Genomic DNA, 69,195 nt, shown 5'->3' with positions numbered 1-69,195 from the left:
TTTCAGTCACCTCCTGGGTGGTGCAGTGGTCTAAACCACCCCATCTGAACAGTTTCTCACCAACTGGCCACCTGGTCTATAGAGACTAAATGACTATACACTCTACGCTGCACACCACATCAACGGGGATGTAGTGGAGGGTAAACCCACGTAAACGCGCTTAAGCACCTTTTTATTTGTAAAATAGCGTTTACTCAACTTTGTATTTTGTTAATTATCGTTTACCACTTCTTATGCGTTTCCAGCGTTAAGCCTAAATTCCATCGTGGAAAACGGGCCCAGGTTGGTCAGCATGATAAAGAATCATATCTCAAGCCTACTCTGTCTATTGAATGTCTGACTACGACCTAACTTTATAATAGTTATATGTAGCCAAGACTTACCAGAGTCTGTACGTCTGTCCTTCAAATCAACACATTTATCCTACTTCTAATGTTGCAGAGAAATGTGCGCTACATTTTCTACAGTCATTTTGTAACGGTGTAGACTACACAGTTACTTTCACTTTCATATGAGGAAATCACGTCCCTTCTGACGTCACCGGTGTATGGGTAAATAATGATGACAGAAGAGCCTCTACTAACTAGTAATAATATGTAATTCCAGGTATTCATTATCTTACTATGTCCTTTATTGTTCAGAAATACTTTATTTGTACTTCTCTCCATATAGTGTGTTTTCCTCTTTTGTCATCTCACCATGGATCCTGCACTCAGCCGTCTCCCCATCCTGATAATAAAGTGTTTTATTGGTATCTTCCACTAGATGGCAGTAAACACCTGCTGTAACTAGACTTTACAACAGCATTCCTTATTCATAAAGGCAGTGTCTCAAAGGAGGAGTGCTGAATCAGGATCAGGTCCTCCTCTCCATGTAATCTGATTCATTATGATCTAGGATCAGGTCCTCCTCTCCATGTAATCTGATTCATTATGATCTAGGATCGGGCCCCCCTCTCCATGTAATCTGATTCATTATGATCTAGGATCAGGTCCCCCCTCTCCATGTAATCTGATTCATTATGATCTAGGATCAGGTCCCCTCCTCTCCATGTAATCTGACTCATTATAATCTAGGATCAGGTCCCCCCCTTTCCATGTAATCTGATTCATTATGATCTAGGATCAGGTCCCCCCTCTCCATGTAATCTGATTCATTATGATCTAGGATCGGGCCCCCCTCTCCATGTAATCTGATTAATTATGATCTAGGATCAGGTCCCCCCTCTCCATGTAATCTGATTCATTATGATCTAGGATCAGGTCCCTCCTCTCCATGTAATCTGATTCATTATGATCTAGGATCAGGTCCCCCCTCTCCATGTAATCTGATTCATTATGATCTAGTTGTCAGAGCTAGAGTGGTGTTTGTCAGACTATGAGACATCCCGGTTTGGCCAACAAACTATTATGATACCATTCTATTGTAAACTGTGACTTGTACAAACAAGCTGGTGTTCTATGTGTTGCTCTAGGAATTACAGCAAACTAACAGGGTGGAAAGTGATATTAGGGACACACAGAAAAACTTAAATTAAATAATATGAATGAACAAATGAATGAACAAATGAATGAATGATATTTTATTTCAGTGTCAAATCGCCAACTGGCAACCCATCCCTTATGGGGTTAATTGCCACATAAACAAACATTACAATAATTGACTGTGGTAATTAAATGATAATTCTCCTTCCGGTGTTCTCTGCATTGGGCATCGCATGAATAGTGAAAAAAATAAGGTAAAAATCAATACATAATAGTAAATAAGGTGATGCAAACAATAATTATATCCCTAGAGCAGAACAATAATATACACACATACACACTGTATATATACACATCACATACATACATACACACTGTATATATACACATACATACATACACACTGTATATATACACATACATACATATATACATACTGTATATATATACATACATAACATATACAGATAAATAAATACAGAAAAAAATAAACAGAAGGAATTTGAACCCAGTCTGACACAAAGAGAAGATTAATATGGGAGACAGTCTATACACAATCTATATATACACATACCATTTACCACATAGAAGACTCATATGGGAGACAAGCCTATACACAATCTATATATACACATGCCATTTACCACATAGAAGACTCATATGGGAGACAAGTCTATACACAATCTATATATACACATACCATTTACCACATAGAAGAGTCATATGGGAGACAAGCCTATACACAATCTATATATACACATACCATTTACCACATAGAAGATTCATATGGGAGACAAGTCTATACACAATCTATATACACACATACCATTTACCACATAGAAGACTCATATGGGAGACAAGTCTATACACAATCTATATATACACATACCATTTACCACATAGAAGACTCATATGGGAGACAAGTCTATACACAATCTATATATACACATACCATTTACCACATAGAAGATTCATATGGGAGACAAGTCTATACACAATCTATATATACACATACCATTTACCACATAGAAGACTCATATGGGAGACAAACCTATACACAATCTATATACACATGTACCATTTACCACATAGAAGACTCATATGGGAGACAAGTCTATACACAATCTATATACACATGTACCATTTACCACATAGAAGACTCATATGGGAGACAAGTCTATACACAATCTATATACACATGTACCATTTACCACATAGAAGACTCATATGGGAGACAAGTCTATACACAATCTATATATACACATGTACCATTTACCACATAGAAGAGTCATATGGGAGACAAGTCTATACACAATCTATATATACACATACCATTTACCACATAGAAGATTCATATGGGAGACAAGTCTATACACAATCTATATATACACATACCATTTACCACATAGAAGAGTCATATGGGAGACAAGCCTATACACAATCTATATATACACATACCATTTACCACATAGAAGATCCATATGGGAGACAAGTCTATACACAATCTATATATACACACATACCATTTACCACATAGAAGACTCATATGGGAGACAAGTCTATACACAATCTATATACACATGTACCATTTACCACGCAGAAGCTAAATATTTTTACAATTTAATTATAGGTAAACATTTTTCTTATATTCCAGGATTGATCTAAATATTCCACAAACGGAAATACACAATGGACAAAAAAACATTTCAATTTCTCCTCATCACTCATCACATACTGCCAGGGTATATCTGGTGGTCTTTCTGGAATAAGAGCAAGCGTATATCATGGTAGAAAAGGAAATAGAGGATTAAATCAGTTTAATTCTCTATTTCTTTAAGGTCACAATAGTTACATAGTCTTTCCTCCATTTCACCACAATACTGACCTGTATCAATACTCAGAGAAAATATCCCTGATCTTACCTGTTTCAATGCTCAGAGACAATATCCCTGAAATAACCTGTTTCAATACTCAGAGACAATATCCCTGATCTGACCTGTTTCAATACTCAGAGACAATATCCCTGATCTGACCTGTTTCAATACTCAGAGGAAATATCCCTGATCTGAACTGTTTCAATACGCAGAGACAATATCCCTGATCTGACCTGTTTCAATACTCAGAGGAAATATCCCTGATCTGAACTGTTTCAATACGCAGAGACAATATCCCTGATCTGAACTGTTTCAATACGCAGAGGCAATATCCCTGATCTGACCTGTTTCAATACACAGAGACAATATCCCTGATCTGACCTGTTTCAATACACAGAGACAATATCCCTGATCTTCCCTGTGCACATAGAGATCTCTTGCTTTTAGGTAGGTTATACATAATATATCTCTCACACACCAATTCACCCTGAATCAAACAAAAGGTTCTCAATTTGGGTTTATGATTCATCTCCTCCACCCATCTTTTTTTCATGTCGCATCAACAGTTGTTTTTTAATCATATCTATGTCTCCCTTCATTTGGTTTTGGTACAGATGTTCATAGTTACACTGTTGAAAAAGCTCAGACATTTCAGTTGCCCAGGCTTCCCCTATGGATAGATAAATACAATAATCATGAAAAAAGTCATTGATGAAAGAGACTTCAACTAGGACTATAAAATAATGAAGAAACAGTTTAACATTTTGTTATTTTATGGCTTATATTTATTGTAGAAGTTGATAAATAACACCTGGGGACAAAAACGCCTACATCTTCTGACAAAAAGTGTTAAAATGCATAACATTCCCTTTCAGGATCCATATTTTGGTGTTTATAAGGTAAAGGACACCTGATATTTAAAGCCTTTTTGAATCCACATTTTACACTAAATAAGAACTGATATTTCCCGGGGACAGAAAAGGCACCACATGGTAGGAATGACTCAGCAGCACTCCTACACTAGTTTAGTGGATTCCAAATGTTCCCTCTACTTTATTCTACATTATTAACCTGAAATACTCACTTTACTTGGAAACTGAGTTGCAGTTTAGAGGTTAAACTATGAGCTGCTCTGTCATCTCAAAATGACCCTGTACAGATACTTTCTTATATTCAGTTTCAACTGTAGTCAAGGAGTCACCCTTCACATAACAACAGTAACCAGAGGGTGGAGCTAACAGTCAGTTTCAACTGTAGTCAAGGTGTCACCCTTCACATAACAACAGTAACCAGAGGGTGGGGCTAACAGTCAGTTTCAACTGTAGTCAAGGTGTCACCCTTCACATAACAACAGTAACCAGAGGGTGGAGCTAACAGTCAGTTTCAACTGCAGTCAAGGAGTCACCCTTCATATAACAACAGTAACCAGATGGTGGAGCTAACAGTCAGTTTCAACTGTAGTCAAGGTGTCACCCTTCATATAACAACAGTAACCAGAGGGTGGAGCTAACAGTCAGTTTCAACTGTAGTCAAGGAGTCACCCTTCATATAACAACAGTAACCAGAGGGTGGAGCTAACAGTCAGTTTCAACTGTAGTCAAGGTGTCACCCTTCACATAACAACAGTAACCAGAGGGTGGGGCTAACAGTCAGTTTCAACTGTAGTCAAGGTGTCACCCTTCACATAACAACAGTAACCAGAGGGTGGGGCTAACAGTCAGTTTCAACTGTAGTCAAGGTGTCACCCTTCACATAACAACAGTAACCAGAGGGTGGAGCTAACAGTCAGTTTCAACTGTAGTCAAGGAGTCACCCTTCACATAACAACAGTAACCAGAGGGTGGAGCTAACAGTCAGTTTCAACTGTAGTCAAGGAGTCACCCTTCATATAACAACAGTAACCAGAGGGTGGAGCTAACAGTCAGTTTCAACTGTAGTCAAGGAGTCACCCTTCACATAACAACAGTAACCAGAGGGTGGAGCTAACAGTCAGTTTCAACTGTAGTCAAGGAGTCACCCTTCACATAACAACAGTAACCAGAGGGTGGAGCTAACAGTCAGTTTCAACTGTAGTCAAGGAGTCACCCTTCACATAACAACAGTAACCAGAGGGTGGAGCTAACAGTCAGTTTCAACTGTAGTCAAGGAGTCACCCTTCACATAACAACAGTAACCAGAGGGTGGAGCTAACAGTCAGTTTCAACTGTAGTCAAGGAGTCACCCTTCACATAACAACAGTAACCAGAGGGTGGAGCTAACAGTCAGTTTCAACTGTAGTCAAGGAGTCACCCTTCACATAACAACAGTAACCAGAGGGTGGAGCTAACAGTCAGTTACAACTGTAGTCAAGGTGTCACCCTTCACATAACAACAGTAACCAGAGGGTGGAGCTAACAGTCAGTTTCAACTGTAGTCAAGGAGTCACCCTTCACATAACAACAGTAACCAGAGGGTGGAGCTAACAGTCAGTTTCAACTGTAGTCAAGGTGTCACCCTTCATATAACAACAGTAACCAGAGGGTGGAGCTAACAGTCAGTTACATGAGACAGCAGTAACGTGACATTGTTCTGAATCTTGCTTAAAAAATGTTATAGTCCTTCTTCAAGACATCTCTCTTACATTATTTTAGCTAAACTTATAATTTACTCGAAATCAGGTTTAGTTGTGTTTTTCCCCTGTAAGGTGTGTACGTGCTGGATAATAACTAAAGGATTGAGAAACCCTGAGATAAACATAAAACCATATAATGTAAAAGCTCCTCCACCATCTTTACCAGACGTTTTACTGATAACATGTAGACCTACTGATTAGTTTCCACTTTGAAAACTGCTGTCTGTCAGCAACTCAGCTCAAGTAGCAGTTCTAACTAGTAATATCTCATTCCTAGTATTCATTCACATACTCTGTCATTTAGAATGAATTATTGTTCATAAATACTTACTTTATTTGTCAGTATTGTCCATATAGTGTTTTCTGCTCTGTCATCTCAAAATGGATCCTGTACAAAATCACATATTTACTTTCAGTCACCTCCTGGGTGGTGCAGTGGTCTAAACCACCCCATCTGAACAGTTTCTCACCAACTGGCCACCTGGTCTATAGAGACTAAATGACTATACACTCTACGCTGCACACCACATCAACGGGGATGTAGTGGAGGGTAAACCCACGTAAACGCGCTTAAGCACCTTTTTATTTGTAAAATAGCGTTTACTCAACTTTGTATTTTGTTAATTATCGTTTACCACTTCTTATGCGTTTCCAGCGTTAAGCCTAAATTCCATCGTGGAAAACGGGCCCAGGTTGGTCAGCATGATAAAGAATCATATCTCAAGCCTACTCTGTCTATTGAATGTCTGACTACGACCTAACTTTATAATAGTTATATGTAGCCAAGACTTACCAGAGTCTGTCAGTCTGTCCTTCAAATCAACACATTTATCCTGCTTCTAATGTTGCTGAGAAATGTGCGCTACATTTTCTACAGTCATTTTGTAACGGTGTAGACTACACAGTTACTTTCACTTTCATATGAGGAAATCACGTCCCTTCTGACGTCACCGGTGTATGGTTAAATAATGATGACAGAAGAGATCTACTTACTAGTAATAATATGTAATTCCAGGTATTCATTATCTTACTCTGTCCTTTATTGTTCAGAAATACTTTATTTGTACTTCTCTCCATATAGTGTGTTTCCTCTTTTGTCATCTCACCATGGATCCTGCACTCAGCCGTCTCCCCATCCTGATAATAAAGTGTTTTATTGGTATCTTCCACTAGATGGCAGTAAACACCTGCTGTAACTACACTTTACAACAGCATTCCTTATTCATAAAGGCAGTGTCTCAAAGGAGGAGTGCTGAATCAGGATCAGGTCCTCCTCTCCATGTAATCTGATTCATTATGATATAGGATCAGGTCCCCCTCTCCATGTAATCTGATTCATTATGATCTAGGATCAGGTCCCCCTGTCCATGTAATCTTATTCATTATGATATAGGATCAGGTCCCCCCCTCTCCATGTAATCTGATTCATTATGATCTAGGATCAGGTCCCTCCTCTCCATTTAATCTGATTCATTATAATCTAGGATCAGGTCCCCCCCTCTCCATGTAATCTGATTCATTATGATCTAGGATCAGGTCCCCCCTCTCCATGTAATCTGATTCATTATGATCTAGGATCAGGTCCCCCCTCTCCATGTAATCTGATTCATTATGATCTAGGATCAGGTCCCTCCTCTCCATGTAATCTGATTCATTATGATCTAGGATCAGGTCCCCCCTCTCCATGTAATCTGATTCATTATGATCTAGGATCAGGTCCCCCCCTCTCCATGTAATCTGATTCATTATGATTCATCATTATGCTTTGTTTGGCTACTTGTTGTCCATTGTCTGAATAAGCCTATTGTGGTGAAATGTCAGGAACACATTTTTTTAAATGTACTTTTAATCGTTTTAGAAACGTTTAAATGAACCACATGGATTCTAACTGGGGATTCAGCTAAAACGTGTATTTTTGGGATGAAATAAATTGATACCAACAGTGGACAATTCCCAGCAAAAGCCTGGGGCTACAACTGTCAAGAGGAGAACAGGGGGAGTATTCCCCTTGGAGAACCCAGAGTGCAACACTGAAGAGAAACATACTGGAGAATAACAACAATCTCAATCTGAAGCTCTAAAGAAAAAATAGGAATTGTATGAATCAGGAACACCATTCTTCCTCCTGTCCACCTATTGTCCCTGTATGAATCAGGACCATCATTCTTCCTCCTGTCCACCTATTGTCCCTGTATGAATCAGGAACACCATTCTTCCTCCTGTCCACCTATTGTCCCTGTATGAATCAGGACCACCATTCTTCCTCCTGTCCACCTATTGTCCCTGTATGAATCAGGACCACCATTCTTCCTCCTGTCCACCTATTGTCCCTGTATGAATCAGGACCACCATTCTTCCTCCTGTCCACCTATTGTCCCTGTATGAATCAGGAACACCATTCTTCCTCCTGTCCACCTATTGTCCCTGTATGAATCAGGACCACCATTCTTCCTCCTGCCCACCTATTGTCCCTGTATGAATCAGGACCACCATTCTTCCTCCTGTCCACCTATTGTCCCTGTATGAATCAGGACCACCATTCTTCCTCCTGTCCACCTATTGTCCCTGTATGAATCAGGAACACCATTCTTCCTCCTGTCCACCTATTGTCCCTGTATGAATCAGGACCACCATTCTTCCTCCTGTCCACCTATTGTCCCTGTATGAATCAGGAACACCATTCTTCCTCCTGTCCACCTATTGTCCCTGTATGAATCAGGACCACCATTCTTCCGCCTGTCCACCTATTGTCCCTGTATGAATCAGGACCACCATTCTTCCGCCTGTCCACCTATTGTCCCTGTATGAATCAGGACCACCATTTTTCCTCCTGTCCACCGATTGTCCCTGTATGAATCAGGAACACCATTCTTCCTCCTGTCCACCTATTTTCCCTGTATGAATCAGGAACACCATTCTTCCTCCTGTCCACCTATTGTCCCTGTATGAATCAGGACCACCATTCTTCCTCCTGTCCACCTATTGTCCCTGTATGAATCAGGAACACCATTCTTCCTCCTGTCCACCTATTGTCCCTGTATGAATCAGGACCACCATTCTTCCTCCTGTCCACCTATTGTCCCTGTATGAATCAGGACCACCATTCTTCCTCCTGCCCACCTATTGTCCCTGTATGAATCAGGAACACCATTCTTCCTCCTGTCCACCTATTGTCCCTGTATGAATCAGGAACACCATTCTTCCACCCGTCCACCTATTGTCCCTGTATGAATCAGGACCACCATTCTTCCTCCTGTCCACCTATTGTCCCTGTATGAATCAGGACCACCATTCTTCCTCCTGTCCACCTATTGTCCCTGTATGAATCAGGACCACCATTCGTCCTCCTGCCCCACCTATTGTCCCTGTATGAATCAGGAACACCATTCTTCCTCCTGTCCACCTATTGTCCCTGTATGAATCAGGACCACCATTCTTCCTCCTGCCCACCTATTGTCCCTTTATGAATCAGGAACACCATTCTTCCTCCTGTCCACCTATTGTCCCTGTATGAATCAGGACCACCATTCTTCCTCCTGTCCACCTATTGTCCCTTTATGAATCAGGAACACCATTCTTCCTCCTGTCCACCTATTGTCCCTGTATGAATCAGGACCACCATTCTTCCTCCTGTCCACCTATTGTCCCTGTATGAATCAGTACCACCATTCTTCCTCCTGTCCACCTATTGTCCCTGTATGAATCAGGACCACCATTCTTCCTCCTGTCCACCTATTGTCCCTGTATGAATCAGGACCACCATTCTTCCTCCTGTCCACCTATTGTCCCTGTATGAATCAGGAACACCATTCTTCCTCCTGTCCACCTATTGTCCCTGTATGAATCAGGAACACCATTCTTCCTCCTGTCCACCTATTTTCCCTGTATGAATCAGGAACACCATTCTTCCTCCTGCCCACCTATTGTCCCTGTATGAATCAGGACCACCATTCTTCCTCCTGTCCACCTATTGTCCCTGTATGAATCAGGACCACCATTATTCCTCCTGTCCACCTATTGTCCCTGTATGAATCAGGACCACCATTCTTCCTCCTGCCCACCTATTGTCCCTGTATGAATCAGGACCACCATTCTTCCTCCAGTCCACCTATTGTCCCTGTATGAACCAGGACCACCATTCTTCCTCCTGTCCACCTATTGTCCCTGTATGAATCAGGACCACCATTCTTCCTCCTGTCCACCTATTGTCCCTGTATGAATCAGGACCACCATTCTTCCTCCTGTCCACCTATTGTCCCTGTATGAATCAGGACCACCATTCTTCCTCCTGTCCACCTATTGTCCCTGTATGAATCAGGAACACCATTCTTCCTCCTGCCCCACCTATTGTCCCTGTATGAATATTAGTTGGCATCTAATTGAAGAACATACTGCTTTATAGATCCCAGCCTGACAAACAATTGTCTGGACCTTACTTTGGACACTTGCACTGGGCCTCCATTGAGTCTCCATGTGTCAAGCAGTACAGAGAAACCCCCTCTAGATGACAGCAGAGGCTCTTGGATCTACCCTGTCTATCCACCAGTTTAGTGACCTTGTTCCATCAATATGTCCATACTACTTCACAACCCATTTCAGGTCTTGACCAGCAATGTCCCATTGGGCTCAACCAAGCCGAGAGTGAGGTTCTAGAAAGAGGACTGACTTTCATACCAACTCCTAAACAGGTGGACTGACTTTCATACCAACTTCTAAACAGGTGGAGTGACTTTCATACCAACTCCTAAACAGGTGGACTGGCTTTCATACCAACTCCTAAACAGGTGGACTGACTTTCATACCAACTCCTAAACAGGTGGACTGACTTTCATACCAACTCCTAAACAGGTGGACTGACTTTCATACCAACTCCTAAACAGGTGGACTGACTTTCATATCAGCTCCTAAACAGGTGGGCTGACTTTCATACCAACTCCTAAACAGGTGGACTGACTTTCATACCAACTCCTAAACAGGTGGACTGATTTTCATACCAACTCCTAAACAGGTGGACTGACTTTCATACCAACTCCTAAACAGGTGGACTGACTTTCATACCAACTCCTAAACAGGTGGACTGACTTTCATACCAACTCCTAAACAGGTGGACTGACTTTCATACCAACTCCTAAACAGGTGGACTGACTTTCATACCAACTCCTAAACAGGTGGACTGGGAGGAGCTCCGGAGGGGATCTACACGTCTATCATAGAAGATTGAAGTTATCAGATCATTGTGAAAATGAAACAGATTTTCCTCAGATACTATTTCCAAACCCCTCACATTGGGAACCTCAGTTGGAGTCAGAAACTATACAGACTCTGATACGTAGGGATGTGACTTCCTTTTCACAATTCAGAACCAGACCTTTTTATCAGCTTAACCTTACAAATGGTTAAAAATCAAGCTCTAGAAATATAGTGATTAAACCAGCAGATAAGGGGCTCAGATTGTTGTAATGGATAAAGTGAATATCTTCTTGAAGCCAATAGACAATAGGATCATGTTAAACACTATGTTCCATTGTCCCACTCAACACAACCAGAAAACACAAAGATTAATCCAGGAGATAAACTGTATGAGGATAAGTACATTACAGATAAACAGATGGTCTGTCTTTTTGGGCCAGATTCACTAAGGCCTAGGCAGTTTTACTTACTGCCTAAAATACATATCTCCTGAGACGTGGGCGGTTCCCTGCGGCTGACCAATAGGAAGTGATTGTGTCTCAGAGACCTGGGTGGTTCCCTGCAGCTGACCAATAGTAAATGATTGTGTCTCAGAGACGTGGGCGGTTCCCTGCGGCTGACCAATATTTTATATCAACCCTCTACCCCAGAAACAGCCAGCTATGTTCAGGATACTGATGAATGAAGGGTTTATTACTATTGTAGTACTGACTTTAATATCAACCCTCTATCCCAGAAACACCCAGCTATGTTCAGGGTACTGATGAATGAAGGGTTTATTACTATTGTAGTACTGACTTTAATATCAACCCTCTATCCCAGAAACACCCAGCTATGTTCAGGATACTGATGAATGAAGGGTTTATTACTATTGTAGTACTCTTTTTATTAACTTAGCTACTGACTTGTTCTATTGTTGTTGCATTGTCAAGAGGTTAACCTGCAAGGAAGCATTTCAGTACATAATGCTTGTATTGTACTTTATATTATTATAGATATTTTAGGGTTGCCATGGATTTCAAGCAGGCAATGCCATCAGGTCCAAACCCAAAACAAGGAAATTGTAGGAGACAGGCGTGTTGGGGTTTCCTGCCAGCATGACCACCCGCTTCACTTCCTGAACATGAAAAAGGGTGAAAGGTGGGATGCAGTAATAGGGAGTTTTTTTCAGTTTCTTTTTCAGTATTTTATTTCAGTCTTGATTAATTTAGGTAATTTAGTAAATTGTATTTAGTGCAGATAATGATGTACTTCTTCTGTAGTTTGTCAAATGCAGTGAACCTGCTGAGAGATGAAGGAGGGGCTGAGAGGCCAGAACATCAACCTCATCTTCATGGAGGACATTGATGCCAGATGCAGTGAACCTGCTGAGAGATGAAGGAGGAGATGAGAGGCCAGAACATCAACCTCATCTTCATGGAGGACATTGATGCCAGATGCAGTGAACCTGCTGAGAGATGGAGGGGATGAGAGGCCAGAACATCAATCTCATCTTCATGGAGGACATTGATGCCAGATGCAGTGAACCTGCTGAGAGATGAAGGAGGAGATGAGAGAACAGAACATCAACCTCATCTTCATGGAGGACATTGATGCCAGATGCAGTGAACCTGCTGAGAGATGGAGGGGATGAGAGGCCAGAACATCAATCTCATCTTCATGGAGGACATTGATGCCAGATGCAGTGAACCTGCTGAGAGATGAAGGAGGGGATGAGAGAACAGAACATCAACCTCATCTTCATGGAGGACATTGATGCCAGATGCAGTGAACCTGCTGAGAGATGAAGGGGATGGGAGGCCAGAACATCAATCTCATCTTCATGGAGGACATTGATGCCAGATGCAGTGAACCTGCTGAGAGATGAAGGAGGAGATGAGAGGCCAGAACATCAACCTCATCTTCATGGAGGACATTGATGCCAGATGCAGTGAACCTGCTGAGAGATGGAGGGGATGAGAGGCCAGAACATCAATCTCATCTTCATGGAGGACATTGATGCCAGATGCAGTGAACCTGCTGAGAGATGAAGGAGGGGATGAGAGAACAGAACATCAACCTCATCTTCATGGAGGACATTGATGCCAGATGCAGTGAACCTGCTGAGAGATGAAGGGGATGAGAGGCCAGAACATCAATCTCATCTTCATGGAGGACATTGATGCCAGATGCAGTGAACCTGCTGAGAGATGAAGGAGGAGATGAGAGGCCAGAACATCAATCTCATCTTCATGGAGGACATTGATGCCAGATGCAGTTTTATTTATTTATTTATTTAACCTTTATTTAACCAGGAAGGGCTCATTGAGATTTAAAATTCAAGAGCGTCCTGGCCAAGATAGGCAGCGCCAAGTCATTACAAAAATTACAGACAAACATGAAAAACTACAAGTAATCTAGTAAAAACCATAGAATTCACAAGAGTATAACAAAATCAAAAACAGCAAATTAAAAACATTGACATGTCAGGGAATCAGTCTCCAGATCATTCATCAGTGATTTAAAAACACCAATCAGGACCAGTTCTTCCAGTTTAAAAGTATTTTGTAAGACGTTCCAAGACGATGGTGCAGAGTACATAAAAGCCCTTTTACCAAATTCAGTTCGGACATTTGGAACAGTTAGCAGGATAAAGTCCCGCGAACGAAGAGAGTACCCACCACATTTCTGAACAATAAAAATGCCCAAATAAAAAGGTAGTAAACCCAAAATGTCTTTGTAAATAAAAGTATACCAGTGACTGAGCCTACGAGTGACTAGAGAAGGCCAGCCAACCCTGGTATACAAAGTGCAGTGGTGCGTAAGGGTTTTGCAGTTTAAAATAAATCTCAAAGTGCCATGGTAAAGGGTGTCAATTGATCTCAAACACTGAGCGGAAGCATTCATATATAAAATATCCCCATAGTCTAGTAAAGGCATAAATGTAGCTGATACTAGCCTCCTTCTGGCTTCAAAAGAAAAACAAGCCTTATTCCTAAAATAAAATCCTAATTTCAGCTTCAATTTTTTTGTAAGTTGTTGAATATGCATTTTAAAAGAGAGGCCATCATCAATCAAAATTCCAAGATATTTATATGAGGTTACAACCTCAATCTCATTGCCCTGACAGGTAGTAATAGGTGAAAGGTTAAGAGGTCTATTTCTTGCTTTAGAAAACACCATTAGTTTAGTTTTGTCAGTATTCAGGATAAGCTTCAATCGAGACAAGGTATGTTGAACAGTATTAAAAGCAGTTTGCAAGTTCTGGAAAGCTTTTGTAAGAGATGAAGCACAACAGTAAATAACAGGATCATCAGCATAAAAATGAAGTTGTGCATTTTGGACATTTTTGTCTAAATTATTTATATAAATAGTGAATAAGAGAGGACCAAGTACAGAGCCTTGGGGCACACCATTCAAGACAGACAATTTAACAGACCTAAGCCCATCAAATTGAGTGCACTGAGTTCTATCAGACAGATAGTTAACAAACCATGCAACTGCATGCTCTGAAAGACCTACACTCAACAATCTCTGCCTTAGTATAGCATGATCAACTGTATCAAAAGCCTTAGAGAGATCAATAAAAAGTGAGACACAATGCTGTTTTTTGTCAAGAGCTTCAGTGATATCATTTAAAACCATCATGGCTGCTGTAATTGTGCTATGCTTCTTCCTGAAACCCAATTGGTACATTGATAAAATAGAGTTAGTATATAAAAACTCTTTTAGCTGGTCACTCACAAGGGTTTCAAGTATTTTCACCAGGGGTGACAGCTTTGAGATTGGCCTATAATTATTTAAAAGAGTTGGATCTCCCCCTTTTAAAAGTGGCAGGACAAATGCTGATTTCCAGATCTTTGGAATTTCATTACATTCCAGGGTTAGATTAAACAGATATGTAAGTGGTTCAGCTATGAAATCAGCTGCCAGATTTAAAAAGCAGGGATCCAAAAGATCAGGACCTGCAGGCTTTCTCTGATCTAAGGATTTCAGGGCCTTATGTACCACCTGCACTGAGAATGGCAAAAAGCTAAAAGTTTGACCAGCTCTCACTGGTTCATCAACACAAGGTTGTACAGAGACAGAGGACACTGAATCAAACAGCCTACCAGATGATACAAAGTGCTCATTGAAACAATTCAGCATTTCAGTTTTGTCATATATAGCAACAGAGTCCTTCAATACACATGATGGTAATTCATTAACATTACTGTTACCAGACATAGACTTAATAGCCTTCCAAAACTTTCTAGGGTCATTCAGGTTATCAGTGGTAACAGACATAAAATATTCAGACTTGGCCTTCCTGAGAAGAGAAGAACACTTGTGTCTGTCTTGTGTCTGTGTGTGTGTGTCCAGTGTGTGTGTGTGTGTTTGTGTGTCTGTGTGTGTGTTTGCATATGTGTGTCCAGCATGTGTGTGTGTGTCCATTGTGTATGTGTCCAGTGTGTGTATGTGTGTGTGTGTGTGTGTTCAGTGTGTGTTTGTTTCCAGTGTGTGTGTGTGTGTGTGTGTGTGTGTGTGTGTGTGTGTGTGTGTGTGTGTGTGTGTGTGTGTGTGTGTGTATCCTGTGTGTGTGTGTGTGTGTGTATCCAGTGTGTGTGTGTGTGTGTTTGTGTGTCCAGTGTGTGTGTGTCCAGTGTGTGTGTGTGTGTGTGTGTCCAGTGTGTGTATCTAGTGTGTGTGTGTCTGGTGTGTGTGTGTGTCCAGTGTGTATTTGTGTCCAGCGTGTTTGTCCAGTGTGTGTCCAGTGTGTGAATCCATTGTATGTGTCCATTGTGTGTATGTGTATCCAGTGTGTGTGTGTGTGTGTGTGTGTGTGTGTGTGTGTGTGTCCAGTGTGTGTGTGTGTGTGTGTGTGTATGTGAATGTGTCCAGTGTGTGTATGTTTATTCAATGGGTGTATCTGTGTGTGTGTGTGTGTGTGTGTGTGTGTGTGTGTGTGCGTGCGCGTGTCCACTGTGTGTGTGTGTGTGTCCAGTGTATGTGTATGTGGGTGTCCAGTGTGAGTGTGTGTGTGTGTGTCAGTGTGTGTCAGTGTGTGTGTGTGTGTGTGTGTGTCCAGTGTGTGTATATGTGTGTGTGTGTGTGTGTGTGTGTGTGTGTGTGTGTGTGTGTGTGTGTGTGTGTGTGTGTGTGTGTGTGTGTGTGTGTGTGTGTGTCAGGTTATTATTTACAGGGACACTGAGGAGTCATTATAAACCCAGAACCCTGGATAGAGGGGCTCAGTGAATGTGGAGGTGAATGTGATCAGGTGGGTCAGTGTGTCAGAGGAGGCTCTATAGAAGGACAGAGTGCCGGCTGGCCAGTCCAGATACACTCCTACTCTGTGGGAGCTGGAGGAGCGGACGTCTATGGTAGTGGAATTATTATCGTGACAGGCATAGTAACTGTTGTCAGAGCAGGTCAGACTCCAGGACTTGTCATTACATCCAAGACAACAGTCATTAACCTCTCCTCTCCTGCTGATTCCTTTATAAGTCACTCCTATAACAGCCTCCCTCCCACTCCACTCTGCCTCCCAGTAACAGCGCCCAGTCAGACCCTCTCTACACAGCACCTGTCTACATCCCACAAATCTCTCTGGGTGATCAGGATACGGCTGCTCCTCTCTCCTCCATGTCACCTTTCTGTTCTCCTCAGACAGAGAGAGGCGTCTGTCTACTGTGTTTGGGTCGAGTGTGAGATCACAGACATCTGATGGATGAAACCAGACACAATATTAGAAATCATCATCATTCACATTAGAATGTTAACTAACTTTTCACTAATTCATTTAATGTAGATGTTTCTAGGTATCAAAAGGAGAAGTTAAGGTAACTTGAGACTTGTTGAATGATCATATGTTATACTATGAGGTCTACCTGTGTTGATTCTAAGCTTCCTGGAGCAACCGGAAGTGGTTAAATTCACCCTAAAGGTGTTTTGATGCACCAAACCTGCAGTTTGTGAAAATCACTGTATTCAACTCAGGATTCTGTAAAAGCCTACCCCAATGAGGATATGTGTTTACTTTTAGCTTCCTGTGCCAACCGGAAGTGCCTTAAATTGGGGGCATAGGGGCTGTTTCGAAGGGTTAAAAAAGTCACATCTTTCCAAAACTTCATATGTGTGATTAGGCAACCCTCATGAACCTCTAAATCAGTCATTTATCCCATCAGATTTGCAAAACAAACTAACACACATACACATCTAGGCCATAGTAACACAGTGTGGGGCTTAGAGACATACACTGCCTGCAATAGTTAACTTCATTTGAACTATCAAAGAACCGTCAGACCTAGAGCTCTGAAACTTTAGAAACCTGTTCTAGAGCTCAAGTCGATAGTGCACGGTGAGTTACGTGGCTCTAGGAGGTTCTCAGACCGAGAAACAGACTCGTACATTTGCAATAACATCACAAAAATGACGACATTTAAAAAAGTCCCAGAGTCGCAAGACTAGGTGCATTGAAACCGCCTCGGCCCATAGAGATGGACCCTAACGTTTCATTCAAGGACCCCGTAGCAACTCCCGGAAAATGTGGATTTTCAGCACCAATTAAGGTCGCTGCTCGGGCTTCAAATGACCTATCGAGCCGAAACTTAGGATTCGGTGTCGCCTCAGCTAGGCCTACACATAATGTCCGAACTGGACCCACAGCTAGAACGTAACTATGTGTTTTATGTTTTTATTATGGTTTAACTTGTTAGTGCTAGGGGGCAGTATTTTCACCGCCGGATAAAAAACGTACCCGATTTAATCTGGTTACCACTCCTACCCAGTAACTAGAATATGCATATACTTATTACATATGGATAGAAAACACCCTAAAGTTTCTAAAACTGTTTGAATGGTGTCTGTGAGTATAACATAACTCATTTGGCAGGCAAAAATCTGAGAAGGTTTCATGCAGGAAGTGGCCTGTCTGACAAGGAGTCGTTCTTCTTGTTTCTGTTTATTGAAAAGTCAGGATCTTAGCTGTTACGTGACACTTCCCACAGCTCCAATGGGGTCTCAGAGCCCGGGAAAAACCTGAATGACGTAATTCAAAGCCCTGGCTGAAACACAGGAGCACTTTTGCTAAGTGGTCTATCAGGGGACAAAGGGCTTTAGGCGCATGCACAGTCCGCCCCCATCTTTCTGTTTTTCCCTCATTTTACAGACACGCAGATTCCCGGTCGGAATATTATCGCTTTTCTACGAGATAAATTGCATAAAAATTGATTTTAAACAGCGGTTGACATGCTTCGAAGTACGGTAAAGGAATATTTATAATTTTTTTGTCACGAAATGCGCTATGCGCACGACCGTTATTTACCATTTCGGATAGTTTCTGGAACGGACGAACAAAACGACGCTATTCGGATATAACGATGGATTATTTGGGACCAAACCAACATTTGTTATTGAAGTAGAAGTCCTGGGAGTGCATTCTGACGAAGAACAGGAAAGGTAAGACCATTTTTCTTATAGTAAATGTGATTTTGGTGAAGGCTAAACTTGCCGGGTGTCTAAATAGCTAGCCCGTGATGGCTGGGCTATGTACTTAGAATATTGCAAAATGTGCTTCATCCGAAAAGCTATTTTAAAATCGGACATATCGAGTGCATAGAGGAGTTCTGTATCTATAATTCTTAAAATAATTGTTATGCTTTTTGTGAACGTTTATCGTGAGTAATTTAGTAAATTGTTAGTAAATTCCCCGGAAGTTTGCGGGGGGTATGCTAGATCTGAACGTCACATGCTAATGTAAAAAGCTGTTTTTTGATATGAATATGAACTTGATTGAACAAAACATGCATGTATTGTATAACATAATGTCCTAGGTGTGTCATCTGATGAAGATCATCAAAGGTTAGTGCTGCATTTAGCTGTCTTCTGGGTTTTTGTGACATTATATGCTAGCTTGAAAAATGGGTGTCTGATTATTTCTGGCTGGGTAGTCTGCTGACATAATCTAATGTTTTGCTTTCGTTGTAAAGCCTTTTTGAAATCGGACAGTGTGGTTAGATTAACGAGAGTCTTGTCTTTAAATAGCTGTAAAATAGTCATATGTTTGAGAAATTGAAGTAATAGCATTTCAAAGGTTTTGAAAATCGCGCCACAGGATTCAACTGGCTGTTACGTAGGTGGGACGAATTCGTCCCACCTAGCCCAGAGAGGTTAAACAGAAGATGCTGTGAATTATGGAACTGCTCTGAAATATGTGATAGTTGGCTGCTAAACTAATTGGAAAAAGTTGGTGTGGTGTCAGTATGTATCAGTTTGGTGTCAGAATGATATCTAATTGACTGATGGACGGTGACTTGCTGGCTGACTTGTGTCCATTTGCAATAAGATTCAACAGTGAAAAAACATCACCAAATGGACATGATGAAATCAACACAACGAGCGATGGAGAGGACCCACTAGCACTGCCCGGCCATCCCGAGTTCATCGGGCCAGTCAATTTTGCATTTCTGCAGTATTTTTGAGCATGTCAAATTAAAACATATTGCAAATGGACAGCCGTGCACCTGGTGATTGGAATGGGTTACCAGGAGCACATTTTAAAAACGTTTTTTAATGCCTTTAGGGGGAGCAAGGGGTCTACGGTTGGGTAGGGAGCACCCCCCACCCATGCCCATCCAATAGGGGGCGCCCCTGGTCATTTTGGACGTTTTTCAAAATGTTAAAAACAACAGAGTCCCACTTCTCCCTCATCATACATGACACATAGACCATCTAGGTTGATTCATGGCTTAACATAGGGCTATATGTCATTCGGGCAGTATAAATGCCATTTGGACATGGTTCACTGACTTTTGGGTTTGGAAACCAACTTCCTATGATCGCACATGGCAAATGGACATAACATCCTGATTTGGCACTTTCAATACTTTCATATTGCATTTGGACATTTCTTATGGCATTTGGGAATGGTTCACTGACTTTTGACTTCGACGTTTGACTTCCTATGAAATCATATTGCAAATTGGCAAAACATATGCCTTATGGACAAGTAAATAAAATATGAGAATATAATATGACAAAGGTATGTTCATACAGTTCTTATACATATATAATTGACAAAAAAAATCGAAAGAATTTTGAAAAACGGTCTAGAGAGCACTTTTTTAGAGGGTGATACATTTTTGTGGTTTTTTTTTCACATTTTCAAAATTTGACCCTTGGGTCTTGACTTGATGTGCATTTGCAATATGACAATTTACTGTGGAGCGCGCTTGCCATCTTATGGATTTTTGCTGTGTGACACTTGGCATTTTCCATATGAGATTTGCCATAAGCTTTGAAATAAATGCCGTCCATTTGAGTGGTATTGGACATCGTGTATATGTTTCGTACGGTGCCAATATGTTCCCATTCATAATTGTCCATTTCAGGATGGACACACACACACACACACTGGACACACACTGGACACACAAACACACACACACACACACACTGGATATACACACACACACACACACACAGGATACACACACACACACAGGACACACACACTTGAATTAGGACTTATTCTTTGTCATATTCCTCACAGCAGTCAACACTCACATTTTCTAAGCCCAGGTTTCATTGTGTTCTCTCCACCATTTTCCACACTGTAGCGGTAAGCAGAAGAACAGACAGTCAATGAGTGATACACACACACACACACACACACACACACACACACACACACACACACACACACACACACACACACACACACACACACAGAGTCAGCATAGAACTTTGTCCAAGTGGTGTTAAGAATGTTTGTCATAACTAGCCTGATAAGTCAAACATGTCTGATATGAACATTGACATAAACCCTCTACATACTTGAGTTTCTCCAGTCTGCAGTGTGGATCCTCCAGTCCAGCAGAGAGCAGTCTGACTCCTGAGTCTCCTGGGTGATTGTAGCTCAGGTCCAGCTCTCTCAGGTGTGAGGGGTTTGACCGCAGAGCTGAGACCAGAGAAGCACAGCCTTCCTCTGTGACTAGACAGCCTGACAGCCTGCAAAGAGTCAAATCATAATAAAATCACACTGACATTCTTTGGTGGTGAAAATAGTGGCAGTATATATTTTTTCTACATATTCAGATATATCAGTGTCCTGAAACCTGCCATATCTATTCATAAAATAATGTATCATTACTAGAAATGACAAATGATCAAAGTATTGCTTGTTGAGAGAAAAATGTATAGTACAAATATTTGAGTAGACTGACCAGACCAGTTTAAAAAGCAGCATCAGTCAAAAGACTCAGATTTAGATTGTATTGAGTATACAGTCCACACCATATCTATTTTGACAGTGAAGATAACATTTTAAATGTGGCTCTAAACTCCAACATTTTCGATTTCAGATCAAATGTTTCATATGAGGTGACAGTATATAATGTCACCTTTTATTTGAGGGTATTTTCATACATATCTGTTTCACCATTTTGAAAAATAAAAGCACTTTATGTATCTAGTCCCCCTATTTGAAGAAGTCATAAGTATTCTGACCAATTCACTTATAGTGTATTAAAGTAGTCACAAGTTGAGGATTTGGTTGGTTTACTCATTGGTATGATTTGCAGTTTGTTTTGGTTGTGTTTTGGGTTATGTTTCAACTTCATGTAATTGTCAATAAAAGCCTTTGACACTCATGAAATGCTTGTAATTATACTTCAGTATTCCATAGTAATATCTGACCAAAAATATCTAAAGACACTGAAGCAGCAGACTTGTGAAAAATAATATTTGTGTCATTCTCAAAACCTTTGGCCACGACTGTATATGTATGAATACCTTTAAATAAAAGGTGACATTCTGTACTGTCACCTAATATGAAACATTCGATCTCAAATCCAAAATGATGGAGCATAGCACCACATTTTAAACTGTAAGCTTCACTGTCCAAACACATGTGCTGTGGACTATGTGTGTCTGGTAAACACGTGGATCTGGTGAACAGTTATCACTTGTTGACCAACTACAGGAATACTGACCTCAGAGTCTCCAGTTTACAGTGGGGATTCCACAGTACAGCAGAGAGCAGCTTCACTCCTGAATCCTTCAGGTCATTGTTACTCAGGTCCAGCTCTCTCAGGTGTGAGGGGTTTGACTCCAGAGCTGAGACCAGAGAAGCACAGCTTTCCTCTGTGACTAGACAGCCTGACAGCCTGCAAAGAGTCAAATCATATTAAAATCACACTGCTATTCTTTGGTGGTGAAAATAGTGGCAGTATATTTTTTAAACATATGAAACCTTCCATATCTATTCGTAAATTAATATATCATCATTAAAAATGACAAATGATCAAAGTATTGCCTGCAGATAGAAACATGTATAGTACAAATATTTGAGTAGACTGACCAGACCAGTTTAAAAGCAGTATCAGTCAAAAGACAGACAGTGAGGTATCAGATTTAGATTGTATTGAGTATACAGTCCACACCATATCTATTTTGAAAGTGAAGCTGACATTTTAAATGTGGCTCTATACTCCAACATTTTGGATTTGAGATCAAATGTTTCATATGAGGTGACTGTATAAAATGTCACCTTTTATTTGAGGGTATTTTAATACATGTCTGTTTCACGTTTAAAAATGAAAACACTTTATGTTTCCTGTCTCCCCATTTGAAGAAGTCATAAGTATTCTGACCAATATACTTATAGTGTATTAACCTCTACGGGCTAGGGGGCAGTATTGAGAATTTTGAAAAAAATATGTGCCCATTTTTAACTGCCTCCTACACCAACTCAGAAGCTAGGATATGCATATTATTAACAGATTTGGATAGAAAACACTCTGAATTCTCTAAAACAGTTTGAATGGTGTCTGTAAGTATAACAAAACTCATATGGCAGGCAAAAACCTGAGAAAAATACAACCAGGAAATGAGAATTTTGTGGCTGTACTATTTTCGAGTCATTGCTAATAGATCACACAGTGACAAAGGATTCATTTCGCACTTCCTACGGCTTCCACTAGATGTCAACGATCTTTATAAAGTTGATTGAAGCGTCTATGATGAACAGAGACCGGATGACAAGGAAGGGAAGTTGACGTCCCTGGGAGGTCGTCACTTCATTATTGCCCACACCTGTGCGTGCATGTGAGGCGAGACATTTTTCAAAAACGTTTTTCAAGACACAGGAGAGGTCGGGTTGAAATATTACTGATGTTTCACGTTAAAAATGGCCCTAAAGATTGATGCTAAACAACGTTTGACATGTTTGAACGAACGTAAATAGATTTTTTTTTTACTTTTCGTCGTGACTTTTCCCCCCCCGCCCTACATTTTGAGGAGCCTACTGAACGCCTAACAACATGGAACAACTTGGAGTTATTTGGACATAAATTATGAACTTTGTCGAAAGAAACCACATTTGTTGTGGACCTGGGAGTCCTGGAAGTGCCTTCTGATGAAGATAATCAAAGGTAAGGGATTATTGACAATAGTATTATTGATATTAGATGGTTCTATCCTGTATATCCTAGCCTATTGTTCTTAGCACAGCACCCCGTTTATTGCAAAGTATGATTTCCCAGTAAAGTTATTTTGAAATCTGGCAATGCGGTAGCATTTACGAGATGTTCATCTATAATTCTTTGAATGACAATATTATAATTGACCAATGTTTTCGAATAGTAATTTTGTAAATTGTAACGCTGATTCACCGGAAGCATTTGAGGGAGAAAAAAAATCTGAATTTCACCGCTACTGTAAAATGCTGTTTTTGGATATAAATATGAACTTGATGGAACAAAAAATGCATGTATTGTATAACATAATGTCCTAGTAGTGTCATCTGATGAAGATCATCAAAGGTTAGTGCATAATTTTAGCTGGTTATCTGCTTTTGGTGACGCCTGTCTTTGAATTGACAAAAGATTACACACAGCTATTTTCAATGTACTGTCCTAACATAATCTAACTTTATGATTTTGCCGTAAAGCCTCTTTGAAATCGGACAATGTGGTTGGATTTAGGAGATGTTTATCTTTCAAATGGTGAAAAATAGTTGATTGTTTGAGAAATTGAAATTCTTAGATTCTTGCAGATTTGAATTTCCTGCCATGGTCTCTTGACAATAAATCCCAATACCGGGATCAGGTTAGTAGTCAAAGATTAGTGTTTGGTCGTAAACGAATCATCAATAATAATGAGTGAGAAAGTTACAGAGGTTACAACAAAACATGCTAACCTCTCACAATTGCCCATAACAGGGATACAACAAAACATGCTAACCTCTCACCATTACCAATAACAGAGGCTACAACAAAACATGCTAACCTCTCACCATTACCAATAACAGAGGATACAACAAAACATGTAAATCTCTCACCATTACCAATAACAGAGGCTACAACAAAACATACTAAACTCTCACCATTACCAATAACAGACGCTACAACAAAACATGATAACCTCTCACCATTACCAATAACAGAGGCTACAACAAAACATGCTAACCTCTCACCATTACCAATAACAGAGGCTGCAACAAAACATGCTAACATCTCACCATTACCAATAACAGAGGCTACAACAAAACATGCTAACCTCTCACCATTACCAATTACAGAGGCTACAACAAACATGCTAAGCTCTCACCATTACCAATAACAGAGGCTACAACAAAACATGCTAACATTTCACCATTACCAATAACAGAGGCTACAACAAAACATGCTAACCTCTCACCATTACCAATAACAGAGGCTACAACAAAACATGCTAACCTCTCACCATTACCAATAACAGAGGATACAACAAAAAATGTTAACCTCTCACCATTACCAATAACAGAGGCTACAACAAAACATACTAACCTCTCACCATTACCAATAACAGAGGCTACAACAAAACATGATAACCTCTCACCATTACCAATAACATAGGCTACAACAAAACATGCTAACCTCTCACCATTACCAATAACAGAGGCTACAACAAAACATGCTAACATCTCACCATTACCAATAACAGAGGCTACAACAAAACATGCTAACCTCTCACCATTACCAATTACAGAGGCTACAACAAAACATGCTAACCTCTCACCATTACCAATAACAGAGGCTACAACAAGATGCGCTAACCTCTCACCATTACCAATAACAGAGGCTACAACAAACATGCTAACCTCTCACCATTACCAATAACAGAGGCTACAACAAAACATGCTAACATTTCACCATTACCAATAACAGAGGCTACAACAAAACATGCTAACCTCTCACCATTACCAATAACAGAGGCTACAACAAAACATGCTAACCTCTCACCATTACCCATAACAGATGCTTCAACAAAACATGCTAACCTCTCACCATTACCAAAAACAGAGGCTACAACAAAACATGCTAACCTCTCACCATTACCAATAACAGAGGCTACAACAAAACATGCTAACCTCTCACCATTACCAATAACAGAGGCTACAACAAAACATGCTAACCTCTCACAATTACCAATAACAGAGTCTACAACAAAAAATGCTAACCTCTCACCATTACCAATAACAGAGGCTACAACAAAACATGCTAACCTCTCACCGCTACCAATAACAGAGGATACAACAAAACATGCTAACCTCTCACCATTACCAATAACAGAGGCTACAACAAAACATGCTAACCTCTCACAATTACCAATAACAGAGGCTACAACAAAACATGCTAACCTCTCACCATTACCAATAACAGAGGCTACAACAAAACATGCTAAGCACTCACCATTACCAATAACAGAGGCTACAAAACATGCTAACCTCTCACCATTACCAATAACAGAGGATACAACAAAACATGCTAACCTCTCACCATTACCAATAACAGAGGATACAACAAAACATACTAACCTCTCCACATTACCAACAACAGAGGCTACAAAAAAACATGCTAACCTCTCACCATTACCAATAACAGAGGCTACAAAACATGCTAACCTCTCACCATTAACAATAAGAGGTTACAAAACATGCTAACCTCTCATCATTACCAATAATAGAGGCTACAACAAAACATGCTAAACTCTCACCATTACCAATAACAGGGGATACAACAAAACATGCTAACCTCTCACCATTACCAATAAAAGAGGCTACAACAAAACATGCTAACCTCTCACCATTACCAATAACAGAGGCTACAACAAAACATGCTAACCTCTCACCATTACCAATAACAGAGGCTACAACAAAGCATGCTAACCTCTCACCATTACCAATAACAGAGGCTACAACAAAACATGCTAACCTCTCACCATTGGCAATAACAGAGGCTACAACAAAACATGCTAACCTCTCACCATTAACAATAACAGAGGCTACAACAAAACATGCTAACCTCTCACCATTACCAATAACAGAGGCTACAACAAAACATGCTAACCTCTCACCTTTACCAATAACAGAGCCTACAACAAAGCATGCTAACCTCTCACCATTACCAATAATAGAGGCTACAACAAAACATGCTAAACTCTCACCATTACCAATAACAGAGGATACAACAAAACATGCTAACCTCTCACCATTACCAATAACAGAGGCTACAACAAAACATGCTAACCTCTCACCATTACCAATAACAGAGGATACAACAAAAAATGCTAACCTCTCACAATTAACAATAACAGAGGCTACAACAAAACATGCTAACCTCTCACCATTACCAATAACAGAGGCTACAACAAAACATGCTAACCTCTAACCATTACCAATAACAGGGGCTACAACAAAACATGTTAACCTCTCACCATTACCAATAACAGAGGCTACAACAAAACATGCTAACCTCTCACCATTACCAATAACAGAGGCTACAGCAAAACATGCTAACCTCTCACCATTACCAATAACAGAGACTACCGCAAAACATGCTAACCTATCACCATCACCAATAACAGAGGATACAACAAAACATGCTAACCTCTCACCATTACCAATAACAGAGGCTACAACAAAACATGCTAAGCACTCACCATTACCAATAACAGAGGCTACAAAACATGCTAACCTCTCACCATTACCAATAACAGAGGATACAACAAAACATGCTAACCTCTCACCATTACCAATAACAGAGGATACAACAAAACATACTAACCTCTCCACATTAACAATAACAGAGGCTACAAAAAAACATGCTAACCTCTCACCATTACCAATAACAGAGGCTACAAAACATGCTAACCTCTCACCATTACCAATAACAGAGGCTACAAAACATGCTAACCTCTCACCATTACCAATAATAGAGGCTACAACAAAACATGCTAAACTCTCACCATTACCAATAACAGAGGCTAAAACAAAACATGCTAACCTCTCACCATTACCAATAACAGAGGCTACAACAAAACATGCTAACCTCTCACCATTACCAATAACAGAGGCTACAACAAAACATGCTAACCTCTCACCATTACCAATAACAGAGGCTACAACAAAACATGCTAACCTCTCACCATTACCAATAACAGAGGCTACAACAAAACATGCTAACCTCTCACCATTAGCAATAACAGAGGCTACAACAAAACACGCTAACCTCTCACCATTACCAATAACAGAGGCTACAACAAAACATGTTTACCTCTCACCGTTACCAATAACAGAGGATACAACAAAACATGCTAACCTCTCACCATTACCAATTACAGAGGCTACAACAAAACATGCTAACCTCTCACCATTACCAATAACAGAGGCTACAACAAGATGCGCTAACCTCTCACCATTACCAATAACAGAGGCTACAACAAACATGCTAACCTCTCACCATTACCAATAACAGAGGCTACAACAAAACATGTTTACCTCTCACCGTTACCAATAACAGAGGATACAACAAAACATGCTAACCTCTCACCATTACCAATAACAGACGCTACAACAAAACATGATAACCTCTCACCATTACCAATAACAGAGGCTACAACAAAACATGCTAACCTCTCACCATTACCAATAACAGAGGCTACAACAAAACATGCTAACATCTCACATTACCAATAACAGAGGCTACAACAAAACATGCTAACCTCTCACCATTACCAATTACAGAGGCTACAACAAAACATGCTAACCTCTCACCATTACCAATAACAGAGGCTACAACAAGATGCGCTAACCTCTCACCATTACCAATAACAGAGGCTACAACAAACATGCTAACCTCTCACCATTACCAATAATAGACGCTACAACAAAACATGATAACCTCTCACCATTACCAATAACAGAGGCTACAACAAAACATGCTAACCTCTCACCATTACCAATAACAGAGGCTACAACAAAACATGCTAACATCTCACCATTACCAATAACAGAGGCTACAACAAAACATGCTAACCTCTCACCATTACCAATTACAGAGGCTACAACAAAACATGCTAACCTCTCACCATTACCAATAACAGAGGCTACAACAAGATGCGCTAACCTCTCACCATTACCAATAACAGAGGCTACAACAAACATGCTAACCTCTCACCATTACCAATAACAGAGGCTACAACAAAACATGATAACCTCTCACCATTACCAATAACATAGGCTACAACAAAACATGCTAACCTCTCACCATTACCAATAACAGAGGCTACAATAAAACATGCTAACATCTCACCATTACCAATAACAGAGGCTACAACAAAACATGCTAACCTCTCACCATTACCAATTACAGAGGCTACAACAAAACATGCTAACCTCTCACCATTACCAATAACAGAGGCTACAACAAAACATGCTAACCTCTCACCATTACCAATAACAGAGGCTACAACAAAACATGCTAACCTCTCACAATTACCAATAACAGAGTCTACAACAAAAAATGCTAACCTCTCACCATTACCAATAACAGAGGCTACAACAAAACATGCTAAGCTCTCACCATTACCAATAACAGAGGATACAACAAAACATGCTAACCTCTCACCATTACCAATAACAGAGGCTACAACAAAACATGCTAACCTCTCACAATTACCAATAACAGAGGCTACAACAAAACATGCTAACCTCTCACCATTACCAATAACAGAGGCTACAACAAAACATGCTAAGCACTCACCATTACCAATAACAGAGGCTACAAAACATGCTAACCTCTCACCATTACCAATAACAGAGGATACAACAAAACATGCTAACCTCTCACCATTACCAATAACAGAGGATACAACAAAACATACTAACCTCTCCACATTACCAACAACAGAGGCTACAAAAAAACATGCTAACCTCTCACCATTACCAATAACAGAGGCTACAAAACATGCTAACCTCTCACCATTAACAATAAGAGGTTACAAAACATGCTAACCTCTCATCATTACCAATAATAGAGGCTACAACAAAACATGCTAAACTCTCACCATTACCAATAACAGGGGATACAACAAAACATGCTAACCTCTCACCATTACCAATAAAAGAGGCTACAACAAAACATGCTAACCTCTCACCATTACCAATAACAGAGGCTACAACAAAACATGCTAACCTCTCACCATTACCAATAACAGAGGCTACAACAAAGCATGCTAACCTCTCACCATTACCAATAACAGAGGCTACAACAAAACATGCTAACCTCTCACCATTGGCAATAACAGAGGCTACAACAAAACATGCTAAACTCTCACCATTAATAATAACAGAGGCTACAACAAAACATGCTAACCTCTCACCATTACCAATAACAGAGGCTACAACAAAACATGCTAACCTCTCACCATTACCAATAACAGAGGCTACAAAACATGCTAACCTCTCACCATTAACAATAAGAGGTTACAAAACATGCTAACCTCTCATCATTACCAATAATAGAGGCTACAACAAAACATGCTAAACTCTCACCATTACCAATAACAGGGGATACAACAAAAAATGCTAACCTCTCACCATTACCAATAAAAGAGGCTACAACAAAACATGCTAACCTCTCACCATTACCAATAACAGAGGCTACAACAAAACATGCTAACCTCTCACCATTACCAATAACAGAGGCTACAACAAAGCATGCTAACCTCTCACCATTACCAATAACAGAGGCTACAACAAAACATGCTAATCTCTCACCATTACCAAAAACAGAGGCTACAGCAAAACATGCTAACCTCTCACCATTACCAATAACAGAGGCTACAACAAAACATGCTAACCTCTCACCATTACCAATAACAGAGGCTACAACAAAACATGCTAACCTCTCACAATTACCAATAACAGAGTCTACAACAAAAAATGCTAACCTCTCACCATTACCAATAACAGAGGCTACAACAAAACATGCTAAGCTCTCACCATTACCAATAACCGAGGATACAACAAAACATGCTAACCTCTCACCATTACCAATAACAGAGGCTACAACAAAACATGCTAACCTCTCACAATTACCAATAACAGAGGCTACAACAAAACATGCTAACCTCTCACCATTACCAATAACAAAGGCTACAACAAAACATGCTAAGCACTCACCATTACCAATAACAGAGGCTACAAAACATGCTAACCTCTCACCATTACCAATAACAGAGGATACAACAAAACATGCTAACCTCTCACCATTACCAATAACAGAGGATACAACAAAACATAATAACCTCTCCACATTACCAACAACAGAGGCTACAAAAAAACATGCTAACCTCTCACCATTACCAATAACAGAGGCTACAAAACATGCTAACCTCTCACCATTAACAATAAGAGGTTACAAAACATGCTAACCTCTCATCATTACCAATAATAGAGGCTACAACAAAACATGCTAAACTCTCACCATTACCAATAACAGGGGATACAACAAAACATGCTAACCTCTCACCATTACCAATAAAAGAGGCTACAACAAAACATGCTAACCTCTCACCATTACCAATAACAGAGGCTACAACAAAACATGCTAACCTCTCACCATTACCAATAACAGAGGCTACAACAAAGCATGCTAACCTCTCACCATTACCAATAACAGAGGCTACAACAAAACATGCTAAACTCTCACCATTACCAATAACAGGGGATACAACAAAACATGCTAACCTCTCACCATTACCAATAAAAGAGGCTACAACAAAACATGCTAACCTCTCACCATTACCAATAACAGAGGCTACAACAAAACATGCTAACCTCTCACCATTACCAATAACAGAGGCTACAAAACATGCTAACCTCTCACCATTAACAATAAGAGGTTACAAAACATGCTAACCTCTCATCATTACCAATAATAGAGGTTACAACAAAACATGCTAAACTCTCACCATTACCAATAACAGGGGATACAACAAAACATGCTAACCTCTCACCATTACCAATAAAAGAGGCTACAACAAAACATGCTAACCTCTCACCATTACCAATAACAGAGGCTACAACAAAACATGCTAACCTCTCACCATTACCAATAACAGAGGCTACAACAAAGCATGCTAACCTCTCACCATTACCAATAACAGAGGCTACAACAAAACATGCTAACCTCTCACCATTGGCAATAACAGAGGCTACAACAAAACATGCTAAACTCTCACCATTAACAATAACAGAGGCTACAACAAAACATGCTAACCTCTCACCATTACCAATAACAGAGGCTACAACAAAACATGCTAACCTCTCACCTTTACCAATAACAGAGCCTACAACAAAGCATGCTAACCTCTCACCATTACCAATAATAGAGGCTACAACAAAACATGCTAAACTCTCACCATTACTAATAACAGAGGATACAACAAAACATGCTAACCTCTCACCATTACCAATAACAGAGGCTACAACAAAACATGCTAACCTCTCACCATTACCAATAACAGAGGCTACAACAAAACATGCTAACCTCTAACCATTACCAATAACAGGGGCTACAACAAAACATGCTAACCTCTCACCATTACCAATAACAGAGGCTACAACAAAACATGCTAACCTCTCACCATTACCAATAACAGAGGCTACAGCAAAACATGCTAACCTCTCACCATTACCAATAACAGAGACTACAGCAAAACATGCTAACCTATCACCATCACCAATAACAGAGGATACAACAAAACATGCTAACCTCTCACCATTACCAATAACAGAGGCTACAACAAAACATGCTAAGCACTCACCATTACCAATAACAGAGGCTACAAAACATGCTAATCTCTCACCATTACCAATAACAGAGGATACAACAAAACATACTAACCTCTCCACATTACCAATAACAGAGGCTAAAAAAAAACATGCTAACCTCTCACCATTACCAATAACAGAGGCTACAAAACATGCTAACCTCTCACCATTACCAATAACAGAGGCTACAAAACATGCTAACCTCTCACCATTACCAATAATAGAGGCTACAACAAAACATGCTAAACTCTCACCATTACCAATAACAGAGGCTAAAACAAAACATGCTAACCTCTCACCATTACCAATAACAGAGGCTACAACAAAACATGCTAACCTCTCACCATTACCAATAACAGAGGCTACAACAAAACATGCTAACCTCTCACCATTACCAATAACAGAGGCTACAACAAAACATGCTAACCTCTCACCATTACCAATAACAGAGGCTACAACAAAACATGCTAACCTCTCACCATTACCAATAACAGAGGCTACAACAAAACACGCTAACCTCTCACCATTACCAATAACAGAGGCTACAACAAAACATGTTTACCTCTCACCGTTACCAATAACAGAGGATACAACAAAACATGCTAACCTCTCACCATTACCAATAACAGAGGCTACAACAAAACATGCTAACTTCTCACCATTACCAATAACAGAGGCTACAACAAAACATGCTAACCTCTCACCATTACCAATAACTGAGACCACAACAAAACATGCTAACCTCTCACCATTAACCTCAAATAAAAGGTGACATTCTGTACTGTCACCTAATATGAAACATTCTATCTCAAATCCAAAATGCTGGAGCATAGCACCAAATGTAAAATGTAAGCTTCACTGTCCAAACACATATGGTGTGGACTATGTGTGTCTGGTAAACACATGTGGATCTGGTGAACAGTTATCACTTGTTGACCAACTACAGGAATACTGACCTCAGAGTCTCCAGTTTACAGTGGGGATTCCCCAGTCCAGCAGAGACCAGCTTCACTCCTGAATCCTTCAGGTCATTGTTACTCAGATCCAGCTCTCTCAGGTGTGAAGGGTTTGACCTCAGAGCTGAGACCAGAGAAGCACAGCCTTTCTCTGTGACTCCACAGCCTGACAGCCTGCAACAAGATCATCATGACTTCACAAACACACTGTTTATTTAACACCAGTAGTGTAGAAGGACAATGATATTCATTTCTTCCTGATGATAAGTTCTTAAATGTCATTCTATTTACTCACAGAGCAGCTCTGGAGGCTTTGACCACTGGCAGCAGCCTCAGAAGACCTTCCTCTGATCTGGAGAATTTCTTCAGGTCAAACACATCCAGCTCCTTTTCTGAAGTCAGCAACACAAAGACCAGAGCTGACCACTGTGCAGGTGACAGGTTGGGTTTTGAGAGACTTCCTGAGCTCAGGAAGCTTTGGATCTCCTCCACTAGAGAATGGTCATTCAGTTCATTCAGACAGTGGAACAGATTGATGCTCCTCTCTGGAGAGGGATTCTCCCTGATCTTCTCCTTGATGTACTTTACTGTCTCTTCATGGCTCTGTGAGCTGCATCTTGTCTTTGTCAGTAGACCTCGTAAGTGCTTCTGATTGGACTCCAGTGAAAGTCCCAGAAGGAAGCGGAGGAACAGGTCCAGGTTTCCTGTCTCACTTTGTAAGGCTTTATCCACAGCACTCTTGTAGAAAGTAACTTCAGGCTCATCTTTTGTTTTCAGTTTGTCCATGAGATTCTCATTGTTGTTGATGAATGAGAGGAACACATATACAGCAGCCAGAAACTCCTGAATGCTCAGATGCACGAAGCAGTACACCTTGTCTTGGTACAGAACACATTCCTCTTTAAAGAGCTGTGTGCACAATCCTGAGTACACAGAGGCTTCATTGACATCAATGCCAACCTCCTTCAGGTCTTCTTCATAGAAAATCAGATTGCCATTCACAAGCTGTTGAAAAGCCAGTTTTCCCAGTGACAGAATGCTCTCTTTATTCCAGTGTGGACCTGTCTCTTCTATCCCAAGATACTTTTCATTCTTCTGTTTGGTATGAAACACCACAAGGTGTGTGTACATCTCAGTCAGAGTCTTGGGCATCTCTTCTCTCTTATGTTTCAGCATGTGTTCGAGGACTGTTGCAGAAATCCAACAGAAGACTGGAATGTGGCACATGATGTGGAGGCTCCTTGATCTCTTTATGTGTGAGATGATTCTGCTGGCCAGGTCCTCATCACTGAATCTCTTCCTGAAGTACTCCTCCTTCTGTGGGTCTTTGAACCCTCGTACCTCTGTCACCTGGTCAACACACCCTGAAGGGATCTTATTGGCTGCTGCAGGTCGGGTAGTTATCCAGAGGAGAGCAGAGGGAAGCAGATTTCCCTTGATGAGATTTGTCAGCAGAACATCCACTGAGGTTGACTCTGTGACGTCCCAACAGATCTTGTTCTTCTGGAAGTCTAGGGGCAGTCGGCACTCATCCAGACCATCAAAGATGAACAGAACTTTGTACTTGTCGAAGTTGGAGATTGTTGATTGTTTGGTTTCCATTGAGAAGTTATTGAGAAGTTCAATGAAAGTATTTTCCCCTTTCATCAAATTCAGCTCCCGGAAAGGGAATGAAAATACAAATTGGACATCCTGATTTGCTTTTCCTTCAGCCCAGTCCAGAATGAACTTCTGCACAGAGACTGTTTTTCCAATGCCAGCGACTCCCTTTGTCAGCACAGTTCTGATAAGTTTGTCTTGTCCAGTTAAGGGTTTGAAGATGTCGTTACATTTGATTGCAGTCTCTGGTCTTGCTTGTTTCCTGGTTGTTGTCTCAATCTGTCTCAGCTCATGTTCATTATTGACCTCTCCTGTTCCTCCCTCTGTGATGTAGAGCTCTGTGTAGATCTTATTGAGAAGTGTTGGGTTTCCTTGTTTAGCGATCCCCTCAAATACACATTGAAACTTCTTCTTTAGATTAGATTTGAGTTCACGTTGGCAAATCACAGCAAGCTCATCTGAATCTAGAAATAACACAGAGGATATTAATATTACGTCTGTTTTAATAACTACAGTATTGTAGGACTGTTATAACATTTTAAATTATAATCATTTATTCTCATAACTGAATGTATAAATGTGTAAATGTTTTCATAATGCATTACAGACTGGTGTGACTGATTATATTATTATTGGTATTATTGATGGTATTATTCATGTTGTCTCTCTCTGTCTCTCTAAATTAATCACCACAACACATCCCTTCTGCTACTTGATGAGGCCACTAGGTGTTGTGTTAAGGCTGCTACAATATCATTGAGTTACACAGCTATTTTAGCTGTACTTTAGCTACAGCTTTTAAATGTTATAAAACAGCATTCAACATGAGGCAGACAGATCTTACATTTCTCCAGTGTGTCAGCAAGCTCCTTCTGGTTCATTTTCCTCAGGACGTGCAGTGTGATCTTCAGAGCCCCCTCTCTGGCACTGCTCTCCTGCTTCTCATCTTCAGCATCCACCACTTCCTCTTCCTGCTTCTGACTCTCAAAGCCTTCTGGGAGTTCTGGACTAAGAATCCTCTTGAACATCTTCAGCTCGTTCTTCACAAATGTCATCATTTTCTCTTCAAGCAACTAAAATAAATCAAGTAAATAAGTTAAGCAAGAGAATAAATGCTTTCTCTATAACACAATAATGAATAATTGACAGATCAACTTTACTTGAGGAAAACAAAAACAAATGTTCATAACAGGACCACATACACTGAATATGGAGTCCAGGTCTGTTTGATGACTCTGGGAAGACTGACCACTGAGAATCTCTGACTCTGATCTCTCCTGTTGGTTTCTGTGGACAAAACATGAGATTACATCTAATCAACCAGGGAGTACACACACACACACACACACACACACACACACACACACACACACACACACACACACACACACACACACACACACACACACACACACACACACACACACACACACACACACACACACACACACACACTGTTTTAGGACTATGAAAATGGACTAAAGGATTAGCCTATGGATTATGAAAACAACCAAAAGAAATGTGAAAATGGGAGAGGAGAAATGACTAGAGACAGTGTTGTTTAACTCACTGACCATGACCCATGAGTTCTTCTTACCTTTGTTCAGTAGAAAAGTCTCCCTCTCTAAACACTATAGGAGGATCCATAGACTGGTCACTCTTCATGGACACACAGCTGGATACAGGGGAGGCTGGTCTCTCCTGCTTGATTGGGCTTCAACACAACAGAGACAAATATTACATATCTCACAAACAGGTATTTGTTTAAAATCTATCACTTGATGGTTTCATTTCAGACAAAAATATATCTGCCTCACTCTGTCACGTCCTGACCAGAAAAGGGGTCATTTTGTTATTGCAGTTGCTCAGGACGTGGCAGTGGTGTGTTTGTTTTGTGTGTTTCGTTTTTTTTGGGGGGTTATGTTCTATGTTAATATATTTCTGTTTGTTCTAGTTCTTATATTTCTATGTGTAGTTCATTGGGTTGACCTTCAATTGGAGGCAGCTGTTCCTCGTTGCCTCTAATTGAGGGTCCTATTTAGTTGGGGGTGTTTTTCCATGGGTTTGTGGGTAGTTTTTCCGTTTCTATGTACCTTACAGGACTGTTTTTCGTCGTGCTTTTGGTCAGTGTTCATTTCTTTAATACATTCAAGAAGATGATTCACATTCCCGCTGCAGTTTGATCCCATCCTTACGACGAACCTGACACACTCTCAAATGTGACCGACCGGCTCAATTTGGTAATTAACTAAATTAACTAAATGTATGGTGTTTTTGGTTTATGTCAGTTTAATTGTTTGTTATGGTATAAGTGGTTATGGTTGTAAGTGATAAAATAAACTAGAAGATTGTATATTTTGGAATTCTGAGTAATTACTTCATTAGTAAGGAATTACACATTATTCAGTAGTACTGCAGTTGCTACATAATTCCAATAGATGGCAGCATAAGACCACAATGACAATTCAGAAGATCAGTTTAGTTTTCTCCCTGGATGCACCACCACTCCCCCTCATAGGAAAACTCCTGTGTGGGCTTCTGTCTGTCCTTTCCACACTGCTAACGCAAGAGGAAGACTGCAAAAGCATTTAAAAGATTACTGTTTAGTAATATAATGATGATTCATGTTTATTATTACCTGTTTTTATTTGAAAAGCCAAGGGGCATGTTGTGGTAAATTTACTAACCGGGAGGGTTGAATGATGTAATTTATTGGAGGGCTGGAAGACGCACTCTTGTCTTTTCTATTCTGAGGTTGTTTACTCACAATATCAGATATTAAGATTTTTTTATCATGCATGTAATGTTATACTAAGGTTGAGGTTCTGACTAGTGATAATTTACCTGGGGTTCAATACCTTTTTGGTCACTATTTTTGTTGCTCTCCCAAAAGTAACACAGCCCTAACACGAGATATATAGCTAACTAAAGTAATGAGTGACCATTTTAGAGAATCATGGGACATATAGTCTGTGGTTGCATGCTATTTTATGTCAATCATATTGCTGCTTGTAGCCTATAACTGATGCTTTGTGGTCTTATGCTTCCATCTATTGGAAATATTTAGCAATTAAAAGCTATTCATTCACATACAGACATGGTGAGGTAGCTGAGAAATAAAGTGTATTTTTCCCATTAATTCCTTAGATCAGTCTCAAACCTTCCCCATCTATCCCACGCCAATTGCTGGACTTTCACATAGAGGTCACCAGGTCACCAAGTTTAAAACACATTTTGAAAATTAAACTAGTGTGTCTTGTTAATCAAGTGTTCTGCCTTACAAATAGTAAATCTAATAAAATAACAAAACAATAAAAGCAAAATGCTTAGATAGATTTTGGTTAACAAAATAATCAAAATGCTATTTAGTACTAAAATAGTTTCTAGAACTGTTCTACGCTACCCTACCCTGGAATTAGGGTTCAGGCTAAAACAGGTAATACGTAGTGTTAAGAGTTTCTGCACATCACGTTGTGACATCTGCTGATGTAAAAAGGGCTTCATAAATACATTAGATTGATTGTTAGGTTCAGGGTATTTAAAGAGATAAACTGTATGGGTTTATATCTCTCTTGCTCCTCCCTGTGGCCTTCTGTGGGTACTACATACCTCATTCACGACACCTGCTAGGCTCATAATCTGAGGTAGCAACTGTGTCAGATCTACAAATCAATGAGCTAGACATTTTACATTTACATTTAAGTCATTTAGCAGACGCTCTTATCCAGAGCGACTTACAAATTGGTGCATTCACCTTATGATATCCAGTGGAACAACCACAAATCTTTTAAGGGGGGGGGGGGGGGGGGGGTTAGAAGGATTACTTTATCCTATCCTAGGTATTCCTTAAAGAGGTGGGGTTTCAGGTGTCTCCGGAAGGTGGTGATTGACTCCGCTGTCCTGGCGTCGTGATGGAGCTTGTTCCACCATTGGGGTGCCAGAGCAGCGAACAGTTTTGACTGGGCTGAGCGGGAACTGTGCTTCCTCAGAGGTAGGGGGGCCAGCAGGCCAGAGGTGGATGAACGCAGTGCCCTTGTTTGGGTGTAGGGCCTGATCAGAGCCTGAAGGTACGGAGGTGCCGTTCCCCTCACAGCTCCGTAGGCAAGCACCATGGTCTTGTAGCGGATGCGAGCTTCGACTGGAAGCCAGTGGAGAGAGCGGAGGAGCGGGGTGACGTGAGAGAACTTGGGAAGGTTGAACACCAGACGGGCTGCGGCGTTCTGGATGAGTTGTAGGGGTTTAATGGCACAGGCAGGGAGCCCAGCCAACAGCGAGTTGCAGTAATCCATTTGGTTTGCAACTCAGTGAACCTGCGCAGCATTCACTCAATTTGATGCCTTTGAATGAAGATTTCGATGCTTTCGATCTAATTTCCAGCAGCCATTTAAAAACAAGATGTCGTAAAAAAATAAAAAATCTAATTTTAAAGAGTATTCTGTTGTTTAAATCGGCCACATCTTGAAAAAGAGGACATGCAGAAATAATAGTAATAATAATTTAAAAAAGATATACCCATCAAAAATCTATTCATTGAAAATCTGAGAACAGTAATATTGAAGGTACCCATAAGCAACCATTTCTGATGAAAAAACGAATGTGATTTTGGAAATGATTTTGGAAATAAACTCTTAATAATTATTTCAAAAATTGTCATCTCACCTCTTGGCTTTGGTGTCATGTTCCCTAGAGAGTCTCATTTTAGAGGCAGGGCCCCCCTCCACTCTCTCCCCAGAGAGTCTCATTTTAGAGGCAGGTCCCTCCTCTCTCTCCCCAGAGAGACTCATTTTAGAGCACTGACCCCTAAACAGAGATCCAACATGTTGGTTGTGGTTAACACAGTGACAACTAAACAGAGATCCAGGATGTTGGTTGTGGTTAACACAGTCATTCTTTAATGTCAATTGTTGTCATTTATTAATTATCTCTTATGAAACATTTACTAACAGACACATGGAAACAGTCAGGTGATTTAAAGCATCACATGAACATGTAGTTGTGACATTTCATCTCCATGGTAACTGTCAATAATAATAATAATAATAAGTCACTGTTTGTTAAGGTAGTTATAGACAGAACAGCAACAATAATAACAATAATAATAATAAAAATAATAACAATAATAATAATAATAAGTCACTGTTTGTTAAGGTAGTTATAGACAGTACAGCAACAATAATAATAATAATAACAATAATAATAATAATAATAATAATAATAATAATAAGTCACTGTTTGTTAAGGTAGTTATAGACAGTACAGCAACAATAATAATAATAATAATAATAATAATAATAATAATAAAAATAATAATAATTAGTCTCTGTTTGTTAAGGTAGTTATAGACAGAACAGCAACACAAGGCCATGTCTCACACGTATTTGTATTCACTAACAGTAGACTATTTATTGTCTTTCAATCTGTTCTTTTCTAAACGTATCTGAGAATGTAGACAGAAGGGCTAAAACGGACATGATTGATCCGAGGAGGAAATTGTTGATCCATTCTGGAAGTTTTTTTTTTTGCATCAAGTGAGAGATGTTATATTATGTAAAGTAGACTAGGTTATAATGTATAATAGCAGTTTGTTAGTGATATGCAGATCAAGGTCTATACCTCGGCTATAGCCTACATATCATAGATGACCAGTCTAAACCTGTTCAGATCAACATAATGTTATAGTCCTACCAGTAGCAGGACAGAGAATGTACTGTATATAACCTACATATCATAGATGACCAGTCTAAACCTGTTCAGATCAACATAATGTTATAGTCCTACCAGTAGCAGGACAGAGAATGTACTGTATATAACCTACATATCATAGATGACCAGCCTAAACCTGTTCAGATCAACATAATGTTATAGTCCTACCAGTAGCAGGACAGAGAATGTACTGTATATAACCTACATATCATAGATGACCAGTCTAAACCTGTTCAGATCAACATAATGTTATAGTCCTACCAGTAGCAGAACAGAGAATGTACTGTATATAACCTACATATCATAGATGACCAGCCTAAACCTGTTCAGATCAGTTCACAGAGAACATCAGGTTTGTCGGCATGATAAGTGATCATAGCCTTATAATAGTTTGTAGGTAGTCTAGACCAACAGTACGAGAGTCTGCCCGTCTTTCCTACATACCAACACATTTATTCAATGTTACCGAGAAATATGTGCCACAGTTTCATCAGCCATTTTTGTAACTGCGTAGACAACACACTTACTTTCACGTTCATATGAGGAAATCACAAAACTTCTGACAGTCACTGGTGCAGCCGCCTGTTTTCTTGCAGATGAAGTAGCTTTCACAGGCAACTCATTCAACCAGCCTAAACAACAGTAAATACAAGATGTCAAATGGTCAAAAGTGAATCTCAATAGAGCCATATACATTAGAGAGGGGTATATTGCTGCAGATGTTGGATCTTAATTTGAGCCAGTTTGCTACACCAGGAAAATAATCCTGCAGAAACAGGACATTTGAATTATTGTGTGGATTATAATTAATTATAATTAATGAACAGTTTTAAAATGGAAAAGTGGAATTTATCATCTTCAGAAACCTTTTCTAAAGTTTAATTACACTCAATTACACTACAAGTTTAGTTTTTCTGCAACAGGGTGATCAAATTAAGATCCTACATCTGTACAGAGTTTATGTCTTTATCTGAAAAGGGCAGTTTGAATTATTAGCAATAACATTGCAACTGTCAGCTGATGTAAACCTCTGTGATTGGATGTTATAGACCCCCATTCATATCCCCATGTACAATTATGTGTACAGATGTAGGATCTTAATTTGATCACCCCCCACTGCAGAAGAACTTTCCAGCAATGCAGGAAATGTAAAACTTGTAGTGTATTTGAGGTTTAAAAAGGCTTCTGAAGTTTGTAATTTCCACTTAGAAATTTCAGACTTGTGTTTTCCTTACGAAAAATGTAGTAACCCCTACAAAAATGTCCATTAATTATAATTCACATAATAATTCACATTTTCTGTTGCTGCAGGAATATTTTCCTGCTGTAGTAAACTGGCTCAAATTAAGATCCTACATATGTACGTGCAAATGTACTTGGTGATTGTGATTCTACAAAGGTTGAGTCTCCAGATTCCCTTGCTGCTCTGGAGAAATAATGAAATGGTTGTCATGGTGATTTAAACAGGGACCTGGTTACCTCCCAACTCTGATGTCATTTGTTACATTTCACCCTGTTGATAAAGGCAGCTACAAGGATGAACCCAGAAGACACCTCTAAATCAACATTCACTGATATTATCCTAAAATCCTTTCACTCATATTGTGGTGTCTCTTCGTTTAACAGGTAGTCTATGATATTAATATTGTAGCAAACAGTGGTGCAGGGCAGTGAACCCAGGTCGCTGGTGAACAAGGAAAACACCCTATGCATCGCACAAATAGGGTTAACCCAGTATTTATTTATTTATTTTACTAGGCAAGTCAGTTAAGAACAAATTCTTATTTTCAATGATGGCTTAGGAACAGTGGGTTAACTGCCTTGTTCAGGGGTAAACAACCGATTTTTACCTTGTCAGCTCAGGGATTTGATCTTGCAGCCTTTCGGTTACCAATCCAACGCTCTAACTAACCACTAGAGCGTTGGAGCGCAGCTACCTGCCGCCCCAAGTAGGGTTAACCCAGTATCAGTATCAATAGGGTTAACCCAGTATCAGTATCAATAGGGTTAACCCAGTATCAGTATCAATATGGTTAACCCAGTATCAGTATCAATAGGGTTAACCCAGTATCAGTATCAATAGGGTTAACCCAGTATCAGTATCAATAGGGTTAACCCAGTATCAGTATCAATAGGGTTAACCCAGTATCAGTATCAATAGTGTTAACCCAGTATCAGTATAAATAGTGTTAACCCAGTATCAGTATCAATAGGGTTAACCCAGTATCAGTATAAATAGGGTTAACCCAGTATCAGTATCAATAGTGTTAACCCAGTATCAGTATAAATAGGGTTAACCCAGTATTAGTATAAATAGGGTTAACCCAGTATCAGTATCAATAGTGTAATCCCAGTATCAGTATAAATAGGGTTAACCCAGTATCAGTATAAATAGGGTTAACCCAGTATCAGTATCAATAGTGTTAACCCAGTATCAATAGTGTTAACCCAGTATCAGTATCAATAGTGTTAACCCAGTATCAGTATCAATAGTGTTAACCCAGTATCAGTATAAATAGTGTTAACCCAGTATCAGTATTAATAGTGTTAACCCAGTATCAGTATCAATAGGGTTAACCCAGTATCAGTATCAATAGGGTTAACCCAGTATCAGTATTAATAGTGTTAACCCAGTATCAGTATCAATAGTGTTAACCCAGTATCAGTATCAATAGTGTTAACCCAGTATCAATAGTGTTAACCCAGTATCAATAGTGTTAACCCAGTATCAGTATCAATAGTGTTAACCCAGTATCAGTATCAATAGGGTTAACCCAGTATCAGTATCAATAGGGTTAACCCAGTATCAGTATTAATAGTGTTAACCCAGTATCAGTATTAATTAGTCCCGTGCTTCGACTACTCAGACCCCTCACACATCCGGTCCATTCTGATGACCTCACAGACACCATACCACTTCTGACACCAATGTAGCAAACAGCTGGGCAGGGAAGTGAACCCAGGTCGCACCTGTAAAAGGTCAACAACCTACGCATCGCGCCATTGGCACCAATTGGGTCACTTGGTTGGAATTGTGAAGTGGCTCATATAGCGAGGATCACTACACTATAGAGGAACTATGATAAAATTACATTATCATATGAAATGTAGAGGATCACTGCACTATAGAGGAACTATGATACAATTACATTATCATATGAAATGTAGAGGATCACTACACTATAGTGGAAATATGATACAATTACATAATCATATGAAATGTAGAGGATCACTGCACTATAGTGGAACTATGATACAATTACATTATCATATGAAATGTTAAATGTAGAAGTATAATATCTGAATATTGATATATTGAATTTGACTTGACCACGTCCAGTCTGCTCCATTTATATGATTAAACTGACACCAACCTGTCTCAGTAGTAGTAGACTGTTAGGAGGGTTTTACTGTCATTCACTATACTAACATTACACCAACCTGTCTCAGTAGTAGTAGACTGTTAGGAGTGTTTTACTGTCATTCACTATACTAACATTACACCAACCTGTCTCAGTAGTAGTAGACTGTTAGGAGGGTTTTACTGTCATTCACTATACTAACATTACACCAACCTGTCTCAGTAGTAGTAGACTGTTAGGAGTGTTTTACTGTCATTCACTATAATAACATTACACCAACCTGTCTCAGTAGTAGTAGACAGTTAGGAGTGTTTTACTGTCATTCACTATACTAACATTACACCAACCTGTCTCAGTAGTAGTAGATTGTTAGGAGTGTTTTACTGTCATTCACTATACTAACATTACACCAACCTGTCTCAGTAGTAGTAGACTGTTAGGAGTGTTTTACTGTCATTCACTATAATAACATTACACCAACCTGTCTCAGTAGTAGTAGACAGTTAGGAGTGTTTTACTGTCATTCACTATACTAACATTACACCAACCTGTCTCAGTAGTAGTAGATTGTTAGGAGTGTTTTACTGTCATTCACTATACTAACATTACACCAACCTGTCTCAGTAGTAGTAGACTGTTAGGAGTGTTTTACTGTCATTCACTATACTAACATTACATTTAATTTATCTACACACTTTACAATAATCCCAGGCAGGATTCTCACCTTGAAACTTCATTGTGATTTTTTCTGTTCTGTTGTGTATATTGTGATGGGTGAGGCCTGAGCTGGAATGTGAAGCTAACTGAAGCTGGCTAGCTTTAGAAAACCAGTATATCAAGCCTGTATCATAGTATACCCCTCAGGCTACGTTCAGGTTTCAGCAAGAGGCAGGTATCAACATGCCGAGTCGTAGGCAACAACCTGGGTTGTATTCATTAGTTTACTCCACAGCCAACAGTTTTAAGATGTTAAATAAAACATAAACCGTTTACTCTAAACGCTGTACAATGTGACCTAAACGGTTTCTGTTGCCGAAACGTTTTGCTACGGTGGGCACTAATGAATACACACAAACTGTTTTGAGGAAGTGTAAGTTGTTGTTAGTCTCTCGAACAATATTTATTAGTCTCTCTTTCACACAACATACCTTCCTGAGTGAAAGGAGTTAACTGTAGATTATAAAGAGAACATGTTTGTTTGCTGCTTGTTGTGTTTTAAGCCTGTTTTGAGAAGACAAGTCTATAGACCTATGATACAGTACACTCTTAGAATAAAGGGTTCCAAACGGGTCCTCCGGCCGTCCCCATAGGAGAACGCTTTTGGGTTCCAGGTAGAACCCTTCTGGCTTCCATGTAGAACCCTCTGTGGAAAGGGTTCTTCACGGAACCCAAAAGTGTTCTACCTAGTACCAAAAAAAGGGTTCTCCTATGGGGACAGCCAAAGAACCCTTTTAGATTGTAGATAGTGTAGGAGCGATCACCCTGGGGCACACAGATGGGCACAGAACGAATTCACCCCACGCATCTAATTTATATCCAAAACATTTTAAGGAGAGTAGGACTATTATAACACTGTCCACCAAAAATATAATTAACTATATGAATACACATAACAATACCATCAACTATATTAATACACATAACAATATCATCAACTATATGAATACACACAACAATATCATTAACTATATTAATACACATAACAATATCATCAACTATATGAATACACACAACAATATCATTAACTATATTAATACACACAACAATACCATCAACTATATGAATACACATAACAATATCATCAACTATATTAATACACACAACAATACCATCAACTATATGAATACACACAACAATATCATCAACTATATTAATACACATAACAATATCATCAACTATATTAATACACATAACAATATCATCAACTATATGAATACACACAACAATACCATCAACTATATTAATACACATGACAATCGTCGTCTTACCTTTTATCTCTCAATAGAAACAGAGTCTGTAATGATCATTCGGTCGTTGAAAGTTACTTTCGTTTGCTCTGCTCATTTACATATCAGGTTCTGCCTGTTCTCTCTCCACTCCCTCTCTCTTTACAGCTCTTACAATGTGCAGCTCCTCTCTCTCCCCAGGGGTAGCAGCTCCTCTCTCCCCAGGGGTAGCAGCTCCTCTCTCTCCAGGGGTAGCAGCTCCTCTCTCCCCAGGGGTAGCAGCTCCTCTCTCCCCAGGGGTAGCAGCTCCTCTCTCTCCAGGGGTAGCAGCTCCTCTCTCCCCAGGGGTAGCAGCTCCTCTCTCCCCAGGGGTAGCAGCTCCTCTCTCTCCAGGGGTAGCAGCTCCTCTCTCCCCAGGGGTAGCAGCTCCTCTCTCCCCAGGGATTTGAAGACATTAGGAGCTACTTTTGAACACATACATCTACAGTGTATTGCCAACAGCTTCAAACATTGACTCTGACCTGTCCAAAAAGCCAATCTGATTAAATTACCCCTCAATCCCTTCTTTCTTTTTTCTCTCTCTCTAAAGTCACACTTTTTTGATAGTACTTTTAAAAGTGGCAATATTTCGAGAATAAAGTGGCAATATTTTGATAATATACTCAACATTATATTTTTAGAATGAAGTCTGTTATGAATGTAGGGGATGTGTTTAATAAGTGCATGTCTCCCTGACTACCTGTTGCTGTACCACTGTTGAAATGCCTCAGTTAGATGTCCTGGTGAAACTATAATAAAGTCTGTTATATTTCTAGATGAATGTAGGGGATGTGTTTAATAAGTGCATGTCTCCCTGACTACCTGTTGCTGTACCACTGTTGAAATGCCTCAGTTAGATGTCCTGGTGAAACTATAATAAAGTCTGTTATATTTCTAGATGAATGTAGGGGATGTGTTTAATAAGTGCATGTCTCCCTGACTACCTGTTACTGAACCACTGTTGAAATGCCTCAGTTAGATGTCCTGGTGAAACTATAATAAAGTCTGTTATATTTCTAGATGAATGTAGGGGATGTGTTTAATAAGTGCATGTCTCCCTGACTACCTGTTGCTGTACCACTGTTGAAATGCCTCAGTTAGATGTCCTGGTGAAACTATAATAAAGTCTGTTATATTTGTAGAATAATGTAGGGGATGTGTTTAATAAGTGCATGTCTCCCTGACTACCTGTTACTGTACCACTGTTGAAATGCCTCAGTTAGATGTCCTGGTGAAACTATAATAAAGTCTGTTATATTTCTAGATGAATGTAGGGGATGTGTTTAATAAGTGCATGTCTCCCTGACTACCTGTTGCTGTACCACTGTTGAAATGCCTCAGTTAGATGTCCTGGTGAAACTATAATAAAGTCTGTTATATTTCTAGATGAATGTAGGGGATGTGTTTAATAAGTGCATGTCTCCCTGACTACCTGTTGCTGTACCACTGTTGAAATGCCTCAGTTAGATGTCCTGGTGAAACTATAATAAAGTCTGTTATATTTCTAGATGAATGTAGGGGATGTGTTTAATAAGTGCATGTCTCCCTGACTACCTGTTGCTGTACCACTGTTGAAATGCCTCAGTTAGATGTCCTGGTGAGACTATAATAAAGTCTGTTTTATTTCTAGATGAATGTAGGGGATGTGTTTAATAAGTGCATGTCTCCCTGACTACCTGTTGCTGTACCACTGTTGAAATGCCTCAGTTAGATGTCCTGGTGAGACTATAATAAAGTCTGTTTTATTTCTAGATGAATGTAGGGGATGTGTTTAATAAGTGCATGTCTCCCTGACTACCTGTTGCTGTACCACTGTTGAAATGCCTCAGTTAGATGTCCTGGTGAAACTACCCTTTAGAATTGGATTTACTAAAGTTTGTATCATTCACAACTAAAGTTGCCAAATAACAGTTTAAAATTATCACTTTTATACTCAACATAGACACTTCATATGAACACTCACTCTGGAATGATACAAATATCCTTTTTATTTCATTCAAGCAAAATACAGTTATATTATTATTACTATAAAATCATATAATATAAAATAATGGCACATGACTTATATGTATAGACCCATCTAGTCTACTAAATGAACAAGCCTACATCCTATAACAAGGAGCATAGCCAGATAACATACAGTATCTAGTCTACTAAATGAACAAGCCTACAGTCTATATCATAGCCAGATAACATACAGTATCTAGTCTACTAAATGAACAAGTTTACATCCTATATCATAGCCAGATAACATACAGTATCTAGTCTACTAAATTAACACGTCTACAGTCTATATCATAGCCAGATAACATACAGTATCTAGTCTACTAAATGAACAAGCCTACAGTCTATATCATAGCCAGATAACATACAGTATCTAGTCTACTAAATGAACAAGCCTACAGTCTATATCATAGCCAGATAACATACAGTATCTAGTCTACTAAATGAACAAGCCTACAGTCTATATCATAGCCAGATAACATACAGTATCTAGTCTACTAAATGAACAAGTCTACAGCCTATATCATAGCCAGATAACATACAGTATCTAGTCTACTAAATGAACAAGCCTACATCCTATGGCATGGAGCATAGCCAGATAACATTCAGTAGGCCAACTCATATTCCGTTCTTCTATAATACATGTTTATTTAGATCTGCCTAAAATAAATAATGGATTCATTGTGATGGTGTGTATTAAATTGATTCATCATTTTTTTATGTAGATGTTCCAAAGGTGCTCATCAGTGGTTTGTATGAGGCTGGTAGACAGTGGTTTGTATGAGGCTGGTAGACACTGGTTTGTATGAGGCTTGTAGACAGTGGTTTGTATGAGGCTGGTAGACAGTGGTTTGTATGAGGGTTGTAGACAGTGGTTTGTATGAGGCTTGTAGACAGTGGTTTGTATGAGGCTTGTAGACAGTGGTTTGTATGAGGGTTGTAAACAGTGGTTTGTATGAGGCTTGTAGACAGTGGTTTGTATGAGGCTTGTAGACAGTGGTTTGTATGAGGCTGGTAGACAGTGGTTTGTATGAGGCTTGTAGACAGTGGTTTGTATGAGGCTTGTAGACAGTAGTTTGTATGAGGCTGGTAGACAGTGGTTTGTATGAGGCTGGTAGACAGTGGTTTGTATGAGGCTTGTAGACAGTGGTTTGTATGAGGCTTGTAGACAGGGGTTTGTATGAGGCTGGTAGACAGTGTTTTGTATGAGGCTTGTAGACAGGGGATTGTATGAGGCTTGTAGACAGTGGTTTGTATGAGGCTTGTAGACAGTGGTTTGTATGAGGCTTGTAGACAGGGGTTTGTATGAGGCTTGTAGACAGTGGTTTGTATGAGGCTTGTAGACAGTGGTTTGTATGAGGCTTGTAGACAGTGGTTTGTATGAGGCTTGTAGACAGTGGTTTTTATGAGGCTGGTAGACAGGGGTTTGTATGAGGCTTGTAGACAGTGGTTTGTATGAGGCTTGTAGACAGTGGTTTGTATGAGGCTTGTAGACAGTGGTTTGTATGAGGCTTGTAGACAGTGGTTTGTATGAGGCTTGTAGACAGGGGTTTGTATGAGGCTTGTAGACAGGGGTTTGTATGAGGCTTGTAGACAGTGGTTTGTATGAGGCTGGTAGACAGTGGTTTGTATGAGGCTTGTAGACAGTGGTTTGTATGAGGCTTGTAGACAGTGGTTTGTATGAGGCTTGTAGACAGTGGTTTGTATGAGGCTTGTAGACAGGGGTTTGTATGAGGCTTGTAGACAGTGGTTTGTATGAGGCTTGTAGACAGGGGTTTGTATGAGGCTTGTAGACAGTGGTTTGTATGAGGCTTGTAGACAGTGGTTTATATGAGGCTTGTAGACAGTGGTTTGTATGAGGCTGGTAGACAGTGGTTTGTATGAGGCTTGTAGACAGTGGTTTGTATGAGGCTTGTAGACAGTGGTTTGTATGAGGCTTGTAGACAGTGGTTTGTATGAGGCTTGTAGACAGGGGTTTGTATGAGGCTTGTAGACAGTGGTTTGTATGAGGCTTGTAGACAGTGGTTTATATGAGGCTTGTAGACAGTGGTTTGTATGAGGCTGGTAGACAGTGGTTTGTATGAGGCTTGTAGACAATGGTTTGTATGAGGCTGGTAGACAGTGGTTTGTATGAGGCTTGTAGACAGTGGAGGCCTGTAGTTGCTATACGTGTCAATGTTAATTAACAGTAATTTACCTTCAGGTCAGCAGTCTTTTGCATGACAATAACCGTCAGACAAAAAAAATCAAGCTCTAGGTGTGTGTCTGGGTCTCCTACATCATGACAGCTCTAGGTCTGTGTCCAGGTCTCCTACATCATGACTCCACAGCTCTAGGTCTGTGTCCAGGTCTCCTACATCATGACTCCACAGCTCTAGGTCTGTGTCTGGGTCTCCTACATCATGACTCCACAGCTCTAGGTCTGTGTCCAGGTCTCCTACATCATGACTCCACAGCTCTAGGTCTGAATCTGGTTGTCCTACATCATGACTCCACAGCTCTAGGTCTGTGTCTGGGTCTCCTACATCATGACTCCACAGCTCTAGGTCTGTGTCTTGGTCTCCTACATCATGACTCCACAGCTCTAGGTCTGTATCCGGGTCTCCTACATCATGACTCCACAGCTCTAGGTCTGTGTCTGGGTCTCCTACATCATGACTCCACAGCTCTAGGTCTGTGTCTGGGTCTCCTACATCATGACTCCACAGCTCTAGGTCTGTGTCTGGGTCTCCTACATCATGACTCCACAGCTCTAGGTCTGTGTCCAGGTCTCCTACATCATGACTCCACAGCTCTAGGTCTGTGTCCAGGTCTCCTACATCATGACAGCTCTAGGTCTGTGTCTGGGTCTCCTACACCATGACTCCACAGCTCTAGGTCTGTGTCCAGGTCTCCTACATCATGACTCCACAGCTCTAGGTCTGTGTCTGGGTCTCCTACATCATGACTCCACAGCTCTAGGTCTGTGTCTGGGTCTCCTACATCATGACTCCACAGCTCCAGGCCTGTGTCTGGGTCTCCTACATCATGACAGCTCTAGGTCTGTGTCTGGGTCTCCTACATCATCACTCCACAGCTCTAGGTCTGTATCTGGGTCTCCTACATCATGACTCCACAGCTCTAGGTCTGTGTCCAGGTCTCCTACATCATGACTCCACAGCTCTAGGTCTGTGTCTGGGTCTCCTACATCATGACTCCACAGCTCTAGGCCTGTGTCTGGGTCTCCTACATCATGACTCCACAGCTCTAGGTCTGTGTCTGGGTCTCCTACATCATGACTCCACAGCTCTAGGTCTGTGTCCGGGTCTCCTACATCATGACTCCACAGCTCTAGGTCTGTGTCTGGGTCTCCTACATCATGACTCCACAGCTCTAGGTCTGTGTCTGGGTCTCCTACATCATGACTCCACAGCTCTAGGACTGTATCTGGGTCTCCTACATCATGACTCCACAGCTCTAGGCCTGTGTCTGGGTCTCCTACATCATGACTCCACAGCTCTAGGTCTGTGTCTGGGTCTCCTACATCATGACTCCACAGCTCTAGGTCTGTGTCTGGGTCTCCTACATCATGACTCCACAGCTCTAGGACTGTGTCCAGGTCTCCTACATCATGACTCCACAGCTCTAGGTCTGTGTCTGGGTTTCCTAAATCATGACTCCACAGCTCTAGGTCTGTGTCTGGGTCTCCTACATCATGACTCCACAGCTCTAGGTCTGTGTCTGGGTTTCCTAAATCATCCTCTTCCCTCCATGTCCTCCTGGCTGCTGCTGTTCTAAGTGTTCCACTGACCTGCTGTTGTCATCTGTCCCCCTTTGCTCATCTGAGATGTTTAGATTACATCATATTTGAGGACACATAATTTAAGGGTCTATGTATTTTTAATGTTTTATTCACCTTCAATCTTTTCCCCTCCCTTCCTGACTGCCCTCCCCCTTCCCTACTCAGATCAAGTTTGTTTATTATATACACATGATATAAACTGTGTGTACAAAACATTAGGAGTACCTGTTTATTCCATGACATAGACTGACCAGGTGAATCCAGGTGAAAGCTCTGATCCCTTATTGATGTCACCTAGGGCTGTGTCGGTCATGACATTTTGTCAGCCGGTGATTGTCATGCAAATAACTGACAATCTCATGGTAATTTACCCTTAATTAACATCAACACATTTAGCATCTACTGGATTCCACACATAGCCTACAAGCCACTGATACAGACCTTTGTTTTACTTTTTAAAAAGTAGAATAAATCCATGAAATATAGCCCACGCCTTCACAATAACTTAATTATTTATTTTAGACAGGTCTAAAGAAACATGACATGAAGAAAATCTAGCCTATTTCGGAAGACCAAACTAAGATTCCAGGCTGTATCACATCCAGCCGTGATTGGGAGTCCCATAGGGCAGTGCACAATTGTCCCAGTGTCGTCCAGGTTGGGGCGGGGTAGGCCGTCATTGTAAATAAGAACTTGTTCTTAACTGACTTGCCTAGTTAAAAAAAAGGTTAAATAAATGTAATACAAAAATGTAAAGAATTAGGGGTTCAATTAGGAAAGTTGAAATATAAAAAATATTCTTACAAGAACCTTTTCATCTTTAGAGTTCCTCTGGGAACCTTTCCTAATCAATGGGTTCATATTTTAACCTTTCCTAATCAATGGGTTCATATTTTAACCTTTCCTAATCAATGGGTTCATATTTTAACCTTTCCTAATCAATGGGTTCATATTTTAACCTTTCCTAATCAATGGGTTCATATTTTAACCTTTCCTAATCAATGGGTTCATATTTTAACCTTTCCTAATCAATGGGTTCATATTTTAACCTTTCCTAATCAATGGGTTCATATTTTAACCTTTCCTAATCAGTGGGTTCATATTTTAACCTTTCCTAATCAATAAGTTCATATTTTAACCTTTCCTAATCAATGGGTTCATATTTTAACCTTTCCTAATCAATGGGTTCATATTTTAACCTTTCCTAATCAATGGTTTCATATTTTCACCTTTCTTATCATAAATGATTCTTGGAGGAACCTGAAGGTGAAAATATGCTTGCGCCCTCTTATTATCAATAGCTTCTGCATGACTACTACCACCCACATCAACATTCCATTCCAGGACAGACTGGTAGCTACACAACAACACTTACTGGAAAACAACTAAATTTACACAACAACTCCTGCTAAGTGGTATTCCCTGTTCTGCATTCTTTCGGGAGAAAAACATCAAGGAAGATTTTGCTAGCTAGCTGGCTAATTTTAGCTAGCTAATGTCAATTACCTCTGGTCAATTTTTACATGTTGTAGCTAGCTAACGTTTTGACCCCATTGGTTCCTGCATACCAATGACCCATTGGTTCCAAGCCCAAACCAGAGTTTAAACCAGCACTCAGTTTTTTGTTGGCTGTATGGGGATAGGACTTCCACCTGCTAAATGGGCGCAGCACCCTCACCTGCTGTATGGGGACAGGCCCCCCACCTGCTGTAAGGGTGCAGGCCCCCCACCTTCCCAGCCCCTGACCGGGTTTGATTTAATTAAAAGACAGTGTCCTTCGATCCCGCCTACCTGCTCTCACTTTCATTAACAGAAAAGTGGGAGAACAATGCCCGACAGGTGGGCACAAAGGACACTGTTTACCGGTGTACGGCTAACTAGCTACTGTTGTTGCCCCAGCCCCTTCTTCTGTGTGGTGTACAGCTAACTAGCTACTGTTGTTGCCCCAGCCCCTTCTTCTGTGTGGTGTACGGCTAACTAGCTACTGTTGTTGCCCCAGTCCCTTCTTCTGTGTGGTGTACGGCTAACTAGCTACTGTTGTCGCCCCAGTCCCTTCTTCTGTGTGGTTTACGGCTAGCTAGCTACTGTTGTTGCCCCAGCCCCTTCTTCTGTGTGGTGTACGGCTAACTAGCTACTGTTGTTGCCCCAGCCCCTTCCTCTGTGTGGTGTACGGCTAACTAGCTACTGTTGTTGCCCCAGCCCCTTCTTCTGTGTGGTGTACGGCTAACTAGCTACCGTTGTCGCCCCAGCCCCTTCTTCTGTGTGGTGTACGGCTAACTAGCTACTGTTGTCGCCCCAGACCCTTCTTCTGTGTGGTGTACGGCTAACTAGCTACTGTTGTCGCCCCAGACCCTTCTTCTGTGTGGTGTACGGCTAACTAGCTACTGTTGTCGCCCCAGACCCTTCTTCTGTGTGGTTTATCGGTGGCGGCTGCTATCCATAGTTATTGTGAGTTGAGAAACCGGTACGGTGTTCAGTACATTGTTTGTGTCACATTGTCAAGGTGAAGGTACTCAGTATAAAGTGAAATTACATTCTGTGTACATCTATGTTCATCCTATTTTTTACCCCCAATTTTGTGATATCCAACTGATAGTTACAGTCTTGTCCCATCACTGCACTCCCATCATTCCCATACGGACTCGGGAGAGGCGAATGTCGAGAGCCATGCATCCCTCGAAACACAACAAGAGGGTGATGCGGTCTGTCCAACGCATCACTGGGGGCACCCTGCCACAGTGTATATCATGTGTATATAATAAACAAACTTGAACTGAGAAGGGAAGGGGGAGGGCAGTCAGGAAGGGAGGAGAAAAGATGGCCAGATTTGTGGTTAGATTGTAGGAGAACAAAACATGAAAAACACATAGGCCCTTAAAGTATGTGTCCTCAAATATGATGTAATCTAAACATCTCAGATGAGCAAAGGGGGACAGATGACAACAGCAGGTCAGTGGAACACTTAGAACAGCAGCAGCCAGGAGGACATGGAGGGAAGAGGATGATGTAGGAAACCCAGACACAGACCTAGAGCTGTGGAGTCATGATGTAGGAGACCCAGACACAGACCTAGAGCTGTGGAGTCATGATGTAGGAGACCTGGACACAGTCCTAGAGCTGTGGAGTCATGATGTAGGAGACCCAGACACAGACCTAGAGCTGTGGAGTCATGATGTAGGAGACCTGGACACAGACCTAGAGCTGTGGAGTCATGATGTAGGAGACCTGGACACAGACCTAGAGCTGTCATGATGTAGGAGACCCAGATACAGTCCTAGAGCTGTGGAGTCATGATGTAGGAGACCCAGACACAGACCTAGAGCTGTGGAGTCATGATGTAGGAGACCCAGACACAGACCTAGAGCTGTGGAGTCATGATGTAGGAGACCCAGATACAGTCCTAGAGCTGTGGAGTCATGATGTAGGAGACCCAGATACAGACCTAGAGCTGTGGAGTCATGATGTAGGAGACCCAGACACAGACCTAGAGCTGTGGAGTCATGATGTAGGAGACCCAGACACAGACCTAGAGCTGTGGAGTCATGATGTAGGAGACCCAGATACAGTCCTAGAGCTGTGGAGTCATGATGTAGGAGACCCAGACACAGACCTAGAGCTGTCATGATGTAGGACAACCAGATTCAGACCTAGAGCTGTGGAGTCATGATGTAGGAGACCCAGACACAGACCTAGAGCTGTGGAGTCATGATGTAGGAGACCCAGATACAGACCTAGAGCTGTGGAGTCATGATGTAGGAGACCCAGACACAGACCTAGAGCTGTGGAGTCATGATGTAGGAGACCCAGACACAGACCTAGAGCTGTGGAGTCATGATGTAGGAGACCCAGACACAGACCTAGAGCTGTGGAGTCATGATGTAGGAGACCCAGACACAGACCTAGAGCTGTGGAGTCATGATGTAGGAGACCCAGACACAGACCTAGAGCTGTGGAGTCATGATGTAGGAGACCCAGATACAGACCTAGAGCTGTGGAGTCATGATGTAGGAGACCCAGACACAGACCTAGAGCTGTGGAGTCATGATGTAGGAGACCCAGACACAGACCTAGAGCTGTGGAGTCATGATGTAGGAGACCCAGACACAGACCTAGAGCTGTGGAGTCATGATGTAGGAGACCCAGACACAGACCTAGAGCTGTGGAGTCATGATGTAGGAGACCCAGACACAGACCTAGAGCTGTGGAGTCATGATGTAGGAGACCCAGATACAGACCTAGAGCTGTGGAGTCATGATGTAGGAGACCCAGACACAGTCCTAGAGCTGTCATGATGTAGGAGACCCAGACACAGACCTAGAGCTGTGGAGTCATGATGTAGGAGACCCAGACACAGACCTAGAGCTGTGGAGTCATGATGTAGGAGACCTGGACACAGACCTAGAGCTGTCATGATGTAGGAGACCCAGACACACACCTAGAGCTTGATTTTTTTTGTCTGACGGTTATTGTCATGCAAAAGACTGCTGACCTGAAGGTAAATTACTGTTAATTAACATTGACACGTATAGCAACTACAGGCCTCCACTGTCTACAAGCCTCATACAAACCACTGTCTACCAGCCTCATACAAACCATTGTCTACAAGCCTCATACAAACCACTGTCTACCAGCCTCATACAAACCACTGTCTACAAGCCTCATATAAACCACTGTCTACAAGCCTCATACAAACCACTGTCTACAAGCCTCATACAAACCCCTGTCTACAAGCCTCATACAAACCACTGTCTACAAGCCTCATACAAACCACTGTCTACAAGCCTCATACAAACCACTGTCTACAAGCCTCATACAAACCACTGTCTACCAGCCTCATACAAACCACTGTCTACAAGCCTCATATAAACCACTGTCTACAAGCCTCATACAAACCACTGTCTACAAGCCTCATACAAACCCCTGTCTACAAGCCTCATACAAACCACTGTCTACAAGCATCATACAAACCCCTGTCTACAAGCCTCATACAAACCACTGTCTACAAGCCTCATACAAACCACTGTCTACAAGCCTCATACAAACCACTGTCTACAAGCCTCATACAAACCACTGTCTACCAGCCTCATACAAACCACTGTCTACAAGCCTCATACAAACCCCTGTCTACAAGCCTCATACAAACCCCTGTCTACAAGCCTCATACAAACCACTGTCTACAAGCCTCATACAAACCACTGTCTACAAGCCTCATACAAACCACTGTCTACAAGCCTCATACAAACCACTGTCTACAAGCCTCATACAAACCCCTGTCTACCAGCCTCATAAAAACCACTGTCTACAAGCCTCATACAAACCACTGTCTACAAGCCTCATACAAACCACTGTCTACAAGCCTCATACAAACCACTGTCTACAAGCCTCATACAAACCCCTGTCTACAAGCCTCATACAAACCACTGTCTACAAGCCTCATACAAACCACTGTCTACAAGCCTCATACAAACCCCTGTCTACAAGCCTCATACAAACCACTGTCTACCAGCCTCATACAAACCCCTGTCTACAAGCGTCATACAAACCACTGTCTACAAGCCTCATACAAACCACTGTCTACCAGCCTCATACAAACCACTGTCTACCAGCCTCATACAAACTACTGTCTACAAGCCTCATACAAACCACTGTCTACAAGCCTCATACAAACCACTGTCTACCAGCCTCATACAAACCACTGTCTACAAGCCTCATACAAACCACTGTCTACAAGCCTCATACAAACCACTGTCTACAACCCTCATACAAACCACTGTCTACAAGCCTCATACAAACCACTGTCTACAAGCCTCATACAAACCACTGTCTACAACCCTCATACAAACCACTGTCTACCAGCCTCATACAAACCACTGTCTACAAGCCTCATACAAACCACTGTCTACAAGCCTCATACAAACCACTGTCTACAAGCCTCATACAAACCCCTGTCTACAAGCCTCATACAAACCACTGTCTACCAGCCTCATACAAACCCTTGTCTACAAGCGTCATACAAACCACTGTCTACAAGCCTCATACAAACCACTGTCTACCAGCCTCATACAAACCACTATCTACCAGCCTCATACAAACTACTGTCTACAAGCCTCATACAAACCACTGTCTACAAGCCTCATACAAACCACTGTCTACCAGCCTCATACAAACCACTGTCTACAAGCCTCATACAAACCACTGTCTACAAGCCTCATACAAACCACTGTCTACAACCCTCATACAAACCACTGTCTACAAGCCTCATACAAACCACTGTCTACAAGCCTCATACAAACCACTGTCTACAACCCTCATACAAACCACTGTCTACCAGCCTCATACAAACCACTGTCTACAAGCCTCATACAAACCACTGTCTACAAGCCTCATACAAACCACTGTCTACCAGCCTCATACAAACCACTGTCTACCAGCCTCATACAAACCACTGATGAGCACCTTTGGAACATCTACATAAAAAAATGATGAATCAATTTAATACACACCATCACAATGAATCCATTATTTATTTTAGGCAGATCTAAATAAACATGTATTATAGAAGAACGGAATATGAGTTGGCCTACTGAATGTTATCTGGCTATGCTCCATGCCATAGGATGTAGGCTTGTTCATTTAGTAGACTAGATACTGTATGTTATCTGGCTATGATATAGACTGTAGGCTTGTTCATTTAGTAGACTAGATACTGTATGTTATCTGGCTATGATATAGGCTGTAGACTTGTTCATTTAGCAGACTAGATACTGTATGTTATCTGGCTATGATATAGGCTGTAGACTTGTTCATTTAGTAGACTAGATACTGTATGTTATCTGGCTATGATATAGACTGTAGGCTTGTTCATTTAGTAGACTAGATACTGTATGTTATCTGGCTATGATATAGACTGTAGGCTTGTTCATTTAGTAGACTAGATACTGTATGTTATCTGGCTATGATATAGACTGTAGACGTGTTAATTTAGTAGACTAGATACTGTATGTTATCTGGCTATGATATAGGATGTAAACTTGTTCATTTAGTAGACTAGATACTGTATGTTATCTGGCTATGATATAGACTGTAGGCTTGTTCATTTAGTAGACTAGATACTGTATGTTATCTGGCTATGCTCCTTGTTATAGGATGTAGGCTTGTTCATTTAGTAGACTAGATGGGTCTATACATATAAGTCATGTGCCATTATTTTATATTATATGATTTTATAGTAATAATAATATAACTGTATTTTGCTTGAATGAAATAAAAAGGATATTTGTATCATTCCAGAGTGAGTGTTCATATGAAGTGTCTATGTTGAGTATAAAAGTGATAATTTTAAACTGTTATTTGGCAACTTTAGTTGTGAATGATACAAACTTTAGTAAATCCAATTCTAAAGGGTAGTTTCACCAGGACATCTAACTGAGGCATTTCAACAGTGGTACAGCAACAGGTAGTCAGGAAGACATGCACTTATTAAACACATCCCCTACATTCATCTAGAAATATAACAGACTTTATTATAGTCTCACCAGGACATCTAACTGAGGCATTTCAACAGTGGTACAGCAACAGGTAGTCAGGGAGACATGCACTTATTAAACACATCCCCTACATTCATAACAGACTTCATTCTAAAAATATAATGTTGAGTATATTATCAAAATATTGCCACTTTATTCTCGAAATATTGCCACTTTTAAAAGTACTATCAAAAAAGTGTGACTTTAGAGAGAGAGAAAAAAAGAAAGAAGGGATTGAGGGGTAATTTAATCAGATTGGCTTTTTGGACAGGTCAGAGTCAATGTTTGAAGCTGTTGGCAATACACTGTAGATGTATGTGTTCAAAAGTAGCTCCTAATGTCTTCAAATCCCTGGGGAGAGAGGAGCTGCTACCCCTGGGGAGAGAGGAGCTGCTACCCCTGGAGAGAGAGGAGCTGCTACCCCTGGGGAGAGAGGAGCTGCTACCCCTGGGGAGAGAGGAGCTGCTACCCCTGGAGAGAGAGGAGCTGCTACCCCTGGGGAGAGAGGAGCTGCTACCCCTGGGGAGAGAGGAGCTGCTACCCCTGGGGAGAGAGGAGCTGCTACCCCTGGGGAGAGAGGAGCTGCTACCCCTGGGGAGAGAGGAGCTACTACCCCTGGGGAGAGAGGAGCTGCTACCCCTGAGGAGAGAGAGGAGCTGCACATTGTAAGAGCTGTAAAGAGAGAGGGAGTGGAGAGAGAACAGGCAGAACCTGATATGTAAATGAGCAGAGCAAACGAAAGTAACTTTCAACGACCGAATGATCATTCAGACTCTGTTTCTATTGAGAGATAAAAGGTAAGATGATTATTGTGTATTCATATAGTTGATGATATTGTTATGTGTATTCATATAGTTGATGATATTGTTATGTGTATTAATATAGTTGAGGATATTGTTGTGTGTATTAATATAGTTGATGATATTGTTTTGTGTATTAATATAGTTGAGGATATTGTTGTGTGTATTAATATAGTTGATGATATTGTTATGTGTATTAATATAGTTGATGATATTGTTGTGTGTATTCATATAGTTGATGATATTGTTATGTGTATTCATATAGTTAATTATATTTTTGGTGGACAGTGTTATAATAGTCCTACTCTCCTTAAAATGTTTTGGATATAAATTAGATGTGTGGGGTGAATTCGTTCTGTGCCCATCTGTGTGCCCCAGGGTGATCGCTCCTACACTATCTACAATCTAAAAGGGTTCTTTGGCTGTCCCCATAGGAGAACCCTTTGTAGAACCCTTTTTTTGGTACTAGGTAGAACACTTCTGGGTTCCGTGAAGAACCCTTTCCACAGAGGGTTCTACATGGAAGCCAGAAGGGTTCTACCTGGAACCCAAAAGCGTTCTCCTATGGGGACGGCCGGAGGACCCGTTTGGAACCCTTTATTCTAAGAGTGTACTGTATCATAGGTCTATAGACTTGTCTTCTCAAAACAGGCTTAAAATACAACAAGTAACAAACAAACATGTTCTCTTTATAATCTACAGTTAACTCTTTTCACTCAGGAAGGTATGTTGTGTGAAAGAGAGACTAATAAATATTGTTCGAGAGACTAACAACAACTTACACTTCCTCAAAACAGTTTGTGTGTATTCATTAGTGCCCACCGTAGCAAAACGTTTGGCAACAGAAACCGTTTAGGTCACGTTGTACAGCGTTTAGAGTAAGCGGTTTATGTTTTATTTAACTGGCTGTGGAGTAAACTAATGAATACAACCCAGGTTGTCGCCTACGACTCGGCATGTTGATACCTGCCTCTTGCTGAAACCTGAACGTAGCCTGAGGGGTATACTATGATACAGGCTTGATATACTGGTTTTCTAAAGCTAGCCAGCTTCAGTTAGCTTCACATTCCAGCTCAGGCCTCACCCATCAGAATATACACAACAGAACAGAAAAAAATGACAATGAAGTTTCAAGGTGAGAATCCTGCCAGGGATTATTGTAAAGTGTGTAGATAAATTAAATGTAATGTTAGTACAGTGAATGACAGTAAAACACTCCTAACAGTCTACTACTACTGAGACAGGTTGGTGTAATGTTAGTATAGTGAATGACAGTAAAACACTCCTAACAGTCTACTACTACTGAGACAGGTTGGTGTAATGTTAGTATAGTGAATGACAGTAAAACACTCCTAACAGTCTACTACTACTGAGACCGGTTGGTGTAATGTTAGTATAGTGAATGACAGTAAAACACTCCTAACAGTCTACTACTACTGAGACAGGTTGGTGTAATGTTAGTATAGTGAATGACAGTAAAACACTCCTAACAGTCTACTACTACTGAGACAGGTTAGTGTAATGTTAGTATAGTGAATGACAGTAAAACACTCCTAACAGTCTACTACTACTGAGACAGGTTGGTATAATGTTAGTATAGTGAATGACAGTAAAACTCTCCTAACAGTCTACTACTACTGAGACAGGTTGGTGTAATGTTAGTATAGTGAATGACAGTAAAACACTCCTAACAGTCTACTACTATTGAGACAGGTTGGTGTCCGTTTAATCAGACAAAATGGAGCTGACTGGACGTGGTCAATTTTTGTAGGGGTTACTACATTTTTCGTAAGGAAAACTCAAGTCTGAAATTTCTAAGTGGAAATTACAAACTTCAAAAGCCTTTTTAAACCTCAAATACACTACAAGTTTTACATTTCCTGCATTGCTGGAATGTTCTTCTGCAGTGGGGGGTGATCAAAATAAGATCCTACATCTGTACACATAATTGTACATGGGGATATGTATGGGGGTCTATAACATCCAATCACAGAGGTTTACATCAGCTGACAGTTGCAATGTTATTGCTAATAACTCAAACTGCCCTTTTCAGATAAAGACATAAACTCTGTACAGATGTAGGATCTTAATTTGATCACGCTGTTGCAGAAAAACTAAACTTGTAGTGTATTTGAGTGTAATTAAACTTTAGAAAAGGTTTCTGAAGATGATAAATTCAATTTTTCCATTTTAAAACTGTTCATTAATTATAATCCACACAATAATTCAAATGTCCTGTTTCTGCAGGATTATTTTCCAGGTGTAGCAAACTGGCTCAAATTAAGATCCAACATCTGCAGCAATATACCTCTCTCTAATGTATATGGCTCTATTGAGATTCACTTTTGACCATTTGACATCTTGTATTTACTGTTGTTTAGGCTGGTTGAATGAGCTGCCTGTGAAAGCTACTTCATCTGCAAGAAAACAGGTGGCTGCACCAGTGACTGTCAGAAGTTTTGTGATTTCCTCATATGAACGTGAAAGTAAGTGTGTAGTCTACGCAGTTACAAAGATGGCTGTTGAAACTGTGGCACATATTTCTCGGTAACATTGAATAAATGTGTTGGTATGTAGGAAAGACGGGCAGACTCTCGTACTGTTGGTCTAGACTACCTACAAACTATTATAAGGCTATGATCACTTATCATGCCGACAAACCTGATGGTCTCTGTGAACTGATCTGAACAGGTTTAGGCTGGTCATCTATGATATGTAGGTTATATACAGTACATTCTCTGTCCTGCTACTGGTAGGACTATAACATTATGTTGATCTGACCAGTTTTAGACTGGTCATCTATGATATGTAGGTTATATACAGTACATTCTCTGTCCTGCTACTGGTAGGACTATAACATTATGTTGATCTGAACAGGTTTAGACTGGTCATCTATGATATGTAGGTTATATACAGTACATTCTCTGTCCTGCTACTGGTAGGACTATAACATTATGTTGATCTGAACAGGTTTAGACTGGTCATCTATGATATGTAGGCTATAGCCGAGGTATAGACCTTGATCTGCATATCACTAACAAACTGCTATTATGCATTATAACCTAGTCTACTTTACATAATATAACCTCTCTCACTTGATGCAAAAAACCTTTCTGAAAGGATCAACAATTTCCTCCTCGGATCAATCATGTCTGTTTTAGCCCTTCTGTCTACATTCTCAGATACGTTTAGAAAACAACAGATTGAAAGACAATAAATAGCCTACTGTTAGTGAATACAAATACGTGTGAGACATGGCCTTGTGTTGCTGTACTGTCTATAACTACCTTAACAAACAGTGAATTATTATTATTATTATTATTATTATTATTATTATTGTTATTATTATTGTTGCTGTTCTGTCTATAACTACCTTAACAAACAGTGACTTATTATTATTATTATTATTATTATTATTATTATTATTATTATTATTGTTGCTGTTCTGTCTATAACTACCTTAACAAACAGTGAATTATTATTATCATTATTATTATTATTGTTATTATTATTATTATTGTTATTATTATTATTATTATTGTTATTATTATTATTATTATTGTTATTATTATTATTATTATTGTTATTATTATTGTTGCTGTACTGTCTATAACTACCTTAACAAACAGAGACTTATTATTATTATTATTATTATTATTATTATTATTGTTGCTGTACTGTCTATAACTACCTTAACAAACAGTGACTTATTATTATTATTATTATTATTATTATTGTTGTTGTTGCTGTACTGTCTATAACTACCTTAACAAACAGTGACTTATTATTATTATTATTATTGTTATTGTTATTGTTCTGTCTATAACAACCTTAACAAACAGTGACTTATTATTATTATTATTATTATTATTATTATTGTTATTGTTGTTGTTCTGTCTATAACTACCTTAACAAACAGTGACTTATTATTATTATTATTATTATTATTATTATTGTTGCTGTACTGTCTATAACTACCTTAATAAACAGTGACTTATTATTATTATTATTATTATATTTATTGTTGCTGTACTGTCTATAACTACCTTAACAAACAGTGAATTATTATTATTATTATTATTATTATTACTATTATTATTATTGTTGTTGTTCTGTGTATAACTACCTTAACAAACAGTGACTTATTATTATTATTGACAGTTACCATGGAGATGAAATGTCACAACAACATGTTAATGTGATGCATTAAATCACCTGACTGTTTCTATGTCTGTTAGTAAATGTTTTATTTCTCTAAGAGATAATGAATACATGAGAACAATTGACAATCAATAATTAGTTGTCACTGTGTTAACCACAACCAACATGCTGGATCTCTGTTTAGTTGTCACTGTGTTAACCACAACCAACATGCTGGATCTCTGTTTAGTTGTCACTGTGTTAACCACAACCAACATGTTGGATCTCTGTTCAGGGGTCCTGTCTCTAAAATGAGTCTCTCTGGGGAGAGGAAGGAGGGGGACCCTGCCTCTAAAATGAGTCTCTCTGGGGAACATGACACCAAATCTAAGAGGTGAGATGACAATTTTGTTTAAGAATTATTAATAGTTTATTTCAAAAAAGATATTTCCAAAAATGTTCACGTTTGTTTTTAAATCAGAAATGGTTGCTAATGGGTACCTTCAATATTACTGTTCTCAGATTTTTAATTAATAGCTTAGGATTGTGTATAATATTTTTGTATTGCAAAACGCTATACATCCATTGTTTAGCTGGAACACCCGAGATGCCTAATTTAGGATAATTTTTTAACAACGTGATGTTGCGCTCCAAAGAGATAACTTGAAATAACATGATGTAGAAAATTAAATAATCAAATGTTTATGTGTTTATTATACAATCTTAGAAAATAAGGTTCCTTATAGAACCAAAAAGGCTTCTATCACTTCCATAATATATGGAATCACTAAAAGTGATATATTTTTGGGTTCAGTGAAGAAGAATCTCTAGAGTTCTGATCAACGAATGGTGATTGTTTTGAGGATGTGAACCCAGCAGCCCTCCAGTGGTCAGATCAATTCCACCTGTTTATTTCAGCACTCGGCCCAGGATTCGAACCAGCCACCTTTCAAACACAGGTTCAAATCCCGCCACAGCTCCAACTCCTTAGCCTCTGGGTGAAAACCAGAGATAATCTTCAGAAATAAGCATGAGTTAATCTGCCAAAATGAAGACAAAATGCTATGCAGACATACATGGTATCACTTGTGATACATAAATATTATACATACATATTATACATAAATATTACACATAAATATCATACATAAATATGATACATAAATATTATAAATAAATATTACACATACATATTATTCATAAATAATTTCCAAAAGCACAAGACATACTGTTGCATGTAGGTCTATATTATTAATGGATTGATCATATAGAAATAGAAAACAATATTTTTACTACCCCAAAGTATTTACATGTGGTGCAGGAACCACTGACTCGCTGCATTATTCTATAGTATTATCAAGACACCTGCTGTTAACTCTTAACTACTTAGGACAGCTCACGAGGTGTCCTAAATATCTGCTGACTAGGTGGGAGTAGAGACTTCATGCATAGCTTTCATTTATACCCAGAAGTGTAAAATGTCTGTATTCTCAGCACTTATACGACCAATTTTCTACTCTGAGACGCTTTGTGGATATGGGCCCAGATCTCAAAATATTGTTGCAATAAATGTTTGTTTAACATAGAGAAAAATGAATATTACTAATGTAACCCACTGTAAAGACTGGGTTTAGTTGATTGTGTGGCACTGCTCTTGTCCGCGTTCTGGAACTGGCCCCGTCCCCGTACAGAACTGTCCACGTCCCCATACTGTGTGGCGCCAAACATATTGTCATGTTACGTGCAGAGTGGGCTGAGGTGATCTTGGGGAATAATGACAGAGTTTGTTACAGTGTTGAGACACCGAAGTTTATTGTTCAATTTGCTTTTGGTTTACGGTCAGGGACAGTATGAGTGTAGCCAGATCCTTTTCACTCTCTATCCTTGTTTCATTTTGTGGTTCACCGGATTCGTCATCATCATCGAGACAAACGACAGATGAACGTCCTGCTAGCTAGCCAAGCTAGTCGGTACAGCTAGGTATGCTAGCTAGCTACTCTACCAGCAGCATCATAGTTATCCTAGCTAGTCGGTACAGCTAGGTAAGCTAGCTAGCTACTCTACCAGCAGCATCCTAGTTATCCTCGCTAGTCGGTACAGCTAGGTAAGCTAGCTAGCTACTCTACCAGCAGCATCCTAGTTATCCAAGCTAGTCGGTACAGCTGGGTAAGCTAGCTAGCTACTCTACCAGCAGCATCCTAGTTATCCTAGCTAGTCGGTACAGCTAGGTAAGCTAGCTAGCTACTATACCAGCAGCATCCTAGTTATCCTAGCTAGCCGGTACAGCTAGGTAAGCTAGCTAGCTACTCTACCAGCAGCATCCTAGTTATCCTCGCTAGTCGGTACAGCTAGGTAAGCTAGCTAGCTACTCTACCAGCAGCATCCTAGTTATCCTAGCTAGTCGGTACAGCTAGGTAAGCTAGCTAGCTACTCTACCAGCAGCATCCTAGTTATCCAATCCTCCCTCTCTCGTTGACAGATGCTGGCTACCTCTGTCCGGTTCTCCTCTCTTCACTAGATGGACGGTAACTTTAGTGTTTAACCCCTCTGTATCCAAGGACTAAACTTTTGAATATTATTTTCGGGGCGCCTCAAGTAGGCTGGACACATTCCATTTTTTTTTTAAATTCTCAGCTGCCTCACCAACGTCTGAATGTGCATTAATAACTTTTAATTGCTAAATATTTCCAATAGATGGCAGCATAAGACCACAAAGCATCAGTTATAGGCTACAAGCAGCAGTATGATTGACATAAAATAGCATGCAACCACAGACTATATGTCCCATGATTTTCTAAAATGGTCACTCATTAACATGACTTTAGTTAGCTATATATCTCGTTTTAGGGCTGTGTTGCTTTTGGGAGAGCAAAATAATAGTGACTATAGCAGGTATTGAACCCCGGGTAAATTATCACTAGTCAGAACCTCAACCTCAGTATACATGCATTATAAAAAGTCATCTTAATATCTGATATTGCGAGTAAACAACCTCGGAATAGAAAAGACAAGAGTGCGCCTTCCAGCCCACCAATAAATTACATAATTCAACCCTCTCGGTTAGTAAATTTACCTCAACATGCCCCTGGAGAAGGCAGAGCGACGACACCAGCTTTTTACCGGGGCTGAGTTGACTACTAGAGAGAGAAGGCAGAGTGACGACACCAGCTTTTTACCGGGGCTGAGTTGACTACTAGAGAGAGAAGGCAGAGTGAAGACACCAGCTTTTTACCGGGGCTGAGTTGACTACTAGAGAGAGAAGGCAGAGTGAAGACACCAGCTTTTTACTGGGGCTGAGTTGACTACTAGAGAGAGAAGACAGAGTGGCTCGATGGTGGTTGATGAATTTGACAATGAATGTACCAGGAAAATACGTTTTTCTCAACCAGAGGTGTCTGAATTAATGTTCAGGCTTATTGATAATCGTTATAGTAATGAAGTATAATTTCAAACATGAGCATAAAAACAGGTAATAATAAACATGAATCATCATTATATTACTTCACAGTAATCTGTTAAATGCTTTTTCAGTCCTTCCTCTTGCGTTAGCAGTGTGGAAAGGGACAGAAAGAAGCGTGGGGAGTGGTGGTGTATCCAGGGAGAAAACTAAACTAATATTCTGAAATATCATTTGTGGTCTTATGCTGCCATCTATTGGAATTATGTAGCAACTGCAGTAGTACTGAATAATGTGTAATTCTTTACTAAAGTAGTAATTACTCAGAATCGCAAAATATAACATTTTCTAGTTCCTTTTACCACTTATAATAAAATAAAATGTTTATAGCATAACAAAATTAAACTGACATAAAACAAAAACACCATACATTTAGTTAATTATATATATAACAACTATTTATTTAGATGGGTGACATTATCTGCCAAAGTAACAGCCCTGTAGACAAAGAAGAGCTCTCCAGTAGGTACCAAAACATTCAAAGGACATTCTCTCAAAAGTGAGGTTCCAAGTTGATCAACTTTCAAAGCAGAATTACTTTCCCATTGTTCCTCAACTGTAGTGTCTGATATACCATTTTCTAGCTCTGAGTCTCTACTTTTATCCAACATAAAAAACACCATTTCAAATGTTGCTACATATGACCGAATTGAAACGGTCGGTCACAGTTGAGAGTGAGGCAGATATATAGCATTTTGTAAACAAATATTATTATTTGTCTCTCTGAAATGAAATCATTAAGTGATAGATTTTAAACAAATACATGTCTGTCATTGATCAACCCCATGTCATGATTAGATAGTGAAAAACACACCAATCTCATTAATAATTTCTTTAAACAATAAAAGCTAATTTACCAACATTTCTGAAAATGGATATGTAGCGTTTTGGAATTAAACTCTTCTTATGTTTCCCATCTGAGATCAGAGTAGATGAGAGATGTAATGTTTGTCTCTGTTGTGTTGAAGACCAATAAAGCAGGAGAGACCAGCCTCCCCTGTTCCCAGCTGTGTGTCCATGAAGATTGACCGGTCTATGCTTGAACCTATATCCTTTAGAGAGGGAGACTTTTCTACTGAACAAAGGTAAGAAGAACTCATGGGTCATGGTCAGTGAGTTAAACAACACTGTCTCTAGTCATTTCTCCTCTCACATTTTCACATTTCTTTTTGTTGTTTTCATAATCCATAGGCTAATACTTTAGTCCATTTTCATAGTCCTAAAACAATATTAAACAAACACAATATTCCCTCCCTGTGTGTGTGTGTCTCTCTGTCTGTCTATCTATCTGTCTGTCTCTTTGCCTGTCTCTCTGTCTGTGTGTATTTTGCTGTCTGTCTGTCTGTCTGTCTGTCTGTCTGTCTGTCTGTCTGTCTGTCTGTCTGTCTGTCTGTCTGTCTGTCTGTCTGTCTGTCTGTCTGTCTGTCTGTCTGTCTGTCTGTCTGTCTGTCTGTGTATCTATCTCTGTCTGTCTGTCTGTCTGTCTGTCTGTCTGTCTGTCTGTCTGTCTGTCTGTCTGTCTGTCTGTCTGTGTATCTATCTCCGTCTGTCTGTCTGTCTGTCTGTCTGTCTGTCTGTCTGTCTGTCTGTCTGTCTGTCTGTCTGTCT

The 69,195-nt window shown here is 40.1% G+C and overlaps 1 protein-coding gene and 1 long non-coding RNA gene across 2 annotated transcripts in view; both read right to left on the bottom strand.

Moving 5' to 3' along the window:
• LOC106593703 (uncharacterized) overlaps window positions 1–591 on the bottom strand; it is a 4,349-nt gene extending 3,758 nt beyond the window's left edge. Inside the window, exon 1 of the long non-coding RNA XR_014391377.1 lies at window positions 1–591. This exon is cut by the window's left edge and continues 79 nt beyond it. This is a non-coding gene — a long non-coding RNA (uncharacterized LOC106593703).
• Window positions 592–13,540: 12,949 nt separating this feature from the next.
• Window positions 13,541–35,301, bottom strand: LOC123741807 (NLR family CARD domain-containing protein 3-like). The gene is made up of 5 exons (XM_045716012.2): window positions 33,526–35,301; window positions 33,231–33,404; window positions 20,952–21,125; window positions 20,682–20,728; window positions 13,541–16,838 (listed from the first exon to the last, which is right to left on the bottom strand). The coding sequence occupies exons 1-5, from the start codon at window positions 34,875–34,877 to the stop codon at window positions 16,315–16,317; spliced, it is 2,271 nt and encodes a 756-aa protein (XP_045571968.2). The 5' UTR covers window positions 34,878–35,301; the 3' UTR covers window positions 13,541–16,314.
• Window positions 35,302–69,195: the final 33,894 nt, after the last annotated feature.

This window comes from Salmo salar, unplaced genomic scaffold (assembly GCF_965601325.2).
Source record: "Salmo salar unplaced genomic scaffold, fSalSal1 ptg000408l, whole genome shotgun sequence".
In the NCBI taxonomy this organism is placed as follows: Eukaryota; Metazoa; Chordata; class Actinopteri; order Salmoniformes; family Salmonidae; genus Salmo; species Salmo salar.
The sequence above is the reverse complement of the archived record's forward strand: the minus strand, read 5'-3'. Positions and strand labels throughout refer to the sequence as shown.

Coding starts and splice junctions, on each gene's coding strand:
- LOC123741807 (XM_045716012.2), bottom strand. CDS start 34,877: ATGAAAGGGGAAAATACTTTCATTGAACTTCTCAATAACTTCTCAATG. Junction 33,405..33,525: donor AAAGCCTCCAGAGCTGCTCT/GTGAGTAAATAG, acceptor ATCTTGTTGCAG/GCTGTCAGGCTGTGGAGTCA. Junction 20,729..20,951: donor TGCAGACTGGAGAAACTCAA/GTATGTAGAGGG, acceptor TTACCGCTACAG/TGTGGAAAATGGTGGAGAGA.